The 72,089-nt window shown below is 32.6% G+C and overlaps 1 long non-coding RNA gene across 1 annotated transcript; it reads left to right on the top strand.

Moving 5' to 3' along the window:
* Positions 1–34,823: 34,823 nt before the first annotated feature.
* On the top strand, positions 34,824–66,131 carry LOC127709006 (uncharacterized). Its single transcript, XR_007985465.1, has 3 exons — positions 34,824–34,855; positions 64,758–64,939; positions 66,060–66,131. It is a non-coding gene; the product is annotated as an uncharacterized LOC127709006 (long non-coding RNA).
* Positions 66,132–72,089: the final 5,958 nt, after the last annotated feature.

Genomic DNA, 72,089 nt, shown 5'->3' with positions numbered 1-72,089 from the left:
AAAATTTGCTGTCAAAAAATTTTGGAAATTATTTAAAATTAAGGAATGTATCTCCCTCATGCAAAGCTCTGATTCCTTGCCCGGCTTTGGCTGTACTTTTTGGTCCTTTTTTGTTTATAGCTCTTCATATTTTTAATAAGCTTTGGATTTTCAAATATTTTGGCCTCGAGCATCACTGAAGAGACATTGATTGTCGAAATGCGCATCTGGTGCAGAAAAATTGGTACCGTTTATGTTATTACCTGTATTTTTTGGCAACCTTTCTCAATTTTGGGTCCTCAGTGCTTTTTAACTTCGTACTTTATTTGGCCTTTTTAACTTTTTTGATTCGAGTGTCACTAATGAGTCTTTTGTATATAGACAAATCACGCGTCTGATGTACACAATTTTGTTCCTAGTATCATGGTGAGTTTATTAATATGTACTTTTAGCAGAAGTGATAACAAAAGTAATTCAAAAATGGGAGATGGCACAAACCCATTTATTCCTGTAAATTTCCAACCGCCCTGAACTGTACTTTTAGTCTTAGATGCATGCTTTTTTTTATTAGTTGTTATTGGCTTTGAATAAGCTGTCAGTAACTGCGAGTACGCTCAGATCTGTATATATAGTCTTTTTGTTGTGGGGATGTATAAGTACCCTGCCACGTCCACTCTGTGTTTGTTTTTGTTAGATGTAGTTCTGCTTTGTATCTGACGAGTTAATCCTTTTTCAACTGGTTTTTAATAGTTTGTTCTTATGTTGTAATGTTACACCATTGTCCCAGGTTAGGTGAGGGTTGGCGCGCCTTCTAACTAGTTTAACCCCGCCTTACTCTATATGTGCCTGTCCCAATTCAAGAGCCTGTACTTCAGTGGTTGCCGTTTGTTGCTGTATAACATATTTGTTTTTTTGTTCATTATTTTGTACATAAATCAGACCGTTAATTTTCTCGTTTGATTTTTTTTTATATTTGTCATTTCGGGATCTTTATAGCTGACTGTGCGGTATGGGTTTTGCTCATTGTTGAAGACCGACCGGTAACCTATAGTTGTTGATTTCTGTGTCATGTTGTCTCTTGTGGAAAGTTGTCTCATTGGCAATCATACCACATCTTCTTATTTTTATATTTACATATAGGTAGCATGACCGAAGTTCGAAAAGAAAGTCAGTTTTAAATATCTAAATGTAATTGGTTTCTACCTATTCTGATGTAACATATTAAAATAACGCATACTAACTTACACATTAGTATTACCAATGCTAAACATTGTATTCCTTTATCATTACAGCATCGGTTGATCCTGAATGTGTCGCTAAAGCGAAAAATGGCGATTGATAATTTTACAGATGTTTTGAACAACAACGACAATGCGGTTCCTCTGAGTATCTTATTGCATATGGCTACAAGTACTGTAACAGATTAAAAAGTTTCTCCTCTAGTTTTACAACAGCTGGAAAAAGATCTATTGACTGTGTGAGGATTTGTTTAACAAACGCTCTGATAGGAAAATATGAAGAATCTTCGGGGCCAGGACAGAAATGTAATGAGTTGAAGACGTATGTGTTTGACACACATGTTAAATGCTACATTGATTGTGTATCCTGTGATGTCTATTTATTCAAGATGTTGGTTTTGCGTAAAGTTTACAGTTTCTTAGATCCTCTTACATTAGAAGCTCGGAAACAAATCTTAACGATAGGAAAACAGTGCAATCTTGGTTAAACAGAAACTAATTATGTATCTAATAAAAATATACAAACTGCATTTCTTGTTGTAGTTGAGAGAGAACCAATAACTTCTTACAGCAAAAGAAAATACTATCACAAACAACGACAAGACAAACAAGCAACTGGATTTAAGATTTAAACCAAAAAGAAACCCTTCAAATTTAAGACTTAAAATCAGTCATTTAAAGTGGAAACAATTAAATCGTGAACATGATAAAGATCTCCTCTACTTTCTTTGAAAATCTGTAAGGTTTGGAAAATAGGTTTCTGTATTTATAGTTTTTGTACCTATAATCCTATTATCTGACATGGACATATTCTTAATTAAGGCTGTTTCCTTTATATTTACGAAGAACGGCGTAATCAAAGTTTTATATGTGTTATATAAAAATTTAGTTTTTTGGCAATTCCTAAAATTATTTAAAAAAAGTAGAATTATGAATTGCCAAAGTTTAATATAACATATGTATCTACTTCAGACAACAGTGACAACGAAATAAGGAGTTAGGCTTAGGTACACTAATTTCCTCCAATTTCATTTTTCAAAAATTTACACCATGGAATGGGAATGCGTCCATGCATGATTTTCAAGTCTTGTTGATATTCATCGTGGCATTTTATGTTAAAAGAACACTGAATATGACCAGTTTTGTAAGTACCCTTAAATAAAGGCAACAGTAGTATACCGCTGTTCAATAGTCATAATTCCGCAAAAACAAATCCGGGAATCAAACTAAAACCGATGGAAACACATCAAATATAAAAGGAATACAACGGAAAACAACGGAACAACAGAAACACTGAACTACAGCAAAACAAACGCCAACATACATAGAACCAGATTGTCTGATGACAACTGCCATATTCCTGACTTGGTACAGAAAAAAAGGTGGGTTAAACCTGGTTTTATGGCTAGCCAAACCTCCCGCTTATATGGCATAGTTGAAAATATTGCTAAAACGGCAACACTACATGACAGGAACACAGTACAAACAAACGCAAGAACACTCATCACAGAGAAATACACAAATATATTAGTACATTACAAGTGTGGACACAGATCAGTGTGGATAGTGTGTTTGGATGCTTGACAGTGTTTTCTGACACAAGGAGTTCTCTGTTTTTTCCCATAGGGTTCTATATTAAACTGTGTTGCACAATGACAGCCAACCTGAACCAAACACTAATCATTAACAATGTTGTTTATTTAATATTTAGTTTTAATGTTCACGACTTTCATAGAGGAGACACTAATTGCATTGATTACCAAATGATTATGATAAAAGATGTTCCACATCTTTGATTTTGGATAGCTAGGAGAGGAACACATTAGGTTCATTTCTGCATGATGTGATTTTAATATGGGAGATGGTATCTGAGAACATGCATGCATGCACTATTTGTATGGTTCTATTTGTGTTCCTTTGTGGTGGTCACTTCTTACTTGGGTTTGTCCACATAAACTGTAAATTAGTTAAGGATTTCCCAGTATCATTAGTAAAAGATTTTGTTTAAATGTCGAAATTGTTTCTCAGAAGATATTTAATGGTTTTAAGTAATTGCAATGCCTGACATGATGCTTGGGCCTATATGAGATAGGCAGTAAACTTCTGTGTTATTGCTTATTAGTTCTTCCTTCGAGAATGTCTTCTCCAAAGCCTGGTCAAAGTAAAAAAACAATTTTTACCAGTATGAAAATGATATCAATAAAAGAACTTTTGTGAGCATGCTTCAAAGACCCATAACTGCTACAAAACTCAACTGATAAAATTTCTAGTGGGTATGAACATCTACTTAATATGTTCTATTTATCTAAAAAGTTATAGTATTCAAAATAAAAAAGGTATTTCAAAAATATTCTTGTTTCAAGATTTTTTTGTTATATGGATACAACTATAAGTGATACCAGTACAGTAAGCTAGTTTTGTTGTGGTATGCAAGTGCTGTAAATAACATTAATTTTTACTCTAAATTCACACAAGTTAAGAAATTAACGAATGAATGATAAATATTGAACAATGAAAAATAATTTTATAAAATCAATTAGGTCAGATAGGCCTTATGAATTTTGTCCACTTCTTTTACATACTGAATGACCATTTACACTTAGAACTGAGTCGTCAGTAGGCAGTACAGATGTTTAACAAAACGTGTAACAAAACCACCTAGCATCATATTGCTAGTAGCACGAGTAGCATTGTTTGGTAAAATTGTGCTTTTTTAATTTGGCTTCTGGACAAAAAATGTTTGGTTCAAATGTAAATATATTGCTTTTATCTCCCCATTTCTACTTACATAGAATGGATACTACTTCAACAATTCCTAATGCAGATGAGAGTTGTCTGTCAAATCTTTATTTCACAAAGAATGAATTACATAACAATGAACTGAGCTCAAAGCAAAGCACTTTAATAATACTCTAAGACAAAGAGCTCAATCCTTTGATATACTTTGTACTACAGGTCCTTCGTGAACATCCATCCTCTATAACCGCATCTCACATACATACCATACTACATGGATCAGTAGTCCTGAAAAAGACTTGCATTTTTATTCATATTTTCAGTATATACACCGATTAAAACTTCTACAAAGTTGTGGTAAAATCATTCGGTACCTAGCAAGTAACAATCGCTCCTTGCACAAATTGATATGGGCTGATTGCCCCTCTGTTTTTGAAATAAGAACATACTTTCACCTAAACACAGTAAACTGATGAACAAACATTCAAAACTATAAAACGTTATCAGACTTATCAGTGTCTATTTACCATCAAATTTGAATCAATAATATAGGTATACATATATAAGACTCAGATTGACGTCCGGTCTCTAATCAACCTCCATTCCTCAAGTCGATGTCCAAATCTGACTTCATAATAAAATAAGATTCCAAATCTACGACCAATTAAATACCCCTCTAATAGACGTCTTTTTGTTGTTTTCAAATCAATGTCCCAAAAGTATTGGCTTCTCTAATTGACATCCTTTTTACAGACTAGCCGCAATGAAATCACAGTTTTATAAAATGGTAGGTGGAACCTAAAAGTTTTTACTCAAAAAATTGTGAAAGATATAATATTTTTAATCTTGCAAATACATGTAATAATAATTCTTTTCAATAATTCGCTGTATTTCTTTTAATTTTGTCTATTGTTCTAGACTGTATATTGACCTCTAGATGTCTTTCAATGACATTCAGTTTGGCGTTGGGTTGATATCTGATTGTTGTAATATCGACGTGGAATCGTTTTATATAAATAACAACTATTAACCAAAGAAGATGTGGTATGAGTGCCAATGAGACAACTCTCCATCCAAGTCACAATTTATAAAAGTAAACCATTATAGGTCAAAGTACGGTCTTCAACACCGAGCCTTGGCTCACACCGCACAATAAGCTATAAAGGGCCCCAAAAATTACTAGTGTAAAACAATTCAAACGGGAAAACCAACGGTCTAATTTATATAAAAAACGAGAAACGAGAAACACTTATGAACCACATCCACAAACGACAACTACTGAACGTCAGATTCCTGACTTAAAGGACTGGAATGAGATCAAATATGTATAGCTCTGTTCAACAGTTTTATGGTAAATCAGTTGTAGAAGGTTGTTTGAAGTTTGCAGAATATTTAACTTTGTACATCTTTTTCAGGTCTGCAATATGATATGATTGCCAATGAGACAGCTATCCACAGAAGTTCAAATGACAAAGCAATTTATATAGGCAACTGTACAGCCTTCAAAATGAGGAAAACCCTTGTTGGCTGTAAAAAAAAGCAATGGCCTGATTTACAACTAAACAACAGAATGGGAACAAGTCCCTCAGACAAGGGGTTATTTTGCTGTTGTAGAAACGGAAAAAAGAAAATGTAGCTTTTTTACCTTAAAAACTTTTCTAAAGGATTGATCCACTTATTTTCAATAAATAATAAGGATTACCGATTTTAAGATTGGTAGTTCTCCTGACATAGGAGGGAGTTGCAGTACAGGTAAACAGGTACAGGTAAACAGGATTGAAGTTTATGTATATTCCAAAATTGTGTACAAACCCAATTTCAAATGTTGATACTGTTCTACTTGAATGAATGTAGTGGTAGGAGATCAAATTAGAAGACAGTCAGTAAATTACAATGCATAAACAAATTAATAGTCGCAATGGTGATGATAAGATAAGATGAATTTTATGATACGTTCCCATGTTAGTCTTTCCCTCGTAAATGTCATGTGTAAAACGGGATATACCATTTTCAGGGCTATACTGTCCTTCATATTTATGTCATTTTGACACAGTAAAATATAATGAAAATGTCAACTATATGTAATGTTTCTGTATTAAGGAAGTTTATCAGGAAATTGAATTGTTTTCGCAAAAAAACACTAAGCAACATACATTACCTGTTACCTGTTACCTGTCTGGTAGGTTCGCCCTTTCTAAGGGTCACTCCCAATATGATTTATTAAGGTCAATAATATGTACATAGTATACAGTTGAACTTTTTTTAAATATCAATACCTGTACAGTAACACCATAAACCAAGAAACTCCTACTTTCACTTGATAGACTGATATAGCTCATAAAGATAAGTTTAACTCTTATTCATCAGGGTTGTCCGTTTTATATGTAGACCATAGCATAAAGTTCGTGTGATATTCTCAATGTCTGTGATATTTTGATGTTTGATATTAACAATTGGCTTGATCTTTTCAGATGATGAGTCCATAATAAACTGCACCATAAGTCCTTCATTCATAATTTTGTCAAATGTCTCATTGCCTATGTTGTTGAAGACATATGATTTGCATTAACTCGATTCTGAATATAAAAAAACCCTTAAATATAATGGTATATGGAATCGTCCATAACGATTTATATAAAGGTGAAAGACGTAGAATTCGCAAAATTTACACTGATTCTGTTGAATTTGCCAGTTTAATGGACTGGAATGAGATTAAATATATATAAATAAAGGTCTATTCAACAGTTGTAGCTTTAATCAGTTGTAGTTGTTGGTTGCACTATGATGGGATATGCTGTACATCTACTTCAGTTCTGACTAGACTATAAACTTAATGTGTACAAACCTGACGTCAAATTATGTACTCTAGAAGAAGAAACAAATAATATCACATTAAATCCAAAAACAATTTATATCACATTAAAATAATCCAAAATCAAATATTAACGTCCATTAAATTACGATGTCAATGGTCAATGGAAGAAGTTCCCGCGCAAATGTCATTTGTTAAACGGGATAGAAGAATTTTAGGTCTATGTTGTCGTTCACATTCCGATCAATTTACACAGTTAAAAATATATATGTTAACTATATTTATATTGGTTTTGAATTAAGTTACGTTATCAGAAAATGATTTATAATTTCTCGCAGACAACGCTAAATAATATACATTATCTCGATACTGAATTTAAAAAACCCTGAAACATAATGATATATGGAATCGTCCGAAACAGATTTTCCTATTATTGATAAAGGTGAAATACGAAGAATCAGAATTGTGCACAAAGAAATAAGATCAGAGATAGAGCCCTGTGTCAAGTAAAAAACGGTATACTACTGTTGCCTTTATTTCAAGTAAATCTGAAAAGTCACATTAATACTTTTAGTCTGAATGTATATCAATGGTTGAAAATCGATTTTCATACGATATTCTGGTGGATAGAATTTTTAATAGTATCCACTTCAGACCACAATGACAACGAAATAAGGATTTAGGCTTAGGTACACTAATTTCATCCAATTTCATTTTTCCTAAATTTACACCATGGAATGGGAATGCGTCCATACTTGATTTTCAAAGTCTTGTTGATATTCATCATGGTTGTTTTGTAAATACCCTTAAAACCAGTCGATCATACTTGCAAGCGTACCTTGTTGTGTTTTTTTTAAACACGTTTCTCAATAATAATAGCAATGACTGTTAACATGCGTTGTCGAAACAAATCTTAAAGTAAATCTGAATATGTTTAGTCTAAATGTATATCAATGTATATCAATGGTTGAAAATTAATTCTCATACGATATTCTGGTAGATATAACTTTTAATCGTGTGGATAGAACTTTTAATAGTGTGAAAAAAACATTTATATGATTTGTATTCGCGTGAAGTGGTGGATATCACACTCCAGATTATGGAGGTGTGCATTGACTGGCAGTACTGGTTATACAGATTAATCTTCCGGAGCGACTTATGAGTTTGAATGTCCATTTGGTATCTTTTGACTCTATTTTACAGATTACAGATCATGTCGGAAGTTTGGGCTATTAAAAACAATATCTAATTTTGCAAACACTGCCAGATTTTGTTTTATTTAATTCCTGGAAAAAAAATACTGAAAAAATTATTGTTTATATACCTTAAAAATCACAAACTTTAATGGAATTGGACAGTTTGAACATTGCAGTAATTGTTTGTGAGAAATAAAAATGACCCATCATTTGCCAAGGGAAACCCCCTAGTAAGTAATTTGGAGTATAGTAGGTGCACAGTGGCATTATATGCTGAAGGTTCAAGAAAAATTTAGAGTAAATTCAGAAAAACCAATGGCATAATTAATGTTATCGAAAGGGAAACCCCACACCAAAGTTGGATAACAAAACAAAATAAGTAAACAATGGCACTTTACTGTTGAAACTCTGAGAAGGTTTCAGTCAATCCTAATAAGGGGGTTAGAAGGGGTTGCGGAATTAAAATGGTTACATTCAGAAAAAGGCAAAATATATGTGCTAAGGGAATCCAATCCCCCCCCAATCCCCCATCCCTTATTGGGTTCTTTTGTTTTAGGGTTGTCAAATCAGTATTGGACGAACGATCAGCATGTACACAAACAAATTTTGCTCACTTGAATTTCACCTGAATGTCACGTTGAAAATTTCATGTGAAATTACCTCAAACAAAAGTCAGGAATCTGATGATCAGTAGTTGTCGTTTGTTGATGTGGTTCATAAGTGTTTTTCGTTTCTCGTTTTTTATATAGATTAGACCGTTGGTTTTCCCGTTTGAATGGTTTTACACTAGTAATTTTTGGGGCCCTTTATAGCTTGCTGTTTGGTGTGAGCCAAGGATCCGTGTTGAAGACCGTACTTTGACCTATAATGGTTTACTTTTATAAATTTTGACTTGGATGGAGAGTTGTCTCATTGGCACTCATATCACATCTTCTTACATCTAATTATACGTTAAACTCATGTGAAATTTTTTACGTTGAATTCACGCGAACCTAAACCCCCCGCCCCAGAAGTGTCTTTTGATATTTTTCATGACTTTAATAAAAATTTCGAATTTATATGTTATTTGAATAACTTCATTTTGAAAATTCATGTGAAACTCACGTGAAAAAATCATGTGATTTCACACACATTTTTACGTGAGTTTCACGTAATAGCTCGTTTTATTTGAGGTGAAATTTATTTATGCGAATTCAACGTGAGATTCACATGAATGAACTTTTCCTTTGTATGTGTATCAGATATCAATCGTAGCTTAACATAGGGTTCGTGTTGCTAAGTTTTTAGTTTTCTATGTTGTATTTTATTTACTGTTGTTTGTATATTGGTAGTTTTTATTTTTTAGCCATGACTTTGTCAGTTTAGTTTCGACTCATGAGTTTGAATGTCCGTTTGGTATCTTTCGCCTCTCTTTTAAACAGATGATTTTTCATCCGTTTCACAACAATAACAAAAATATCTTAACCATCACGAATTCATACGATGTGCCTGCGTCTTAACTCAAAAACGACATGTTCTTTAAATACCAGCATAGACATCAGATCTGTAAATTTACTGATTGTATCCTATTCTCTATGGTGACATTTTGCAAAATACCAGCGAAAATGTAAACGACATATTCTTTGTAATAACCCAAATTTGTCAAATTATAGAAATAAGATATAAATGAATGTTAACCCCCTGATTTCATTCTAGCTAAATCAAACATTAATAGTGATGACTTTCCCTTTTTACCTTAATATAACATTTTCTCTTGGTAATTAATCTGCAGACAAATTTATTGACAATGGAACGACTTTTCCTATTTTTATTTTCCTATTTTTAAATTTTCATGATGTTGATGTCAATGTTCCGTTGGCTATAAAGTTTTTCTTTGGTTTGAAGTGGATGTGTTTGCAGTTACGTCTTGTATTTTAATGGGGATACACATATTAAAAATCGGTCAAAACATTTTTCTAAATTTATCACAAAAATAGAAATTTATCATGGAAATGATTAAAAGTAACGGCAGTAATGGCGGAAAAGTCCTCAACAAATTTTTAACTGCAAACCTAAAAACGTCATAAAGAGTCAGAGAAAAACACGACCTTGTGCAATGGCAAATATAGATATCGACAGATAGTAGGACCGTGAATGTACAGATGTGCATAGCAATGATATTTAGTTGGGTTTTAATTTATTGTTAACAAAAACAATATTTATACCGATAAAAACAATATTCAAAGATCTGATTAAAGCGTTGAATTTATAAAAAGTCCCGGATCGTATCTTAGTTTACGGGCTTGGTAAACAACATCACCGTAACATTATGATGTACAATCTCGTTTGTAATAAGTTTATTACAGGTACATCCAAACCTACTTCTGCGTTATTCTTTGAATCTATGAAATACTCCACTGGAATCAATGGTAGATATTTACGCATACAAAGTATATAATTTCATTTATTATTTAATATGTACACATTTCGCGCAAAAATCTTTGGAGGTTATCTTTAACTTTCAAACTCTGTCGAATATACAAAACACATCTATAATAATATGAGTGTTTAAGAGATTTTAAGTATATACCGAGGTAATAGTATTTTTTTTTTTGGTAGAAAACATAAAGAAAAGGAAAATTACAAATTATTTTTATAAATTAGATTGAGCATCATTTAAAAAGTTATCACTAATAAGTATTGCTAGGCACTGCCAATATCGGTTTTTGTTTAGTTGCTACAATATTGCTGATTTGTTTTTATCCATTTTCGTCTACTTTTACTTTGCTTCCAACCTTTAGAAAGGTTCGTATCTAAGCGTATCTGGTAGTGCCTAGTTCAGAAAAAAACCTACTGAGTCTTTAAAATTTAATAAGAATAAAGGATGTCTGAAGATCCAAAAATCACAATCGCCACTTAATATATAATCTCACAAATAATAATATAATCCCACTAAGTGAATGCTGAACTTTACCTCACTTGTACTTTCTAAACGTGATCAATATATTTCGATTAAACCAATTATGAAAACAATCTTCCCATAAACACCGTTGTTTTGTTGAAAAGTGTCCCAAACGTTTTCGTTTTCATCAGTATACACCTTTTAAGAGCTTTGGGCTAAGTTGATCACATCAGAAACTGAATTTCTTTTGAGGCATTTACATCGAAGATGATCACGGTACTTCTTGATCCGCAATACATAGATTACCGGATCTAGTAGAGGATTTAACAATGCAAACACATTGTTGAAAATTATAAATAGTGTATCAATTATTTCAGATCCATTTCCCTTGTATAGAAGGACTACAGCAATACCTCGTAGTATAACTACTACTAAAAGAAGTGTTATTATCAGACCAAGCGTTACTAAGTTTTTACGCATCCTTACTTTATCTTCCTTTGTCGATTTGTTGACCGTAAATACTCTAATTCGATAATTTTTATGTGAATTAGTTATCCGATATACCACAACTCCGTAACAAGAGGTAATTAAAACAAAAACACCGAGACAAGGAATGTCGTGTAAAAAAAGAATCAATGGAACAGCGGTGTGTTTAGGTTCACAGGCAATAGGTCCACCAATTGTTTCTATTCCAAATCTCATCAAAGCAATGATGTGACAAAGTATACAACAAAGTACAATAGATTTGTTACTGGTTAAATGCGCCAATATTCTTTTCTTTGTTGTAAATGTTGCATTAAGTCGTTCGAGGCATATCAATAAAGTCTGTATAAAAGCAACCATGAAGCAACAGTAGTAAAGTAACAATTCCAAAATTACCTATCTTTATAACTTGCCACATTTTTTAGTCAATATAATGGCATGAAATTTAATCCATACAAGGGCATGAAATTTAGTCCATACAATGGCATGAAATTTAGTCCAAACAATGGCATGAAATTTAGTCCATACAATGGCATGACATTTTTTCCATACAATGGCATGACATTTAGTCCATACAATGGCATGAAATTTAGTCCAAACAGTGGCATGGAATTTAGTCCATACAATGGCATGAAATTTTGTCCATACAATGGCATGAAATTTTGTCCATATAATGACATGGAATATATCCTATACAATAGCATGAAATGTAAGGCAATATCAGCATCTGATTCATAATGAAATTCGCAAATCGCCATAAATGATTATCATATTATCAATTAACTTTTAACACCTGAGTAAGATCTTGTTATAGAAATCCTATTGCTTATTTGGCAGTTGGTTGAGAGAAAAAAATATTGTCATGACAATCGCATTATCTCCCTAACTTAAAATCACTAATAAGACATTAAGGAATACCACCAATTGAGAAGATAATGGAATAACTGTCATACGGACTTGGTCATGATGCTTTGATTATATTTTATGTTAACTTTGCATCGGATCTGAAAAAACAAAGAAAGCAAAAAATACAATATGTGTATCTTATGTCTGCTTAATGATCTCCAGTATTCAAATAAAATGAATAAACTATAGTCGTCTGTCATGAAGTTATATACTAATAATGATATAAAAGTTTGCAGTCATGTACACGAGGTGCCTGTTTTGTTTTGTTTTTTTGTTGTTTTTTTTTCGTTTTTTTGTGTTTTTAATATGTTTCCCAAACACGTTGCATACTTGTTGTCATTATAATAAAATATTTATTTTTAGGACTTGAAATCCTGTTATTATTGTACCATGTATACTATAGCACACCGGAAATTGTTTATGTATTTATCATACGCGATATTTTGTTTGGCTAATGCGAGGGAGATATTCTACTCTTATCCATGGCTTATATTGTATTACCCTTCTCGGAGATGTTTTATCGATTGCGCGCTTTACTTAATACAGATGGTTCTTATGTTCATATGACGTCATAGTTATAGTCTATAATAACAGAACATTCAGTTTAATAAATTAAATAAAGCTGGAGGTTGATAGAGAAGATTGTTAATCCTCGAAAAGAAATCATTGTGAATCTTTTGTATGCTACCAGGACAGCGCAGAGGATTCTGTCACAACAGTAAGTGAACTGTAGAAGCGAGAACACTTACTTATAGGTTGTACCTCCTCTTGTGATCAATGACTTAGAAGTTTGGTTTTATTGGTAACCATTATGTTTGAAAGTTAGTTAATTATTTTCATTATAGATCAAGAGAATTGTGTAAGAAAGCTGGTAACGCTGATATTTTAACAAATTAAAAATAAAGGGATTATGTTCAGTGAACCGGAAGGGAAAAGGGGGAAAGGGGGGAGTAAAGCATAAAACCAAATCTTTCCCTTCACAGTCTCGGTATTTTTGACTAGGGAGTATCAAAAATTCTGTCGGGTATTTTATTTTTGATTTAATGCACCGAACTTTTTAAACATTTCTCAACTCAAAAAAAACAGTGAAAGAGAGGCGAAAAATACCAAAGGGATATCAAAACTCTTAAGTCGATAACAAACTGACAATGACATGGCATAGAAAATAAAAAACGACCAAAAAACAAACAACAGTCTAAAACACACAACATAGAAAACTAAAGGCTGAGCAACACGAACCCAAACAAAAAACCTACTCCACATGTGTCACCGTCGTGAAGCTCATGTTAGTTCAAATAACACGCTGATAAATGAAGTAAAGAATCATTTAATAAGGGAAAGATTATATTAGATGATACATTTAATTGGTATATACGTTTGTTAAAGTTTATTTGTTTTATAATTTATTTATCAAATTATAAATTGTCAATTGATACAACATTTTATTGTTATAACGGCGATCTTTTTTCTATCCAATTGCGTTAATCTAAGTTTGCGGAAGACGATTGGTAATCAAAGTGCCGGGCGTCATTCGAAATGATTAGTATATTAAAGATTTGCCAAATAATCCTCCAAAAATGACGTTATATTGGGTGTTTTCAGATCATATTCGAGCGACAAACAAATCTGAAGGATCAAAGTGCAACAACTTATTCTGCCAATCTGCCTAAGAATCAGGAAGTGGTGGTACAAACAAAAACTCCACTCAAGTTTACATTAATTTCTGTTCAAAATATATAATAGTTCACTCATTTAAAATTCGTTTCCTTTTCCTGTTCTGGTATTTCAAGATATAATTTAAGTTGAAATACACCAGAATTTATCAATTAAGGGGAGGTAATTCCGTAATTTGCTATCATCCTAACCAAAAGTTATCTAGATATTTCTCGAATTACCAGACACGCAGAAACGAAAGACTCGCCATTTCTTACTCAGTTTGAGGGTAACTTCAAAATAATGGCTTGGTGGTAGGGTTTTTTCGGCCTTGTTTTGAAATCTTCTAAATTGCTTGATTTTTACAAAGACTGACACTTACTTTATTAGATCTACATTTAGTAAAATTAATGTACGTATGTTAAAGAAGTGCGCATATAAGTCTAATAGGTATCACCCAACATTGACTACGCACGTTAAGGTTCTGTTTTTTTAAGAGTACTCCCCATTTACTTTAAATTTTTAAATGACGTCGTTTGGTATATATGTTGGTTATCGGATGAACTTGAAAAAAGGTGTCCTGACCTTAATATAAAATTTACAGTTTTGTTGTTTGGTCATTCCACAGAAACTGAATAGGAAGACAATAATATTATGTTTTTAATGGCTTTGTAGACAATTATTACGATTACGATGAGAAACTCACATGCAAGAAAAAAAAAACAATTAAAGTAAAGAAATTGTACCCGCTATATATATTTGATTGATTGTTGGTGTTAAACGCCACTTTTAGCACTCTTGGCCATTTCGTTGATGCAAGTTTTCATTGGTGGAGGAGGCCAGAGTGCCTGGACGGAACCACACGCATTTGGAAAGCATATGGCATCATATTGCAGTTAGCAGATGTTTGCTCTTTCTCCTAAATAACACTTGCTTGGCGAAGAAACAGTTAATACCAATAATCAAGTCTTTGGGTTTTCAAAGACTGTTGATTGAACAATCAACCACTTGTACTCGGTATGGAATTTTACGATTTGATGTTTTTTTTATAAAACATAACATTCCAGATTAGTATAAACATTCGGAAGCCAAAAAAGAAATTTTTCACGTGACAGTTTGGTAAATACATTAAATCACACACATATTGTTGTATAAAGCGTCTTCTAGGGACATATTTATCACTTACAGCTTCCTTATATCTAATAAACAGACTTATCATCGCCGCATACTGTCACTTATGTCAGTACACGAAATTCATTATATCCGTAAGATTGGCAATTACCTATTGTAGACTCTCGTAAAGAAATAGTTTGGACATCATAAGATAATTAATAAAAAAAAAAAATGAAAATGTCATTCTTCAAGAGAGTTTCAAATGCAAATATGGAAATATATACCTGTATATTTTTTATTTTACTTTTATTCGTTTTATCTTTTTATCTTTGTTTGATACTCTATCTTTCAAACTTTATTGATGTTTAAAAAAAAAAAAAAAAAAAAAAAAAAAACTCTTAATATTTTTTTAAACTTCGGGCAAAAATAGACGATTTTCTCAACTAAAGTGATTTTAAAACTTGTGGCGTTAGTATTACAATGTAAGTGTAATATATATTTTTATTATGAGTTTGTGGATTCCGCCAGATCTTTTCGAGTAATAAACTTAATGTTATTTTTGGAAGAAAATGGATGTTGAGTATAAGTTATTGAGACAGCAACCCGACGACACGAAATAACCAGATGAAATGTATGAATATATATTTTGGATATGGACTTTTATATACTTATATAACGTAAGGAGATGTTGAATGATTCAATTGAGACAACGATGAAACAAAGTTGATAGTATAACTACTTATATTAAATCAAATGATGACAGTCAAAATTTACTACTCCACTTTAGATAATCCCCACTAATGTGTGTCTTCCCTTGCAAAGTGCCAATATGACGTATATGCAAACCGAAATTGGTGCTATCAGATAATTTAATTGATCTTGTATTATCTTAGTGTGACAAAATATTTGATATATTTTTCTGATAAACTAGAACACACCCGTGACATCGCGGGTCCGTGGATGAATTAAAGTACATGTACCTATGCTTTAATTTCAGCCTGTTTTTTTAGTACTCGTATTTTCATCTGATAAAGTCATGCTGATTATTGTAAGATGCACAGTTTTCTCTGCTTTCAAAATCTTTGTTTGAACCCGTCCTGGTTTTCTAACTACAATGAACTTACTATAAACTACATGTAAATATATTTTTGATTTAATTAACCTAAATTGACAGTGGCGGATCCAGAAATTTTCATAAAAAAGGACCAACTGACTGTCATAAGAGGGGGCCCGCTTAGACATGCTTCAGTGATTCCCTATATAATCAACCAAATTTTTCCCACAAAAGGTGGGGGCTGGCAGATAGAGGACGATTACAGAACTTGTAACTACAATCGGAAACTACATGTGACATATGTATACTATTGGTATCGGTATCGTATTCGACCCGGAACTTGTTAATTATTGGTAATGTTAATTATTTGGAAAACAAAAGGGCCTGGAATGGTATAATTTTTAAACAACACCATTGTCCAATATTAGTTATATATAAAGTTGACTTCTTTGATTAGTCGTTTTTAGGTCATGTCGGCTAACAAATTGGACCTCGTTATTTTAGTAGTATAGATAGGTTGAAAACTATTTTTTAATTCTTTCATGATAAACTAAGGTATGACTGATATCAATATACCGTTATTAACTGGTAGAAATTAAATAAACTATTCCCAAGAAAATATTGATTTATCGGATTTGACAATATCTTCGTCAGTACAAAATGAGCTGTTTTCTTAATTCACCATTTTCTACATAAGGAGATGCCTGTACCAAGTGTTAGAATATGACAGTTGTTTTCCGTTCGTTTCATGTGTTTGAGCTTTTGATTTTGCCATTTGTTAACGGACTCCGTTTTGAATTTTCCTTGGAGTTTGGTATCTTTTTATTTTGCTTTTTGTATCATACATCTCGAATGTGTTTTTGGTAAAGTGCATCAAAACATGGTCAAAATTACTTATGTTTAACAATACTTATTATAAAACGAACACATTTGGGGTTGATGATAATTAAACCTGTATCTTATAGAAATTATTATTTTGTCTGTACTTCTTTATCTTATCATATTTGGTTATGACGTTCAAGACAAACAGATTATCATTATTTCAGGCAAGAACTTAAAAAGTTTACGTTTATGAGTTGTTGTCAATTTGAACACTTCTCGTATGCTAGGTATCAGTCGATCTCGTCCTGTCTCTACTCCGACCGAAGCAATTGCGCAACATCGGTAGAATGTCGCAATACATCGGAGGCAATGCCGCAATACATCAGCGCGGCATTATAACCAGCTTATCTTCCAACAACATGACTATTCAGTTCCTGGCTCTTACTTTCACAGAAGTCGTCGATATTAAGGAGGGATAACTGCAATGTAGACCATGTTACACTGTATCAACAACTTTATTTCTTTAAAACAAAACGCTTGTTAAAACAGAGTTATCTATCTTATACTATTTGATGTCATGAACAAAATTCGTGAAATTATTCGAAGAATGTTAATTGCGTAATTAATGTGAACCTGAATATAAATTTTTAAACATTAATTATGATTTAAGACAATTTATTTGACAATGTTTCTAAAAAATAATTTACTCATGAAAACGAACAAATGAACACTATTTTACTATTACTGCTTGGAGAGTTGTGTGGCTTTGGGGACAAAATACTAGATCAATAATTCAAAGTAGACATAAAGGAGGCGCTCCGCTAAAAAGTAGTAGTTTAGAATATTGGTATTGTCAATGGGCAATTACTATCGATTCATTAACGAAAAATGAAAGATAATACATTTTAAAATGTTGCCGCCAAAACTTGATCATTATAAAACCAGCGTAACTGTAAGCATTTGATGAGTCACATGTTGAAACACACGATTTCTATGTGCTGCAAGCGGAATTGTGAGACGTACGTATGGAAAATAAGATGGTTGATAAATTGGTCTCATATAAATAACTAGCTTTTAATTGTTTAAGCACTTTTTTCGACATCTGTCAAAATCAATCGAGCTAAAAGGTAGACATCTAGTTAAATTATATATATCATTTACAACATCATGTTTTTAATATTCACTAAAATTTGCAAGATATCTCCTTCTGAGTACGTTTTAAGCTTAATTATCAGCAAACTATTCATTTAAATCGTTCTCTTGTAATCATTGATACTAATCTCATTTGCTTTAAAGTGTATAATAATGATTTCGTACAAAGGATAATACACTTTGGCATAATGCTGAGTCAACAGTCTTGCCTCCCGTGCTTTTTATAATCAAACATGCATTTAACCGGAAAGTATAAAAACGTCTACTTAGGGAAGAACTAGCCGCTTAAATTCCATTCGTGCATTTGTGGGGCCGGAGTTGGATATCATCAAGATGCCCTCCACTTTCTGGCAATCCGCTTAGTTGAACAATATAGTACGAGCAACGAACAGAACTAAAATCAAGCTTAAAAAGACGACATTCTGGCCATTGACATTGAAAAACTCCAAGACAAACTGGGTTGAAGCAGTAATTGGTGACCTATAACATCCAAGAACTCTGGTGTTAGATAGCCTGAGTCGTATTTGGGACATTTTTTTTGGAATTTGTGGTTTTCAATGCTCTTCAACCTCATATTTTATTTTGCCTTCTACTTTGTGAGCGACAGTGATGAATCTTATGTAGACGAAACGCGCGTCTGGCTTATCAAATTATAAGCCTGGGGCATGTTTATCGAAGTGGTCTTAGGATGACATGTCTTGTGACTCCTAAGACCATCTTGGGACATATTCTTTTCCTAATTAGATTTATTAAACATTTCGTAACTTAGGAAATTTAAAAGAAAATGTCCTAAGCTTAGAACACCAATTTAGATGTCTTTAGATGATCTTAGGATGGTCCTAACGTTAGGATCTATTTGTGATGATGAAATTGTAAACCAAGCAACCACCGTCTATATACGTTTATTTAAGGAGAAGGGCAAATAATTTTGGTAGAATTATACTGCTTATTGAATATAATAATTAACTGAGCTATTTAGATGACATTGATATTATACTTAATAGATATAGGAAGATGTGGTATGAGTGCCAATGAGCCAACTCTCCATCCAAGTTATAATTTATAAGTAAACCATTATAGGTCAAGGTACGGCCTTCAACACGGAGCATTGGCTCACACCGAACAGCAAGCTATAAAGGGCCCCAAAAAATTACTAGTGTAAAACCATTCAAACGGAAAAACCAACGGTCTAATCTATATAAAAACGAGAAACGAGAAACACGTATGAACTACATAAACAGACGACAACTACTGTAATCAGATTCCTGACTTAGGACAGGTGCAAACATTTGCAGCGGGATTAAACGTTTTAATGGTACCAAACCTTCTCCCTTTTCTGAAACAATAGTATAACATCACAACATAGAAAAACACACTATAAGATAACAATTGGAAGGCTTAACTCAATCAAAAAACGTAAATTAACACACAATGAACGAATTAATTTGACCTGTGACACCTGAATGCAAATACACAGTTAATAAAAAATTACAAGGGATAAATAATTAAAGTCAAAAGTAAATAAACAGGTTTATACAAAGTTAGAGTATGTTATCACTGTGAAATTTCAAACAATTTATAGAAAATCATCACTTTTGAAGAAACCTGCGTCATATTATACACAGGTAAATGAAAATAATTTTGTTGTTATGTATACTTCTTCTTCTGTGTGTATAACATCTTCCGTTTAGGAATACCAAGAAATTTCTTTAATATCAATAAAACTAATCTAACACTTGGTACATATGGATTGAATATCAACAATAAAAATATACTAATTAGTGCTAGAAAAAACTTCCTGTACATGTCCAAGAATAGCCTCTAAGGAAAAATGAAATAATTTTGATGTTCATAGTAGGAAGAAGTGAAAATTTGTAGTAATTAAATACCAAATAATCAAAGCTGGTATATAGACAAGATCCATGTTAACATTTAATAACAAAAAAGCATTACAAATAGTATCAACAGGTAAAATTAAAAAGAAAGTACGATTTGAGAGTACTCGCAGTTACTGACAGCTAGTTCAAAGCCAAAACAATTAATAATAAAAAATCATGCATCAGAGACTAAAATCAACTAAAATACATCCCAGGGATTTAGTATTTTAACGTCATGAACAGTCAAAGAAGACATGACTTGTGCAATGCCAAAAATAAATGTATCGACAGGTAGTAGGATAGTTAGGAGTGACTTCTTTATAGATAAAAATGAACGTGTGTGTGTCTCTATACATCCCGTTTGAAAAGAAAATACAAATTTAGTTCTGTTTTAATTTGCTAATGACAAAATCGATATTAGTGCCAATGTAAACTATATTCAGAGATCTAATTATAACATTGGTACGATAACCCTTACTAATAAGTTTGTTTAAAGGTTCGATGAGTTTACATGGATCACATAATGATTTCCGCGCTTTAAGTACAATATTACCATAAAATTTAGGATGTGAAATACCATTTTTAATAATTTTTCTACAGGTACAGCCACATTTACTAATCAAATCTTTGTATCTATGAAAGAATTTAGTAAAAGTTTTAAGTAATTTATGGTAACGAAATCCCTGACTTAATAATTTACCAGTGATGCATTGATTACGTTCGTTAAAATCTATGACATCACTACACACACGGGCATACCGAACGAGTTGGGATATATAAACACCGTATGATGGAGCCAAAGGCATATCGCCGTCTAAAAAAGGAAAATTAACAACAGGGAATGAAAAATCGTCTCTTTTGTCGTAAATTTTAGTATGGAGTTTCCTTTTAGAAATTGAAATGTCTAAATCTAGAAAAGGACAACTGCTGCTGTTTATGTTAGATTAAGTTAAAGTAAGTTCTTTTAGGTAAATTTCGGTAGTATATTTAGAGAACACTGGATTATTTAACGAAAAAATATCATCCAGATAACGGTAGGTATTGTTTAATGTATCAACCAAATGTAACAATGATGTGTCTCTACTGAGTTTGGTCATAAACTGAGATTCATAGCAATACAGGAATAAATCTGCTATTAAAGGGGCACAGTTAGTGCCCATAGGAATACCTACTACCTGACGATACACTTTATCGCCGAAACGTACATATATGTTATCTAGGAGAAAATTTAAAGCTTCAATCATATCTTCACATTTCCAGTAAGTGTATCTAGCATACTTTCCTTTTAAAAAGGCTTTAAACGAGTTACAGCAAATAAATTTACAATGAGATTTTCGAAAGACCATTTTATTAAATATGAAATTTTTTTTCTTTATTAGATTGTGTGGAAGTGTAGTGTAGAGAGTAGAAAAATCATAACTGTCAACAGAACCAAAAGGACCATCAAAAGCATGTATTTTATCTAAAACCTCTAAAGAATTTTTAACACCCCAAAAATAATTAATACCATTATTTTCATAAGCTTTATTACAAAAGTTAATAATCAGTTCTTTGATAGTAGTAAGGGAGGTAGTAAGAAGCACTGATATATTAGTAGTAGAACACTTACTAGATGCGGAGATGAAACGGAATTTAAATGTTTTTTGTGTAATTTCGGTAACCAGTACATGGTAGGGACGTTCAAATGTTCGGAAGAGGCTTTAAGCTGGGTAGTGGCAGTGATATGCTTGTTAACGATTTGACTCTCATTGGTGCGTACGGACCTGAATGTAGAGGAATTGATAATTTCGTTTTGAAGAACTTCCGTGTAGTATATGCGTCATACTACCACTACATTATTGGCTGCCTTGTCTGCCGGTACGATCACAAACCGCTCTGCGAGTACTTCGAGTTTATTTTTTATTCTAGAAATGGGAATATCATGGACCCTATTAATAATTTCAGAATTGTTTTCAAAATGAGATATTCGAATATTAACAGTATTCATAATTTTATTCAAATAACTGTCTAGAGATTTTTTATCAGATTTTTCACGTTTGCACCAATTTTTACAGTAGGCAGACAGAGCGTCTTTAATGACCTGACGACACTGTTTCCAATCTATTATAGATGGAGGACGGTATTTCGGTCCTTTCTTTAGAAAAGTGTTGACCTCACGGTCTTCGACGATGTTGAGGTCTCCTGTAATAACATGACCATAGGGAACATATCTAAAACTAGATGTTTCACAGTCTCAAGTGGAAGGAACATATTTTCTATATTGACGTCTGATGTAACTGACGTATAATTAAAAATCAAACTTCTGCTCGGCTTTTTATAAGAATACGAAATAATAAATATTATCAAAATATGGAGGTATTTAGCTATAGACGGAAGAGTCATTGAATATGTTAGATAAGTTAATAAAATCTATACCTCTATTTATATATTTTAATTTAAGAAAATGTCGTTTATGATTTTCAGATTTATCGATACTTGGAAACAGCCTGTGATGACAAAAGGCTGTAATAATACGGGTGTATTCATAAAACGGGCTAACAAAAGAAATTTTATCACACTCCAGAAAAATAGCATATAATTTAATTATTGGTATCTGACCCAGTTTGCATAATACTTGATGTCTGCCATTATTTTTTATTATAGATAACAGATTAGCAAGTGTATAATTTATACGATTTTAATACGTTGATTACAGTTTTGCGTTTACCATGAGACCTATTATTTCTAAGTCGTTTATCAACAATATTAATGACATCGATAGAAGTTTTAGATATGTTCCCCTGTCCTAATATTTTGTCATTGAGACCGAGAGAATAAGCTGTTTGAAGTCTTTTTATCCAAAATAATTCGCGAACTTCACGTGATTTTTCAAATTGCTTGTGTGATTCTCCTGGTTGTTTCTGAACGGTTTCGAAGGGTTGGAATTTTATAAATTTAAGATTGTGATTATGCTTATCTAAATGTTGATATACCAAACTTTTGAATTTTTTGGGTCTACGAAAGCGGTAATGGTGTTCTTGATTTCTTTTGTAATACTGTCGTCCCGTCTGTCCCACATATTGAATACCACACTTAGGTTGGGTTCAAGTTACCACATATATCTGGTTTTGCGTTTTTCAGGTAATATCACAGGAAAAGGAGAGCGAAAAAGTTCTCCCGTTCACTGTTGACCTTACAGTATTTTGAGAAGTTAATCTAAAACATGTTAGTCATTTTTTGGCATTGCACGGGATAAGTATAGATTATAATAAATGGTTTCCGTTCTTGCTTGAAAAATGAGTGGAATTTGCCTTTGACATTGTAAAGCATGAACACGTAACACTTTGAATTCAGTCACTGAAACATGTGTTATGATTTATAGCGACTGTATTTGATTGTCACTACTTACAAATAATTGGTTGAATTTTTATATAAAACGTAGTTACTGTTTTGTTTTGTTTTTAGTTTCATCAAATTTAAATTTACAGTCATTTGATAAATATTTTTGAATATTTTGATAATAATACTAATATTAATTCTTTTTATTAAACTAATGATCGATTAGTATTATTTATGTTTGATATCTGCATCTCCCTTGAGATAAAATGGGTTGATACATCAGTGGTTTAGGTTTGCCTCTTGCTGGACGACATAATAACCTGTTTTTCGTTGAGAAAACATGGGCTGATACATCATTGGTTTAGGTTTGCCTCTTGCTGCACGACATAATAACCTGTTCTCTATTGAGAAAACATGGGCTGATACATCAGTAGTTTAGGTTTGCCTCTTGCTGCACGACATAATAACCTGTTCTCTGTTGAGAAAACATGGACTGATACATCAGTTGATTATGTTTGCCTCTTGCTGGACGACATAATAACCTGTTCTTTGTTGAGAAAACATGGGCTGATACATCAATGGTTTAGGTTTGCCTCTTGCAGGACGACATAATAACCTGTTCTCTGTTGAGAAAACATGGGCTGATACATCAGTTGATTATGTTTGCCTCTTGCTGCACGACATAATAACCTGTTCTTTGTTGAGAAAACATGGGCTGATACATCAATGGTTTAGGTTTGCCTCTAGCAGGACGACATAATAACCAGTTCTCTGTTGAGAAAACATGGGCTGAAACATCAGTTGATTATGTTTGCCTCTTGCTGCACGACATAATAACCTGTTTTTCGTTGCGAAAACGTGGGCTGATACATCAATGGTTTAAGTTTGCTTCTTGCTGCACGACATAATAACCTGTTTTTCGTTGAGAAAACGTGGGCTGATACATCAATGGTTTAGGTTTGCCTCTTGCTGCACGACATAATAACCTGTTTTTCGTTGAGAAAACGTGGGCTGATACATCAATGGTTTAGGTTTGCCTCTTGCTGCACGACATAATAACCTGTTCTTCGTTGAGAAAACATGGGCTGATACATCAGTGGTTTAGGTTAGCCTCTTGCTAGACGACATAATAACCTGTTCTTTTTTCAGAAAACATGGACTGTTGCATCAATGGTTTAGGTTTGCCTCTTGCTGGACGACATTATAACCTGTTCTTCGTTGAGAAAACATAGGTTGATAATCAGTGGCTAAAGTCTGCCTCTTGGTAGACGACAGATTAACCTGTTTTTGGTTGAGAAAAAAAATGGGTTGATACATCATCGGTTTAGGTTTGCCTCTTAGTTGACGACAAAATAACCTGTTCATCGTTGAGAAAAGATGGGTTTATAGATTAGTGGTTTAGGTTTTCATCTTAGTAGAAGACAGAATAACCTGTTCTCCGTTGAGAAAACATAGGTTGATAATCAATAGTTAAAGTTTGCCTCTTGTTAGACGACAGATTAACCTGTTCTTCGTTGAGAAAACGTGGGTTTAGGTATGCCTCTTTGTAGACGACAGAATAACTTGTTCTTCATTGAGAACGGATGAATTGATACATCAGTGGTTTAAATCTGCCTCTTAGTAGACGACAGAATATCCTGCTCGTTAAGAAAAAATGGGTTGATTCATCAATCAGTGGTTTCAGTCTGCCTCTTGGTAGACGATAGAATGACCTGTTCTTCGTTAAGAAAACGTGGGCTTATACATCAGTGGTTAAGGTATGCCTCTTTGTAGACGACAAAATAACTTATTCTTCATTGAGAAAGCATGAGTTGATGCAGCAGTGGTTTAAGACTGCCTCTTGGTAGACGACAGAACAACCTGGTCTTCATTGGGAAAGCATGGGTTGTGCTAAGTTATTGTCTGTTTAATTCGTTTGTAGTTTGAATTCTGTATTATTTGTCAGTATAGTCGAGTAACTCGTGGTTCGTCTACAGGGTTTTTGTTTTATGCTGTTTGTTTTCATGTGTGGTTACTGTTTGGTCTTATATGATCTTGCCTTATATTACAATTATTTTATTTTTATTTTCTATATGTATGTAAAAGTTTAGATAAAAAATCAGCTACTTCACTCATATGGTTTTAAGTTTAAAGCATCTATAAGTACAGGATTTGTTTTGTTTATACACAGTTTTCCTTTAGAAGAAAAACCAATATAGTTAGAAAATACAAATGATAACACAATTACAAACACAATTCCATTTTAATATTCTTGTCATGGTTAGAAAATAATAAAATAACACCATTACAAACTCAATCCCAATTTAATATTCTTGTTCGTGTCTATAGATAAAACAAATCTATTTTATTTTTAGAAATTTACATGTGATAATATAAACGTCACATAAAACATGTAAAATACGTCACTTTTTGTGACGTTGATCCATTCATGTGACCCGCAGTTTATATTTCGTTTGTGGTGTCCTGGTGTGCTGTCGTAAATTCATGGGATGTGTCCGTTGTTATTCTGCGGTTTACATGTTGTAAGGCACTATTATATTATCTATTTATGTATTTCTCTGTGCTGAGTGTTCTTGCGTTTGTTTGTACTGTATTCCTGTCACGTAGTGTTGTCAATTTTGCGGTATTTTTAACATTGCCATATTAGCGGGAGGTAATTTGGCTAGCCATAAAACCAGGTTCAACCCACCATTTGTTCTTAAAATGTCCTGTACCAAGTCAGGAATATGGCAGTTGTTATCAGACAGATCGTTTCTATGTATGTTGGCGTTTGTTTTTGTTGTAGTTCAGTGTTTCTGTTGTTCCGTTGTTTTCCTCTTATAGTTGATGTGTTTCCCTCGGTTTTAGTTTGTTACCAGGATTTGTTTTTGCTTAATCGAATGATGACTATTGAACAGTGGTATACTACTCTATCATCGGTATAAGGACATCATTCGTAAATATAGCTCAACATGCAGACTTCTTATACGTTCAGGTATTTCACATCCAATTTTTTATGGAAATATTCTTTATAAAGCACAAAAATGTCAGTATTCACCTCTGAAACTAACAAAACCTTTAAATAGACTTATTAAGAAGGGATATAGTTACGATACTGTTGTCAGGTCATTAAAGATTGCATATTTTGGCGTTAATATTGATTCACTTATAGGGTCTTTGCATCGGAACTAAACACATTTATTTAAAAACCAGTTGTTGGCATGACACGGGTTATGTTCTTCTCATATATGTTATGATGACATGATACTAAACCCCTAACGGGAAGGATTGTGCCTGATATTCATATGATGAAGACATAATCTTTCAATCAGTTTAATTGAAGTCTGGAGCTGGCATGTCAGTTAACTGCTAGTAGTCTGTTGTTATTTATGTATTATTGTCATTTTGTTTATTTTCTTTGGTTACATCTTCTGACATCAGACTCGGACTTCTCTTGAACTGATTTTTAATGTGCGTATTGTTATGCGTTTACTTTTCTACATTGGATAGAGGTATAGGGGGAGGGTTGAGATCTCATAAACATGTTTAACCCCGCCGCATTTTTGCGCCTGTCCCAAGTCAGGAGCCTCTAGCCTTTGTTAGTCTTGTATTATTTTTGATTTTAGTTTCTTGTGTACAATTTGGAGTTTAGTATGGCGTTCATTATCACTGAACTAGTATATATATTTGTTTAGGGGCCAGCTGAAGGACGCCTCCGGGTGCGGGAATTTCTCGCTGCATTGAAGACCTGTTGGTGACCTTCTGCTGTTGTCTATTCTATGGTCGGGTTGTTGTTTCTTTGACACATTCCCCATTTCCATTCTCAATGTTACTATTGCCTTTATTGGTAGACGACAGAATGACCTGCTTTTCTTTGAGCGTTTCCACTGTAGTCTTTTATTTTTCTCCAAACGTATTCGTCTTTTAACAGACAAAAGACAACAGCATGACAAACTAGGAGTATTTTAATTTAATTAAATAACAACGTCAATAGCTGTCTTTTTATCTTAAATTGCAGCAAGATAAAATCATGTAGGAATAATTCCAAAGTCAACAAAATACTGGCTTTCTTTGATTGAAAGGTCTGCTGATTAGTTGAGGTGCAAACACCGTTTCATATTTCTAATTCATTTAGAGATGCAAAGATTTTCTTTTTTTTTTTTTTTTTTGGCAGGATGGTAGTAGGTAATATTTTCCAATATTACATTTGCTGTCTATATCCGATTTTAAAGTTTAGGCTACATTGACAGCTGTAGCAAGACAAGCATTAATCTTATGATCTATTAAACCTTAGTGATCAATGACGGTGGAAAGTAGGTAACATTGTATGTTCGTGGATTTTTATATTTCGTGGATTTACAAAAGCCTGTTCACAAGCCTATAGAAAATGTGTGATGGGTCTTCGTATATTTTAAACAAACCATCCTTTTCTCTTTTTTCGAAAGATCAACATTTGTTTTCATTTTGTACTGAGTATAATCTGACATACACCATTGGTGTTTCTCAATTCTTAATTCTTGAGCAACTTTTGAATATAAGCAGATTCACTGGGGTGTAAGAGTGTGAGACTATGTTTTTGTTATCTTAACTGTTCCAACAATGAGGAAAGAGTCAATGATTCAAATGTACTTTTTTGTGGCATGAATACCCAAGCAGATGAACATCCTAGTCCTGTATGAACACTTTTTGTTATCCCTTTCTGTATAGTCCTTATAGCAAATATCAAAATTTGCAGTTTAAAGACGACCCTTATTTAAATGTATAAGATCTAATACAGGGTCAAAATAGATTGTATCTAGCATGACAATGAAAACAACTTTTCAAGATTATAACACCTTCTAAAGATAATGAAACTGATTTCAATGTTGGTTCCATTTCCATCGAAAAACCAGTATTACCTGTTAACGAAGCCGTGTGAGCATTGACTAAACATCCCGCGAAACTTAAAATGGTATCTAGATGATTCGTTCCAACTCCGATTCGTACAAACTAATTCGTCCCAAGATACTTAATCAATGCATTCCAACTTAAATTCTTTTAGGAAAGTTCAACTATACACACTTTAAAAATAAGCTTATTACATTTTCTTTGTATGCTGCAAGCAAATACATGACAACCCGGACCAATTTAAAAACAAATCGGACCATTTATAAAGACAACTAGGACTAACTTAGAGATATAACTCGGACCAGTTTGAAAGACAATTTGAACTACTTATTACAACTGTTTTATATTTGTTTCTTTATTCTTTATTTTTTATAGCATTTCCCCGTCTATTCTCTATCTATTTTCCCCTTTATTATCCAATCCTTATATCTTAATTAAGGATGTACACCTCTGAGGAGCCAAAAATTTCTAGAATTAAACTTTTTTTCTTAACCTGATTTTTGGGTTTATATGACTGTAAAAAAATAATTGGTGAAGAAAAAATCATATGGTGGTGCACGTCTTTTTTTGCTACGGCCCTTTGAAAGTACCCAATTTTGATGATTTTCCCATTTTTCATCAACTTTTACCTATTTTTGGGCTATCATCGTGAAAAAAATCACTTTTCCACAATCAAACTTTTTTTCATACTTTCAATAAAGATGAAGTGGACCAATCTGAATAAGTTTAACTTAAAAAAAACTATAGGTAGGTGTTTATATAAGAAAGTTTTATTATATTTTGATGCTTTTTTGTGTCAAATTAACCATGCTGTCAATTTTGTAAATTTGTGATTTTTCTCTGTTTTAAGAACAAAATGCATATTATTTCAGATTCTTTGTTATAAATGATTGAAAAAATACATATCTAAGAAATTTGAAAAGAAAAAAGTGATATGGGATGTACATGTTTCTGGTAAAATCATTTCTTGTACCCCTCACCCATTTTCTCAAAATTTCGGCTAAAAAAACTGACTTGATTGGTAATAAAATTTGAAAAATTGATTACTCAAAAACTACTCATTGTAAATACACAATTTTTTCACAGAGTTGAGTTTGATTATAAGATTTTTAAAAGTCATTGATGTTTTCCACTTGTATCACATGTTTTGGAAATAATTCCAGAACGAGATTTCAACGAGACTGTAACGTCAGAAGAATACATCCTTAACGCCCATATTCTGTCTATTCTTTATTTTTTGGCATATTTTTCTCTGTTCTTTATTTTTTTCCTTTATTCTGCACTTTTTGTCCGAGTTGTCATTCAAATTGGTTTAAGTCGTCTTTTCAAACTGCTCCGAGTTGTCATTAATAGACCACCCTGAAGTACGTCCATTATTCATTTTTCATTATTCAAAATTCAATAATGAATAATGAAATAGTTCACTATTCACTATTCAATGTTAAGTGATGAATATTGAATAATGAAATAGTTTATGTTTCATTATATATATTCAAGTTGAAGCGATGAATAGTGAAATAAAAATAAAAAAATTGAGTGTGACACTATAGCTATATCCCGTATTTCTAAATTAGTCTTTTTGATGTTATCTAACAAATATTCAAATTGATATCAGAAAAAATAAATAAAAACACTCTTTAAATTTTAATTTGATTTATTTATCTGGTTCCTAGTTTCGGAAGATAAACTAGTGGGTTTTCCTAACTCCGAGTTGTCCAAGTGTGTAAAATAATTATTCTCTTTAAAATCGTTTTTAAAGTTTTTTTTTTATTATTTATTCAATGACAATTTGTTGCACCTGGGACAAAAATGACTAATATAATTTATCTTTATGTTCCAGATTGCCTACTCCTTCAGTGTTTTTTTTGGGTGGGGATAGCAAAGACTATTTTAGTCTACCTGCTAATTTATTTTTAGAGACATTATATTCTATTATAATCGCTTATTGTATTTCAATACTAGGCGAATAAAAGGCTTTAATGTGTTCATCAAAAGAAAATATTTTTTTTATGGTGTATATCAGGAGTGATGTATACACATCATATATCGGATCGTACATTGTGCAATCGATTGCTTGTAAACTGAAGATGTTTAAAAATTCTGATTAGAGATTCGTTATAATACATGTAATACCAATTGCATCATGTAAAAGAAAACAAACAAATATTCATGAATTATGAAATGTAAAATTTGTTCGACAATCTTTTATAGAAAAACGTTTTCATTTTAAATCGGATAATAGTTTTACTGTTTTAAGACTGTGTTATTTTATCAAAAATGTCACGCTGATCTGCTTACTTTCCACAGGAGTACGCTCTTTGTTTAGGTCTAAAAAGAGATAAATTTGTATCTAGATATGTTAGTTCAGCATTACAGGTCATAAATAGTTTATCTGCTACCTTTATCAGTCAGCTATTTAGATAATTAGTTATCAGGGGCGGATAAAGGTTTGTACAGGGCTACCTTTATGGAGCTATAGTTGTGGTTAATGCATAGACATTTTACAAGTCCTACTACTAATGTTGGATTGGTGGGCCCCTTTTTTAAAAGCATGGATCCGCGTTTATGATTTTATGGCCAGGTTTATTTCCTTATACATCTTTTAATAATAATTATATCAATATTAGTTATCATGTCAGTTTCATAAATTCAAGGATTATAGCTATAAAACAACATAAAATACGATTCATGATTTCCCATGTACATAAATTCATACAGATTTATCAATTTTATCTATAAATTACATTCCGAAATACACAGGCTTGGCTCTGATCGTTGGCCGTTCAGCGAATAATATTACATGAAATGCATGATGATACCAATCGTAACCAAAAGAGAAAAATACAATATGTAAAATTAGGCTATTCCTTGAATTCAACATTCTAATATTTTTTTGGAAAACAGCAGCATACATGTTTTGATTTATGAAATAACACAATATTCCTAACAATTAGCAATGGTAGTATCGGCAGCTTGCTCTCCCCGAGTTCGGGAGGTTTTTTGTTCAAAAACCAAACACGCTCAATCGAGATTGGTATTTTCTTCTTTTCCACAAGCACGCAGTATTAATGAGTTAAGTTGGAACATAGGTTAATTTGGCTTGAATTCACAATAATGTCTTCTGGAAGACATAACCCATTATTATACTTCATGTCAAAATGCTAGATTTTGATTGGTTAATACGAGGGAGATAATTTACTCTATCCTATGGTAATACTCTATTACCCTTCACGGAGACGCTTGATCAAGTGTGCGTTTTATTAAATACGGATGGTTGTTATGTACAAGACGTCATAGTTTATTACTTTGAATTTGAAATTTAATAGACAGTAATAACAGAACATTCAGTATAATAAATTAAAAAAACACATAGCTGAGAGGGTGATAGAGCAGATTGTTACCCTTCGAAAAGACATTGTCAACCTTGGCTTCGCCTCAGTTGACAATGTTTTTTCTCGGGGTAACAATCTGCTCAATCACCCTCTCAGCTATGTGTTATTTATATATTGCCAACATACGCTCACGTTTTTAGTCTAGAACATAGCAATGCAAATATTCATGTCACTTGTATATGTTCCTCGACACAAATGTTAAAATATTTGAATTAAAGGTTACAATTGTAGCATAACGAACTGCAAATTCTTAAATTTCCCATGGGAAATGTACTTAGTTGTACATGTTGGGACATATGGGAAAATTCATTTCTCTTAATTATCTATCGCTTGGCCAAAAAAATATTTTTGTTATCTTGTAAAACAACAAAGTCAGATTTGCCAATTTTGAAATGGCGAATTTGTCCCGCACCGTGTTTATATTTACTTTTTAATATACGCACGTACACAAAGGTCATAAAATCCCCCCTCCCCCCAAAAAAAAAGAAAAAAATCTTTCGAAAATACATATAAAAAACTATCAATAACTTTACAACTGATACACGTACAGTAAGCCTATCTTCCTTCAAAAATAAATCCCGCATACACATTTCATTATAAATATGATGATTTCCTCTACAAAATAGTCTGTATCGTACGTCAAATAGTTTTGTTCGTTCGAATGACACTGTACCGTTCGTTAGTAAAACATCAATAATAAGAACCTATGCTGTTTGTATTGGATTATTGATAGATAAGTCGAAAAATCTACCATATGTTTGTTGAGGAATCGAAATGAATAGTATTAAATATATCTTTTGCAATTGATGGAATGCTAGATGACTGTTTGAATGGTAGTGCTCGAAAAGAATATTTTTACGTTTGAGATGATCTTGTTTACACTGATTTATGTATATCCTAAGTCTGAAATACATTCAAATTTTCAAACCAGTTTGAAATCTTTTATAAAAAAGATTTAAAGAATAACAAATCATAAAAAAATGCAATTACAAATTATAAATAAATATGTATATAAAACTAAACACATCTATTTCAAAAGTACTTTGCCAGCAGACTTATATGGTATTGTAGGGTTGATCTAAAAGCAAATGCTTTTCCACAAGGCCAACTAAAAACCCTCTTTGCATGAATGTCTCTAATGTGTTGCATCAATGTTTATATATAGACGCAAAAACATGACCATAAACAATGCAAGAGAAGATTGCTGGTACTTCCTTTTAATGTCTTTTTATGTTTTGCGAGACTCTTTTTGTAATTGACATCGACAAGCCATATGGAAACCTTTTAAATGAAGTTATTTTAATTGGACAAAAATAAACAAAGAGCTTGCGTCATAAGAAAAGTGTGACGACAGAAATAACTGGGATGAACTGTTTTGAAGTGGACTGAAACTAATATCTCATTAAGCATGTTAAGGCGAATATGAAAATATTATTCCGGACACAAAAAATGCCCAAAAAATCAACAATGTTTTTCATGCACAACGACCAGTACAAGAGTTTGCAACATAGGTTGATAAACAGACAACAAACCGTACAGCGACAAAAGTCGGAGGTCGATCTTTTAACATGTGTAACTATGATATGTGACTATTACAGTAAAAATAGACAGGTGTATTAATTACTTGTAAACATTGTGAAATACAAACGTGATTTAAACTTTTACATAATGCATGGTATGTGTACTCAACAGCAAAATGTGTCCATGCGTTTCGTAATTTTTGTTGTTGAAAAAACATAATGAATGTCCGTGTAATTTAAATAATATGCAATGCTTTTCAAGACGAAGAATATTTTTTTTCTTTAAGGATAAGAATAAGAAAATGTAGTATGATTGCCAATGAGACAACTCTCCACCAGACCCCAAATGACATAGAAGTTAACAACTATATGTTACCGTACGGCCTTCAACAATGAGCGAAACTCATACCGCATGGTCAGCTATAAAAAAACCCAAAATAATTAATGTAAAACAATTCAAACGAGAAAACGAACATCTTGAACATTGAAAACTTGTACGGCAATTGGTATTCGAAGTGAAATATTTGGATGTTCTATCTACTTACCTTATTTATACAACATATACAGTTAATTCTGCCTCATATGTTGACTTACATCTAGATATTGACAATGAGGGTTGGTTGAAAATAAAACTTTACGACAAAAGAGATGATTTCAGCTTTCCTATTGTGACTTTTCCATTTTTATGTAGCAACATTCCAGCAGCGCCTTCATACAGAGTATATACCTCCCAGTTGATACGCTATTCAAGAGCTTGTATTTCCTATCATGCTTTCCTTGATAGAGGGTTGCTGCTCACAAGGAAGCTATTAAATCAAGAGTTCCAAGTGAAGTCGAAATCAACCCTTCGTCAATATTACGGACGCCATCACGAGTTGGTTGACCGTTATGGAATATATCTTTCACAGATGACGATGGATATGTTCTAATTGTCGTAACTATAATCCCGTTCCCCTCCCCCCCCCCCCCCCACACACACACACTTGGCTCTTTTCACAAACTGTGACAAAACCGAATTTTAACTACCCATAAAATGCAACGGGTGGCGCAAGTACTTCTTACCCTTCCGGAAGACTTCAGTTCCCCCTTGTTCTATGTGAACGCTGCGATCGTGTTGTTCAATATTTTGATTCTTATGTGTTTTTTATTGACTAGTTTATCTTTTCCGCATTTTTATTCAAACATGCTGTTTGTCTTCGATATATGGTTTGTAATTGACCCCTTAATGTCTAATCCCTCTTCGCCCACTGTTGCTTTAAGAAATGGGGTCAAACTTTGGTCGTATAAATGCACCAAACATCATTATCCCCGTTCATCATCATTTCACACAACATGTATGATAAACCCCTTAGTTGTAGTTCCAAATATTTAATTAATATCGCACAAAGTAAACAGTGTTGATTGTTTACACTCTACACCCATACGAGACATCGTGTTGACGTGCATATGGCAAGGTCATTTATATTTTACTGATTAATGATTTAAATTGCGAAAAGCAAACCCTATATGAATCCTATTTTACGGCTTATAATTCTTATAATTTTCTTTAAACAAGAGAATTAAGAACAACAAAGATTTTTTTACATTACAAAAAAAAATCTTGTTCACCTCTAATGATGCAATAGGGAAAACAAAATATGCATATCTCCTTATCAAATAGAATGCATTTGAAATATTAATTTAAAATCTTTATCTTTTATATCTGTTAAGATAAAATATTGTAAGGAAGAAAATTGATGTCGATCTTAAAGCTGTCGATTTTTTTTTTCTTTTCACAGTCTGTTGCTTAAGCTTGCAACGAAAAGGGATCGTTACTTCTAGTTAATGCATTGTCGCTATATCTGCTAGATTGTGAAGGTAGGGCAATACTACAATTATTCAATTATTTCATGTTTGAGGGTTGTGATTTTCATGAAGATTATCAAATGAAAAGAATTTGATGATTGTTTTAAATTTTAGAATTTAAAATCTTGGCTAAAGATTAAGAATTTGAAACCTGAAAACGGATTTGAGTTTAAAATTTTTGATATTATTTTGTTAAAAAGTACAAATGTTAAACATGAAAACTTGCATGCGTTCACTCAACATTGTAAAACTAAAAAATGTAGTTAAAAAAACTATCTATAGATCAAATTAGGACTCGTGCTAGAAAAAGAGTTCGAGGTACAAAAGTAGCAGTTTGGAGCCATCTTTATGCTTCAAGAGTTGGTGTTTCTGTCTTAATTACAAACTGATATTGTAAGAAACTTTAAGAACTCACGCGACCTTGTCATGGCGTGGGTTTTAGTAAAGAATAGGATAGCTTTGTTTTAAAATATATCGAGGGAAATTAATCCTTCCTCTTTTCTGTTAAATACCGTGATCTGTTTGAGGGTACCAAGGTGGAGGGTTGCGATAAAACATGTAGTTTAATCCCGCCACATTTTTGTCTGCTTGTTCTATGTCAGGAACCTATAAAGTAGTTTTCGTTTCCGCTTCTGGATTTCTTTATTATTTTGAGTACTGGAAGTGGATTGCAGATGTTTGATTATATCTGTTAAATTTACTTATTGTATATAGACAGCTGTTAATATCTAAAGAATGCATTTTGCCCTGTGGATGATTTTGCTATTTCTTGTCATTGGGTTCCTATCTCACTTGCGTTTTCCCACATCTCATTTAACACATATTTCAAAAAGTCTGTGTGTAATCTATATTACTAAATGAATAGAGTTGAAATTGGGTGTCGCGTTTTCTTCTTTCACATAAAATCCACGAATATTGTTTTATACCACAAAGGGGTAATGTCCAGCGTAGTTAATCATGTGTTCATTTCAAGATCTTTTGGGGGGTATTTGGGGGTTAAAATCGGAAAAAAAGCCAGTTCGGATCGACCGTCCTTCACGACGTTCGGCTCTGAAATTTACGTGCTGTCATCATTTCCGTCATTGCACGTCTGCCCGGCAAAATTAAATTTTATTTCGTAGCAGTTACGGTAAATATTGACCTTACACTGAAACACCATGTGATACACATTCCCTTGACGCTCTAAGCAATTTAACAACAGATTTTTACACGTCAAGAGCTTTTCCTTCCGGGGAACCGCATCAATTCAACATGAAAATGTTGGGTGGATTACTTCAGTGTTCGGTTATAAACGGGTACCGAAGAGTGGCTGGAATGTGAACCACCCCCATTCATATATTAATGCATAACATTTTTAGCTATGATTAGATCACAAACGCCAATAGTTTCTGTCGGGAAGACTTTTCTTTTGAGTGTCATATTGAGTGGTGGTATTTCGTCTGTGACACGCTTCAAAAAGATTTAAGATTTTAATATCGCCTTATACCAAAACTATATATCTTCAAATTATGAACCAACGTATATTTCGCGGGTATTTTCTAGTTATATCTATTGCAGTAGCTATAATCACCTTTTCAGTAATAACACTAGCAAAACAAAAACAACTAGATTTGTAATTGCTAGCAATAACGAATGGCACCCTCGTACCCCCATTCCCAGGGTAACGGCAGCCATTTTTAAAAATTCCAAAGTCAAACAGCGTATCTACACATGCCAATTAACATTGTAGTAAAGATTCATTAAGTTTGGAGCATTTTGAAATTTTTGACATTTTTGTTGTTTCCATGATAACGGTTGCCATCTTGGAAATGCCATACCCCGATTGCAAATCTGCACATGCTGGTTAACATTATGGTATAGTTCCATTAACATTAGTTTGTACAATTCCGAGATATAAGCTGGACAAAAAAAGTGGAAGAAAAATAATAAGAAGACGAAAAAGAAACGTAGAATAACAATATGTCACCCAAGTCCGTTGAGGGTGCCATAATGACATTACACAGAAATAGTTAAAACCATTCGTATTTTATTTTGGTCTGATAATAAATCTTTACTGGTAAGTGATTGGTGTACTGATTGACATTTCCTATTATGCCCCTTTGTTGTAGATTATGCATATAGACCACGTTTTTTCATGTGCCTTTCAAAATCAGGTATATCGTCTTTAATTGCCTTGTTGTATTCATCCAGTCAAAAAGTATACCAAAAAAGCAGTACATAGAAATAAGAAGATGTGGTATGAGTGCCAATGACAACTCTCCATACAAGTAATAGGCAAAGCAGTAAAAGAACTCTTACAAAAACTGTTATAAAATGCCCGATGCAAAGACTTAAGTATTACACAACAGACATATATTAACAAACACTGGGCAAAAACAGAGATTATAATAAATCTAAGGAAAACCATAGCAGGGGGCAATAATAAAAACAGCAAGCGTGGATGAGTATTTATACATCCAAACACCATAATATTAATATTGAATAAACAATTAAGAACAAAGATATAATAAACATGTGAAAGCTCTCTCACAGGCAAACAACCTATAATTGCAAAATAAAAGGGCATACACCACAAGCACGGGGACACATTCTACTGCATCCACACAGAACTTTAAACATAATAGTTCTTATTATAGTAGTAACATATTTGAATTTAATTTAGTATCAAATGAAAGCCTTAAGACTTGGTATCACTGTAGAACAATTATTTGAAATTGAAAAAGGAGGGTATATTTTGCTTGTTTCTCAGATCGGAAGTATCTGCTTTTTGTACAACTAAACTTTTTGGGTACCGGTGTGTTCTTTTATGCACATAAAAGTATGACGCCATGAATAAGTGATTTTATTCCTACAGGTACCGGTATTACTGAAAAACTTGAAATTCTTATTTTATAAATCATTCCCGTTAATTTCCAACTTGGACATATTTGTTGTTAGTAATCAAATTAAATCAACTTTATGTTAAAACTAAATAACATTTACTCTACCAATTTTTCAGTAGTAACCTGAAGTTTCAATTTTTGCATTATTTTAGATTGGAATCAATTGAACATGTTTATTATGACTGGTTTATGGTAAACACATAGCTTTTTGGTCAATTTATCTCGTGATTTTTCATGTTTTAAGGGGTTTCGTACTGTATAATTTGATAACTCCGGCAATTGGTATATACTAAGATAAAAATTCCAAAATATCATCTGAAATGCAGTTGCCAAACAGTTAAGCAAGTTTCCCAGCTGCAAGATAGATAATTAAACACGTCTTGTTTATTCATGTTTTACCACATAAGTATGGTTTTACTAATAACATCCCTTTTTCAATTTTACAGACAAAAAGAGGGACAAAGTCCTACTTATGTATGTTATGTTTCGAACACTTCATTTTTACTTAATGAACAAAATCTGGTAAAGTTCTTTTTTCATTGGTTTTCACGATCACGTGATTCAGAGGGTTTTAAGTCTATGGACGCTATGTTTATATAATTATATAGACTTGCTCGGGAAAGTTAAGGACAGTTTCCCCAGAGGGCATTAATAAAAAAACATAATATGAGTCCCTACCATCACTAGTTTCCAGTAACTCAGGCTTCAGTACAGGACTCTTACATTTTTAAGGAATTTATTCCTCCTCCTAAACATCAATATTGAAAAAATTTACCAGCGTATTGAATCGTGATAATTTGTATAACGATCAAGATTACTATTACAGTGTGACTACCACATGTCAAGATAAGAACCATTTGACATCTTACTGATGAGGGATATTAGTTATCCGAAATATTTAACATTTGTTCATGATAATTATATGATTCATCGCCCCGTAAGATTTATCGTTGGCTATTATTCAGGCATTTTATATATATATTATATTGTGCTGTATTTAGACCCCTCTACCAAGAAATTTGTTTTACATGCACACGTATAAAAATTGCGGTTTTTATCCAACGCATTCATAGGTTTGAACGTTGTTTTCAATTTAGACTTGTTGTTATTATAAATATAATATATACACGTCTAAACATGTGACAACTTTATGACAGATAATCTCCATCGGATAACACGTGGTTATACAGGGCTAACACCATATACTTATATAATTCGTCTCAAATTTAACCGAACAATGTTAGATCTTCAAATTTGCGTTAGCAAATTTTTTATCTTCCCTCAGCGGGATTCGAACCCTTGCGTCTGTGACATCGTGGCAACACCGCCTGCACCGTGTCCAGCGCCCTAGACCACTCGACCACCTAGGCTACATAAAAATATAGCTTTCGGTGGTCGATGTTATGCCTTTCCTCGTCGGCTTTATCTTGGGTTGTATCACAGTACATGATGTATAGTGGCAAGTAGATGGTGTACCTTTCAGATCAGCTATTTTGTCTGTCGTAAAGGATGATAATGTTAATTACCATGCCGCCACATCAAATTTTTAATTTTATCATACACGTCTAAACATGTGACAACTTTATGACAGACAATCTCCATCGGATAACACGTGGTTATACAGGGCTAACACCATATATATATAATTCGTCTCAAATTTAGTCCAACAATGTTAGATCTTGGTTCTTCCCTAAGCGGGATTCGAACCCTTGCGTCTGTTACATCGTGGCAACACCGCCTGCTCTGTGTCCAGCGCCATAGACCACTCCACCACCTAGGTTACATAAAATGTAGCTTTCGGTGGTCGATGTAATGCCTTTTCAGCTTTATCTAGGGTTGTAATACAGTACCTGATCTATAGTGGCAAGTGGATGATCTAACATTGTTGAGCCAAATTTGAGACGAATTATAATATATATATGTGGTCAGCCCTGTATCACCACGTGTTATTCGATGAAGATTGTCTGTCATAAAGTTGTCACAAGTTTAGACGTTGCCATGATGTCACAGATACAAGGGTTCGACTCTCGCTGAGGGAAGAACATTGTTGGGCTAAATTTGAGACGAATTATATATATATATATATATAAATAAATGACTAAGAATGTATTTTAGACACGTTAATGAGTGTTATAAAAACAGTTGTTATATTTTATATATTCACGCAATATTTCGCTAAACAAATTAGCTTCATCAGGCGCGTGCAGCAATCCAGGTCAAATCGGATGCTGTTAAGAAATTTTTGTAGCTTATCGTACATATCCTTTAGATATATTTTTGCAGCTTATTGTACATTGCGATTAACAGATTCAAAACAAATAATTATGTTAGTTAAATACTATGAAGTTCAAGATTTATTCCTTTGATTTTTTTATAAAACTGTTTTTCACCCCTCTCATTCAGTTCATCAGGTTCAAGAGTACGTAGCTGGTGCATCCAAAACCTATCTCTCTCTGTTTTCTACTTTGAGTGTCCAAATTATGGTTTACCTCTATTATTTGAAAGGTGATATTTTCAAAAGTCCTGTTCTTACGAGGTTCTCGTGATTGGGCAGTTTCTTCCTTTGGTATAAAATGACCGGTGATTATTAAGTCTGATGATGAATTTAGTTTCTGTTTCGCCAACATATTGCATCTTGCAAGTTCCACAAGTAAGAATATAAATACTATTTTCCGCTTTACAATTAGATGTTACATATATGTTATATCGCTGCTTTGTTACTGTGCTGGTGAAATGGTTTTCAGTCTTGGCGACTTTACAGCATTTACAATGGCTTTTTCCGCATTGTTTGAAACGGAAGCGTTGCGTAAATACGGCAAACTGCAATTATCTTGATAAAAATACTCTTTTTATTTTTTTAAAAACTTGATTTTGTTTGATCCAATCAAAACTCGGAAACCTTGATTTTTTGGATCTTTTACCACGTCGTGGAAAGATACGCATAAGGGGACATGACGTCATCACTTTATGACGCCCTCAATTTTAGAAAACTGACAGTTTTCAGATAAAGTAATAGCAAAGCTTACTTTGGACTTAAATTTTCCTTTAAAGGAGGGACCGCGGTGGACGAGTGGTCTAAATAGTTCAACTACTGTAATCACTTGTCAGTCAACACTGAGGTTGTGAGTTCGAACCCCGCTCGTGCGGGTGCACTCGATTCTAATCTTAATTGACTAGGATTTTCAGTTTTCCTACCGAAGGTCGGTGGTTTTCTCCGGGGACTCCGGCTTTCTCCACCAATAAAAACTGACCGCCATGAAATAGCACAATAGTGTTGAAAGTGGAGTTAAACACCAATCAATCAATCAATCAATCCTTTAAAGGAGGAAAGAAAGGTTTATTAATTTTAGAATCAATTTCTATGATCCCCTTCAATACAGTTTAACGTTTTGATTTCAGTTGACATAAATTCAATTCGGTACAGATTAAAGCTTTTAATTAAAATGGGATTATTTTTAACTTCGATATATTATATCTTGCCTAAAGATTAGTAAAATTGAATTTCGCGTTTGAGAAATAATTTAAATTAAAGGTTGTTTTTAAAGCTATGAGAATTGCAGTTTTGAGATATTTTTAAGCAGGATAATTTAGTTGCATATGCATGACACCATTATATTGTAAGAAAATTAAAGAACTCACAGGAATATGTCATGAATAGGATTTTACTAAAGAATATGATTGCTTAGGGTGAAATTATTTCAAGGAAAATTGGACCAAGATCTTTCCCTGTTTGATGAAACGATTTTTTTGAGATAAAACAAAGGGGCGGAGGGATGAGGTATAGAAATACTACACGCAGTTTAACCCTGCTACATGTTTGTATCACTTTTCCATTGCATGAACATAATAAATAGCTGTTGAATTCAATCTCTGCATATCTTGTTTGTTTTGATTCGGGAAGATTTAGAGTTTAAGATATTGTATATGGCCTTCGTTATTCTGTGCTTTACATGTTGTAATGTAATATTATATTATTTATTTATGTATTTCTCTGTGCTGATTGTTCTTGCGTTTGTTTGTACTGTAACTGAAACGTAGTGTTGTCTTTTCAGCGGTATTTTTAACATTGCCATATTAGCGGGAGGTTTGGCTAGCCATAAAACTAGGTTCAACCCACCATTTGTTCTTAAAATGTCCTGTACCAAGTCAGGAATATGGCAGTTGTTATCTGACAGTCCTTTTCTATATATGTTGGCGTTTGAATTTGTTGTAGTTCAGTGTTTCTGTTGTTCCGTTGTTTTTCTCTTATACTTAGTAGTTAATGTGTTTCCCTCGGTTTTAGTTTTAGTTTGTTACCCGGATTTGTTTTTGCTAAATCGAGTTATGACCATTGAACAGCGGTATACTACTGTTGCCTTTATAGACAGTTGTCTGTTGAAAAAATATTTTTGTCGTTTTGTTACTGTCTCATTTCTGTTTACACCAAATCTTCTTTAATAAACTGATATTTCGATATGTCTGGAAGAAACTTTATCTATTGTTATCGCTACGATTTACTTTTCAGATATAACACTAGCAAAACAACATGACCAACAAAATCACTAAAATTATACAGAAATAATTAAAGCATTTGTGTTTTTAAGCTAAAGTCCTTTTGGAATAAATATATACTGCCATGTGATTGGTATATTGATGAACGCTTCCTATTATGTCATTTTTATTGTGGATTATGCCTGTACTGTTATGAATCACTGCCGCGTTTAATGTGGCTGTCTAAATAAGAATTTTCGTCTGTGATTTTCTTATAGTACAGAACTATTTATTCAGGGCCTGGTCAAGAATACTCAAGAAAGTAGTTCATACATTAAACATAATATTCCGTATGCATAGCTGTTACTTTGTAATTACGTAAAATATTGGAGTAATTTTGGTATCAAATGAAAGCTTGAATTATTTAAAATTAATACATCGTAGCTATGAATGCTTGATATTGCAGAATTTAACATGGCAAACAATTGGGCTATGAATTAGTGGTTTTATTCCCTATGTTATATCTTTGTGTTTATTTTTCATTATCATTTTGACATTTGGTATTAATAATTTTTGAAAATATTTTTGTTCTATCTAGCAGTACTTATTGTCAAATTTTAAGGATTCTATTTGATTTTCATTGTGCAAATCATATTGAAGATTTTTTTCAATACTGTTATAATTTTTCCTTTATGGAAAAAAATCTAAAAAGTAAATCTTGAAAAAAAAAATACAACAATTATTATAGTAAAGATTTACATACTGTGGATACTCCCAATTTTATATGAAAAAAGTAAAATCACAAAAATACCGAACTCCGAGGAAAATTCAAAAAGGTAAGTCCCTAATCAAATGGCAAAATCAAAAGCTCAAACACATCAAACGAATGGATAACAACTGTCATATTCCTGACTTGGTACAGGCATTTTCTTGATTGATTGATTGATTGTTGATTTTTAACGCCATTTTGAGCATTCTTGACTTCTATATCATAGCTGACATGTTTAAGAAGTGAATAAAGCTGCTGTGCCCGGGGAGAGCCATCGGCCATCTCTAAGAAAAGTGGTAATCCATTTTTAACAAAATGTGCTTCGGTCAACACCTTAACATGTCAAGAAAATTTAAAAAATAAGAATTTATTTCTTAAATACATGGCAATACAATAGATGTCCTCTGCGAGGTTCGTGTCTTTTTTTCAAAACTGAAAATGAGAGTAAATAAGAAATGCATCCTTCATTAAACTGTAAATTATCATAAAGCTTTAAATGTATGAAGAAATTTATCGGTCAATAAATTCAGAAATACATTTTGAAAAATAAATACCATACCAAAAAAAAAAATCCAACCACAAAATAACTCTTTTCAAAAACTCACATACAAACAAGTTTGGTACGAAATTGACACATGAGTATTTGCGTATAAATGAAGTAAGAACTAGCTCATTAGCAGAAGACATTCACTCGTGCTCGAAACGTTAAAAAATCACCTAGAAATATTGAAAAAAATCTCGAAATGATACATCACTCAAACACTCCAGGGAGATTTGTTCATCATTAGAATCCCCCCCAAATCCGAACCACCCATACGTTTTGATTTTGTCAGGAAAAAGAAACTTTTGTAAAGATGACGCGCTGTCAAACTGGTAATTTTATTCACCTGATATCATAACAAATCCTTATATTATGAAAAGAATCATTACTTAAGAACGAGAAGCACTTGCTTACTCTATTACGCTGTTTTCGTTGCTTGCAAATAGTTTTACCCCTTCTAAATACTACCGAGTTAAAATCTTTTGATAATTATCATCAACATTCTCATTTAACCTCAATTCTATTCAAATTATATAGGAACGTTTTGTTCATGCAAGCTCGTGGTATAATGCGTAAAACCATCATATTCAGTGCACTTTTGGTGCTATTTCGGAAAAAAATATATATCTTGCCACTTAAAACGCTTTTATGGAAACTTTCACAAAATCTTAAATAAAGGCAACAGTAGTATACCGGTGTTCAAAAGTCATAAATCGATTGAGGGAAAACAAATCCGGGTTACAAACTAAAATCGAGGGAAATACATCAACTATAAGAGGAAAACAAAGAACAACAGGAACATTGAAGTGCAACAAAAACAAACGCCAGCATACATAGAAACGAACTACTGCCATATTCTTGACTTGGTACAGGACATTTTAAGAAAAAATGGTGGGTTGAACCTGGTTTAATGGCTAGCCAAACCTCCCGCTGTTAAACGAAACTTCGTCAGGTCCGAGTACAAGACAACTTGGGCCGTCTGTGGAGACAAGTTGGACAGTCTATATATATAGACATGCCAGAATGCCTATCTGAGAGACACTGCATACCGTTCTTCAGACAATGACATGTCGATATGGATATATATATATATATATTTAATATGGAGATATATATATATTAAAGACAACTTGAACCATTCTAGTCATGATAAAATGTGAACAATTCATACAATTAAACCAGATAACGGAAGTATGCTTAAATAAAAAATAAGTCTTATAGTACATGCAGAAACCACTAATTTACAGATTTCGCATACATGAAACCTTTCACTTGACCAGGGTAGCAGTGTAACATCTATCATGTCTATACAAATTATAAAAGTCAGTTGGAAAGGGCTTGACTGATCTGGATAATGCGAAACACTAGAGCAACTAACAAAACGACAGCGATTAGCAGTTACTGAACACAATAGTGAAAACTCACAACGACACTAACAAATAAATCAGATGTAAAGATCAATCAGTATACATTCGATCGAATTTATTTTAGTATGAAGACGTCATTAACCGCTCGAGAAAAGCATGACCTAGTGCAATTTTGATATATAAGTATCGATATGATATAGACCAATAAGTAATCATACCAGGAAAGTAATACATATTAAATTGTGTTTTAATTCATTTTAGCAAAATCAACTTTAGTAGTTTTAACCCATGCTTCCTACATAACATAGAAACGGACAATTTTTTTTACCTGAAACTAATAGATATTTCTAATCATTCCATTACACCATAATGCAACAAAAATTAATCTTTCTCAGAACTTTTGATTCACTTTGAGTGTCCTGAAATTTTGTAAGCATAACTTGTTTTTTAAAACTAATAAGTATAATTTGATATATTTTAGGGCTTTAATCCTACATGAAATTATTGTCTGATTGGTTGTCATGACAACATTTTGAATCTGTAATGAAACACTGACAAAATCTTTCGTGGAAGGGAATGCTTCAAAACATTATGAGTACAAGCCACATATAACATACAATTTTTTCAATTTTGTTATTTCCAAGATCCAAAAGTGATGTTGTAATATTTCGTTAAAGTTTTTGTCAGACATTGAAGTAGGTGTCAGTGAACGGTTTGCCGAATTTTCTTTCTATATTACATGCTCATGCATTACATCCTAAAAGTACCTATTTTTAACTTGACAATATATATATCAAAGAAAATTAAATAAATTTACGAGTAGAAAATGCATTAAAATATAAAACAAAAGAGTAGGACACTGATATTTTGTTAGGCAAACGAATCAAATATGTCAAAACGGATTTTGCTGACCACCGATGTAGAGTTAAAGTTTATATTCGAGTTCCAGTTGAAGTTGGAGTTCGAGTCATGCATTAGATTCGAATTAGAACCAAGGTTCGAGTTGTTTTTCAATTTACATTTGACCTAAACTTCAAGCTCGAGTCAAATTTAAAGTAAGAGTTCGAGTTGAATTTCAAGTTTGAAATAAGAGACTCGAATGTTATTTTATTTAATCAGTACTAAATGTTATTGTTTGAGCGTTCCTCGAAAAGAGAAATCTAGAAAGGCGCATGAAACTTATAAAGTGAAAATTGCGTTTCCTAGCCCTAGGTCTGCTGGCGAGCTGTTAGTCCCCAAGGTATCATTAGCTCAGATGTTGCACTAAAATGATCTGTTACAACTAGGAATAATTTAGAAACCGACGTAATCAAACACACCGGCTTTCAAATGTTTACTTGAAGGTGTTTATGATGAAGTTGAATGCAGAAAAGGGCTACGGACGCACGAAATGTATAAAGTGTTATTCTCATTTAATACTCAAAATTAAAAAGAATTCCAAACAAAACGAAATTAAAGAAAAAGTATGATCCACATTTAAAACTTTCACGGAATCTTTTATACATGTATAACTGTACTAAACAAAACCTAGACTAGAAATATCAGTTCAAGGGTAGAATTGTCAGATCAGTTCATGGATAGAAGTGTTAGCATCAGTTCTATAGTATAATTGTTTCAAACTAGTTCTTTTCTAAAGTGAAACTGTCAGGAGCAGTTCTATGATAGAACTGTCCAAATTTGATGAAGTGTATTAAGAAAGGATATATATATATACCTTTAATATGGAGATATATATATATTAAAGACAACTTGAACCATTCTAGTCATGATAAAATGTGAACAATTCATACAATTAAACCAGATAACGGAAGTATGCTTAAATAAAAAAATAGGTCTTATAGTACATGCAGAAACCACTAATTTACAGATTTCGCATACATGAAACCTTTCACTTGACCAGGGTAACAGTGTAACATCTATCATGTCTATACAAATTATAAAAGTCAGTTGGAAAGGGCTTGACTGATCTGGATAATGCGAAACACTAGAGCAACTAACAAAACGACAGCGATTAGCAGTTACTGAACACAATAGTGAAAACTCACAACGACACTAACAAATAAATCAGATGTAAAGATCAATCAGTATACATTCGATCGAATTTATTTTAGTATAAAGACGTCATTAACCGCTCGGGAAAAGCATGACCTAGTGCAATTTTGATATATAAGTATCGATATGATATAGACCAATAAGTAATCATACCAGGAAAGTAACACATATTAAATTGTGTTTTAATTCAATTTAGCAAAATCAACTTTAGTAGTTTTAACCCATGCTTCCTACATAACATAGAAACGGACAATTTTTTTACCTGAAACTAATAGATATTTCTAATCATTCCATTACACAATAATGCAACAAAAATTAATCTTTCTCAGAACTTTTGATTCACTTTGAGTGTCCTGAAATTTTGTAAGCATAACTTGTTTTTTATAACTAATAAGTACAATTTGATATATTTTAGGGCTTTAATCCTGCATTAAATTATTGTCTGATTGGTTGTCATGACAACATTTTGAATCTGTAATGAAACACTGACAAAATCTTTCGTGGAAGGGAATGCTACAAAACATTATGAGTACAAGCCACATATAACATACAATTTTTTCAATTTTGTTATTTCCAAGATCCAAAAGTGATGTTGTAATATTTCGTTAAAGTTTTTGTCAGACATTGAAGTAGGTGTCAGTGAACGGTTTGCCGAATTTTCTTTCTATATCACATGCTCATGCATTACATCCTAAAAGTACCTATTTTTAACTTGACAATATATCAAAGAAAAATAAATAAGTTTACGAGTAGAAAATGCATTAAAATATAAAAAAAAAGAGTAGGACACTGATATTTTGTTATGCAAACGAATCAAATATGTCAAAACGGATTTTGCTGACCACCGATGTAGAGTTAAAGTTTATATTCGAGTTCCAGTTGAAGTTGGAGTTCGAGTCATGCATTAGATTCGAATTAGAACCAAGGTTCGAGTTGTTTTTCAATTTACATTTGACCTAAACTTCAAGCTCGAGTCAAATTTAAAGTAAGAGTTCGAGTTGAATTTCAAGTTTGAAATAAGAGACTCGAATGTTATTTTATTTAATCAGTACTAAATGTTATTGTTTGAGCGTTCCTCGAAAAGAGAAATCTAGAAAGGCGCATGAAACTTATAAAGTGAAAATTGCGTTTCCTAGCCCTAGGTCTGCTGGCGAGCTGTTAGTCCCCAAGGTATCATTAGCTCAGATGTTGCACTAAAATGATCTGTTACAACTAGGAATAATTTAGAAACCGACGTAATCAAACACACCGGCTTTCAAATGTTGACTTGAAGGTGTTTATGATGAAGTTGAATGCAGAAAAGGGCTACGGACGCACGAAATGTATAAAGTGTAATTCTCATTTAATACTCAAAATTAAAAAGAATTCCAAACAAAACGAAATTAAAGAAAAAGTATGATCCACATTTAAAACTTTCACGGAATCTTTTATACATGTATAACTGTACTAAACAAAACCTAGACTAGAAATATCAGTTCAAGGGTAGAATTGTCAGATCAGTTCATGGATAGAAGTGTTAGCATCAGTTCTATAGTATAATTGTTTCAAACTAGTTCTTTTCTAAAGTGAAACTGTCAGGAGCAGTTCTATGATAGAACTGTCCAAATTTGATGAAGTGTATTAAGAAAGGATATATATATATATACCTTTAATATGGAGATATATATATATTAAAGACAACTTGAACCATTCTAGTCATGATAAAATGTGAACAATTCATACAATTAAACCAGATAACGGAAGTATGCTTAAATAAAAAAATAGGTCTTATAGTACATGCAGAAACCACTAATTTACAGATTTCGCATACATGAAACCTTTCACTTGACCAGGGTAACAGTGTAACATCTATCATGTCTATACAAATTATAAAAGTCAGTTGGAAAGGGCTTGACTGATCTGGATAATGCGAAACACTAGAGCAACTAACAAAACGACAGCGATTAGCAGTTACTGAACACAATAGTGAAAACTCACAACGACACTAACAAATAAATCAGATGTAAAGATCAATCAGTATACATTCGATCGAATTTATTTTAGTATAAAGACGTCATTAACCGCTCGGGAAAAGCATGACCTAGTGCAATTTTGATATATAAGTATCGATATGATATAGACCAATAAGTAATCATACCAGGAAAGTAACACATATTAAATTGTGTTTTAATTCAATTTAGCAAAATCAACTTTAGTAGTTTTAACCCATGCTTCCTACATAACATAGAAACGGACAATTTTTTTACCTGAAACTAATAGATATTTCTAATCATTCCATTACACAATAATGCAACAAAAATTAATCTTTCTCAGAACTTTTGATTCACTTTGAGTGTCCTGAAATTTTGTAAGCATAACTTGTTTTTTATAACTAATAAGTACAATTTGATATATTTTAGGGCTTTAATCCTACATTAAATTATTGTCTGATTGGTTGTCATGACAACATTTTGAATCTGTAATGAAACACTGACAAAATCTTTCGTGGAAGGGAATGCTACAAAACATTATGAGTACAAGCCACATATAACATACAATTTTTTCAATTTTGTTATTTCCAAGATCCAAAAGTGATGTTGTAATATTTCGTTAAAGTTTTTGTCAGACATTGAAGTAGGTGTCAGTGAACGGTTTGCCGAATTTTCTTTCTATATTACATGCTCATGCATTACATCCTAAAAGTACCTATTTTTAACTTGACAATATATCAAAGAAAAATAAATAAGTTTACGAGTAGAAAATGCATTAAAATATAAAACAAAAGAGTAGGACACTGATATTTTGTTATGCAAACGAATCAAATATGTCAAAACGGATTTTGCTGACCACCGATGTAGAGTTAAAGTTTATATTCGAGTTCCAGTTGAAGTTGGAGTTCGAGTCATGCATTAGATTCGAATTAGAACCAAGGTTCGAGTTGTTTTTCAATTTACATTTGACCTAAACTTCAAGCTCGAGTCAAATTTAAAGTAAGAGTTCGAGTTGAATTTCAAGTTTGAAATAAGAGACTCGAATGTTATTTTATTTAATCAGTACTAAATGTTATTGTTTGAGCGTTCCTCGAAAAGAGAAATCTAGAAAGGCGCATGAAACTTATAAAGTGAAAATTGCGTTTCCTAGCCCTAGGTCTGCTGGCGAGCTGTTAGTCCCCAAGGTATCATTAGCTCAGATGTTGCACTAAAATGATCTGTTACAACTAGGAATAATTTAGAAACCGACGTAATCAAACACACCGGCTTTCAAATGTTTACTTGAAGGTGTTTATGATGAAGTTGAATGCAGAAAAGGGCTACGGACGCACGAAATGTATAAAGTGTTATTCTCATTTAATACTCAAAATTAAAAAGAATTCCAAACAAAACGAAATTAAAGAAAAAGTATGATCCACATTTAAAACTTTCACGGAATCTTTTATACATGTATAACTGTACTAAACAAAACCTAGACTAGAAATATCAGTTCAAGGGTAGAATTGTCAGATCAGTTCATGGATAGAAGTGTTAGCATCAGTTCTATAGTATAATTGTTTCAAACTAGTTCTTTTCTAAAGTGAAACTGTCAGGAGCAGTTCTATGATAGAACTGTCCAAATTTGATGAAGTGTATTAAGAAAGGATATATATATATACCTTTAATATGGAGATATATATATATTAAAGACAACTTGAACCATTCTAGTCATGATAAAATGTGAACAATTCATACAATTAAACCAGATAACGGAAGTATGCTTAAATAAAAAAATAGGTCTTATAGTACATGCAGAAACCACTAATTTACAGATTTCGCATACATGAAACCTTTCACTTGACCAGGGTAACAGTGTAACATCTATCATGTCTATACAAATTATAAAAGTCAGTTGGAAAGGGCTTGACTGATCTGGATAATGCGAAACACTAGAGCAACTAACAAAACGACAGCGATTAGCAGTTACTGAACACAATAGTGAAAACTCACAACGACACTAACAAATAAATCAGATGTAAAGATCAATCAGTATACATTCGATCGAATTTATTTTAGTATAAAGACGTCATTAACCGCTCGGGAAAAGCATGACCTAGTGCAATTTTGATATATAAGTATCGATATGATATAGACCAATAAGTAATCATACCAGGAAAGTAACACATATTAAATTGTGTTTTAATTCAATTTAGCAAAATCAACTTTAGTAGTTTTAACCCATGCTTCCTACATAACATAGAAACGGACAATTTTTTTACCTGAAACTAATAGATATTTCTAATCATTCCATTACACAATAATGCAACAAAAATTAATCTTTCTCAGAACTTTTGATTCACTTTGAGTGTCCTGAAATTTTGTAAGCATAACTTGTTTTTTATAACTAATAAGTACAATTTGATATATTTTAGGGCTTTAATCCTACATTAAATTATTGTCTGATTGGTTGTCATGACAACATTTTGAATCTGTAATGAAACACTGACAAAATCTTTCGTGGAAGGGAATGCTACAAAACATTATGAGTACAAGCCACATATAACATACAATTTTTTCAATTTTGTTATTTCCAAGATCCAAAAGTGATGTTGTAATATTTCGTTAAAGTTTTTGTCAGACATTGAAGTAGGTGTCAGTGAACGGTTTGCCGAATTTTCTTTCTATATTACATGCTCATGCATTACATCCTAAAAGTACCTATTTTTAACTTGACAATATATCAAAGAAAATTAAATAAGTTTACGAGTAGAAAATGAATTAAAATATAAAACAAAAGAGTAGGACACTGATATTTTGTTATGCGAACGAATCAAATATGTCAAAACGGATTTTGCTGACCACCGATGTAGAGTTAAAGTTTATATTCGAGTTCCAGTTGAAGTTGGAGTTCGAGTCATGCATTAGATTCGAATTAGAACTAAGGTTCGAGTTGTTTTTCAATTTACATTTGACCTAAACTTCAAGCTCGAGTCAAATTTAAAGTAAGAGTTCGAGTTGAATTTCAAGTTTGAAATAAGAGACTCGAATGTTATTTTATTTAATCAGTACTAAATGTTATTGTTTGAGCGTTCCTCGAAAAGAGAAATCTAGAAAGGCGCATGAAACTTATAAAGTGAAAATTGCGTTTCCTAGCCCTAGGTCTGCTGGCGAGCTGTTAGTCCCCAAGGTATCATTAGCTCAGATGTTGCACTAAAATGATCTGTTACAACTAGGAATAATTTAGAAACCGACGTATTCAAACACACCGGCTTTCAAATGTTTACTTGAAGGTGTTTATGATGAAGTTGAATGCAGAAAAGGGCTACGGACGCACGAAATGTATAAAGTGTAATTCTCATTTAATACTCAAAATTAAAAAGAATTCCAAACAAAACGAAATTAAAGAAAAAGTATGATCCACATTTAAAACTTTCACGGAATCTTTTATACATGTATAACTGTACTAAACAAAACCTAGACTAGAAATATCAGTTCAAGGGTAGAATTGTCAGATCAGTTCATGGATAGAAGTGTTAGCATCAGTTCTATAGTATAATTGTTTCAAACAAGTTCTTTTCTAAAGTGAAACTGTCAGGAGCAGTTCTATGATAGAACTGTCCAAATTTGATGAAGTGTATTAAGAAAGGATATATATATATACCTTTAATATGGAGATATATATATATATTAAAGACAACTTGAACCATTCTAGTCATGATAAAATGTGAACAATTCATACAATTAAACCAGATAACGGAAGTATGCTTAAATAAAAAAATAGGTCTTATAGTACATGCAGAAACCACTAATTTACAGATTTCGCATACATGAAACCTTTCACTTGACCAGGGTAACAGTGTAACATCTATCATGTCTATACAAATTATAAAAGTCAGTTGGAAAGGGCTTGACTGATCTGGATAATGCGAAACACTAGAGCAACTAACAAAACGACAGCGATTAGCAGTTACTGAACACAATAGTGAAAACTCACAACGACACTAACAAATAAATCAGATGTAAAGATCAATCAGTATACATTCGATCGAATTTATTTTAGTATAAAGACGTCATTAACCGCTCGGGAAAAGCATGACCTAGTGCAATTTTGATATATAAGTATCGATATGATATAGACCAATAAGTAATCATACCAGGAAAGTAACACATATTAAATTGTGTTTTAATTCAATTTAGCAAAATCAACTTTAGTAGTTTTAACCCATGCTTCCTACATAACATAGAAACGGACAATTTTTTTACCTGAAACTAATAGATATTTCTAATCATTCCATTACACAATAATGCAACAAAAATTAATCTTTCTCAGAACTTTTGATTCACTTTGAGTGTCCTGAAATTTTGTAAGCATAACTTGTTTTTTATAACTAATAAGTACAATTTGATATATTTTAGGGCTTTAATCCTACATTAAATTATTGTCTGATTGGTTGTCATGACAACATTTTGAATCTGTAATGAAACACTGACAAAATCTTTCGTGGAAGGGAATGCTACAAAACATTATGAGTACAAGCCACATATAACATACAATTTTTTCAATTTTGTTATTTCCAAGATCCAAAAGTGATGTTGTAATATTTCGTTAAAGTTTTTGTCAGACATTGAAGTAGGTGTCAGTGAACGGTTTGCCGAATTTTCTTTCTATATTACATGCTCATGCATTACATCCTAAAAGTACCTATTTTTAACTTGACAATATATCAAAGAAAATTAAATAAGTTTACGAGTAGAAAATGAATTAAAATATAAAACAAAAGAGTAGGACACTGATATTTTGTTATGCGAACGAATCAAATATGTCAAAACGGATTTTGCTGACCACCGATGTAGAGTTAAAGTTTATATTCGAGTTCCAGTTGAAGTTGGAGTTCGAGTCATGCATTAGATTCGAATTAGAACTAAGGTTCGAGTTGTTTTTCAATTTACATTTGACCTAAACTTCAAGCTCGAGTCAAATTTAAAGTAAGAGTTCGAGTTGAATTTCAAGTTTGAAATAAGAGACTCGAATGTTATTTTATTTAATCAGTACTAAATGTTATTGTTTGAGCGTTCCTCGAAAAGAGAAATCTAGAAAGGCGCATGAAACTTATAAAGTGAAAATTGCGTTTCCTAGCCCTAGGTCTGCTGGCGAGCTGTTAGTCCCCAAGGTATCATTAGCTCAGATGTTGCACTAAAATGATCTGTTACAACTAGGAATAATTTAGAAACCGACGTATTCAAACACACCGGCTTTCAAATGTTTACTTGAAGGTGTTTATGATGAAGTTGAATGCAGAAAAGGGCTACGGACGCACGAAATGTATAAAGTGTAATTCTCATTTAATACTCAAAATTAAAAAGAATTCCAAACAAAACGAAATTAAAGAAAAAGTATGATCCACATTTAAAACTTTCACGGAATCTTTTATACATGTATAACTGTACTAAACAAAACCTAGACTAGAAATATCAGTTCAAGGGTAGAATTGTCAGATCAGTTCATGGATAGAAGTGTTAGCATCAGTTCTATAGTATAATTGTTTCAAACAAGTTCTTTTCTAAAGTGAAACTGTCAGGAGCAGTTCTATGATAGAACTGTCCAAATTTGATGAAGTGTATTAAGAAAGGATATATATATATACCTTTAATATGGAGATATATATATATATTAAAGACAACTTGAACCATTCTAGTCATGATAAAATGTGAACAATTCATACAATTAAACCAGATAACGGAAGTATGCTTAAATAAAAAAAATAGGTCTTATAGTACATGCAGAAACCACTAATTTACAGATTTCGCATACATGAAACCTTTCACTTGACCAGGGTAACAGTGTAACATCTATCATGTCTATACAAATTATAAAAGTCAGTTGGAAAGGGCTTACTGATCTGGATAATGCGAAACACTAGAGCAACAACAAAACGACAGCGATTAGCAGTTACTGAACACAATAGTGAAAACTCACAACGACACTAACAAATAAATCAGATGTAAAGATCAATCAGTATACATTCGATCGAATTTATTTTAGTATAAAGACGTCATTAACCGCTCGGGAAAAGCATGACCTAGTGCAATTTTGATATATAAGTATCGATATGATATAGACCAATAAGTAATCATACCAGGAAAGTAATACATATTAAATTGTGTTTTAATTCAATTTAGCAAAATCAACTTTAGTAGTTTTAACCCATGCTTCCTACATAACATAGAAACGGACAATTTTTTTACCTGAAACTAATAGATATTTCTAATCATTCCATTACACAATAATGCAACAAAAATTAATCTTTCTCAGAACTTTTGATTCACTTTGAGTGTCCTGAAATTTTGTAAGCATAACTTGTTTTTTATAACTAATAAGTACAATTTGATATATTTTAGGGCTTTAATCCTACATTAAATTATTGTCTGATTGGTTGTCATGACAACATTTTGAATCTGTAATGAAACACTGACAAAATCTTTCGTGGAAGGGAATGCTACAAAACATTATGAGTACAAGCCACATATAACATACAATTTTTTCAATTTTGTTATTTCCAAGATCCAAAAGTGATGTTGTAATATTTCGTTAAAGTTTTTGTCAGACATTGAAGTAGGTGTCAGTGAACGGTTTGCCGAATTTTCTTTCTATATTACATGCTCATGCATTACATCCTAAAAGTACCTATTTTTAACTTGACAATATATCAAAGAAAAATAAATAAGTTTACGAGTAGAAAATGCATTAAAATATAAAACAAAAGAGTAGGACACTGATATTTTGTTATGCAAACGAATCAAATATGTCAAAACGGATTTTGCTGACCACCGATGTAGAGTTAAAGTTTATATTCGAGTTCCAGTTGAAGTTGGAGTTCGAGTCATGCATTAGATTCGAATTAGAACCAAGGTTCGAGTTGTTTTTCAATTTACATTTGACCTAAACTTCAAGCTCGAGTCAAATTTAAAGTAAGAGTTCGAGTTGAATTTCAAGTTTGAAATAAGAGACTCGAATGTTATTTTATTTAATCAGTACTAAATGTTATTGTTTGAGCGTTCCTCGAAAAGAGAAATCTAGAAAGGCGCATGAAACTTATAAAGTGAAAATTGCGTTTCCTAGCCCTAGGTCTGCTGGCGAGCTGTTAGTCCCCAAGGTATCATTAGCTCAGATGTTGCACTAAAATGATCTGTTACAACTAGGAATAATTTAGAAACCGACGTAATCAAACACACCGGCTTTCAAATGTTTACTTGAAGGTGTTTATGATGAAGTTGAATGCAGAAAAGGGCTACGGACGCACGAAATGTATAAAGTGTTATTCTCATTTAATACTCAAAATTAAAAAGAATTCCAAACAAAACGAAATTAAAGAAAAAGTATGATCCACATTTAAAACTTTCACGGAATCTTTTATACATGTATAACTGTACTAAACAAAACCTAGACTAGAAATATCAGTTCAAGGGTAGAATTGTCAGATCAGTTCATGGATAGAAGTGTTAGCATCAGTTCTATAGTATAATTGTTTCAAACTAGTTCTTTTCTAAAGTGAAACTGTCAGGAGCAGTTCTATGATAGAACTGTCCAAATTTGATGAAGTGTATTCAGAAAGGCGCCTCGGACGTACGAAATTTATAAACTGATATCTTAATTCAAGAAAAGCGCTTCGGACGCATGAAATTATTAAACGTGTTGTTTTCATTTTTTTTACATCACTGGGTCGATACCTCTGCTGGTGGACTATCAGTCCCCGAGGGTATCATCAGCTCAGTAGTCAGTACTTCGGTACTGACATGATTTATAACAAACTTTTCTAAAATTACTCGTTTATAAATTTTGAAATTATAAAGAAACTAAGGTTTCAACTCCCTCAGACAAATTTGACCTTAGATGGATTTGGCTATTTGTTTGAGGTATTTTTGTCATATAGCTCTTCAACTGTTTCGGTACTTATACATCCCTCGGATTTCAATTGTTTGGCTTTGAGCGTTCCTGGTGAAGGTAAATCCAGAAAAGCGCATCGGACGCATGAAATTATTAAACGTGTTGTTTTCAATTTTTTATTGGCATGGGTCCAAATCTGTTCTAGTATAAAACATTCCATAATGAAGATAACCAAAGTAGCTCTCTGGTCTTGATTTCGAACAGGGGGCTTAGGATACAAAGGATTAAATAGTTAAAATGATTACAATCTCAGATGTGTGTTAGTTCAGCTATCTATTCATGTTTATAATTAACATTTCAACAAGATTTGAATACAACTTTACAAGTTCCAAGTGGCAAAGTTGAAATCATCTCTACGAAATTTTTACGGACGCCATCAGGAGTTGGTAGATCGTTCTAGAATAATATGGACGGATATGTTCCAATTGTTGTAACCAAAATCCATGCTTGATTTCCTCTTATGTGACCTACCGAATTAAACTTACCACTGGGTTTGTATTTACATGAGTAGAACGACGAGTGTCACATGGGAAGCAGAATCTGATTATCCTTCTGAGGTAGGCGCCTGAGATCACCCCCGGTTTTTGGTGGGGTTCGTCTTGCTTGGTCTTGAATTTTCTATGCTGTGTTTTGTGTATTGTTTCTTTCCTTTTGGTCGTTTTTTTGTTTTTTGCCCTGACATTGTCAGTTTGTTTTTTGCCCTGACATTGTCAGTTTGTTTTCGACCTATGAGTTTAGATATCCCTTTGATACCTTTAGCCACCAAGGCAAACAACGAAACAAAGACAAACAACAGTACACAAAACACAACATAGAAAACTATAGACTGAGCAACACAAACGCCAACAATAGATTTAGATTTGATTTCAGCACACAACTTTATGGTAAACTACCTAAAACCAAATCTTTAATTGATACAGGATTGCCGACGATTGGACGAATGAACGGACAGATTGACGAATAAACGGATTGAAAACCTAATCGAACACCACAATACGTCCCTATTGTTGTATTTGGGTTAACAAAACAATAAAGAAATACACAAAAATGTATACAAATGATTTTTAGTTTACAAAGCGAATAATTTTGAATTTTATTTTTCTTATCATATAGATGATTACATAGTTAAACCTAAAACATTATGGACTTAATATAATTGATTTTTGGAAGAGAAAAAAATCATTTTTAAAGGAGTATTTGACTGTATGAAAACTTCAGGAAAAGTATAAACTGTTGTATCACGAATGTTATTTTAGTCAAACCACAATCAAGTTACTATCTGAGATAATTTGTTTTTGAGGAACTTGGAAGACTGCACAAAACAACGAGAATATAAACTCAGCATGCATGGTTGTTGGAAATATGATATTTTAACAAATTTCTTTTTCTGCCCTTTTATTCTGATAAATTGAAATTTCTGACACACATCGAGCTAAATTGAAATATCATCTATTTTTTATATATATCGTCTCGTATTGTGTTTTCGACCGTCTTACGTTTTCGACCTAATCCTACTTTCACTTCCCGTATGCTTCGCGTGCCCGCGTGACGTCATAATCGGCTGCCATACTTAGTAACAATAACAAATAATTCCACGTGTGGCGAAGATGTTCCAAGTAAAGTTATTACAAGTAAGTATTTGTTTTCCTATTTGATACCACATTTTTGTACCCTTTCACTAATACTTTTTCTACCCTCCAAAAGAATCTATTAAAAATAAATAAATATTCTATAAATATGCCTAAAGATTTTTTGCACAAGAAGTTTACATCCAGGTCATTAAGTCACGTGACTGTCATGTGGTTAGTCGTCAAACTTAAAAGTTATTTTCAATCCGGAAAATTGCATGCTCCTTTCAGTTTTTTACTGAAAAATAAAATATTAATTAATTTTGAATTACAGAAACAACAGTCTGTTAGGAAAGATTACAGACAATACTCCCCAACCTCACTTCACAATGCCTTGACTAAAGTCTTCAATAAAAACATGACTGTTTACAAGGCTTCCAAAGTATATGGAGTGCCAAAGTCAACCCTCCTTGATATAGTTTCTGGAAGGGTTGGTGTAGATGTAGTGAAGTCTGGCCCTGCCCCAACATTGGATATAGAGCAAGAAGCAAGACTGGTTGACCACATAAAAATGATGGCAAATTTTGGTTACGGGTTAGTTGAAATTTAAAAAGAGGGGAAATAAATGCAAATATATCAGGAGTTTCAATTTATTAATTCTTTTTTAAATGCTAACAGCTTCAATGTTTTTCATTGAAAAATATATTTTTGGATTCAATTAATTTTCATATTTATTTAGATAATTTGTGTCAGATGCATGTACATACTTTTTTCTTCCAAATATTATTATAATAATATTTATTACTGTAATAATATTTATTGCTATTACTATTACTATTATTATTATTATTATTATTATTATTATTATTATTATTATTATTATTATTATCATTATTATTATTATTATTATTATTATTATTGCAGATACACAAAATCTGAAGTTGTTGACTTGGCCACAGATTATGACGTGTACATGGAGCTGAGAGAGAAAACCAAACCATTTACCCTGAATTGGTTCTACTCATTCATGTCTAGATGGCCAGAGCTTAAAACCATCAATTCCAGGGGTTTAGCCATATCAAGGGCAAAATCTGCATCACAAGAAAATATTAATAGCTATTTTCAGGAACTAGAAACAATTCTTGTAAAATATAACCTTATTGATAAACCTCAATGCATATACAATATTGATGAAAAAGGAGTACATTTTCAGCATAAGCCACCAAATGTTGTTGGTGCAAAAGATTCTAACCCTCCTGGTATTACTTCAGAGAGATCCCCAACGGTTACGGTAATAGGGGCAGGAAATGCATTAGGCACCCAAATACCCCCATATCTTATATTTGCAGGTGCTAGAATGAATAATGGTCTTATTGAAGATTGTACAAATGGTACATCAGGTAGTGTTAGTGGATCAGGCTGGTCAAACACTGAAATTTTTTATAAATATCTTGGTGAACATTTTATAAAATATGCCCAAGGATTAACTGATGACCAGCCTGTTCTACTGATTTATGATGGCCACAAATCACATGTAGCTTTAAGTGTAATTGAATGGGCAAAGGCTCACAATTTTATAATTTTAGTTTTGCCAGCCCACTGCAGTCACATTCTACAACCATTAGATGTTGGCTGCTTTGGGCCCCTCAGCAGAATTTTAGATAATTCCTGTCATAAATATTTACGTGAACATAGAGAACAAATCAATAGGTACAATATTGGTTAACTTGCTACAGATGCATATGTGAAGGCTTTGTCGCCACATAACTTAAAAACTTCCTTTGAAAAAACAGGAATATATCTATTGGAAAAAACTGTGTGCCTGCCATCACATTGCTTCCGTCAACTTTATTTACGACAGACACAGTTGACCCTGACAACGCTGTACAAAACAAACAAACTAACCATGACAGTGAGAATTCTCCATCTGTTGACAGTGACGCTGGACATGTCTTACCTGACGCTGGACTTGACTTACCTGACACTAGACTTGACTTACCTGACACTAGACTTGACTTACCTGACACTGGACTTGACTTACCTGACACTGATATTGACTTACCTGTCACTGGAAACATCACATTGATTGATGAGGCAGATCCATTGCCTGACGAAGATGAGACAGACATCTCGACGAATAACGAAATACAGAAGAGTCCAGCTGTTTTTTTCAAACAGTGTGAGAAAAATGTTGGTATTGTAAAAAAACAAGCAAAAAAGAGGAAGTATTTGTCAAATATTACCTCTGGTAAAGCTATAACTGCGGATGATGTTATGGCTGATATTGTAGCACATTGTAAAAAGCCAAAGAGTACACAAGTTATTAACAAAAAGAAACCAAAGAGTGTAAATAATACAAGTAAATGTAAAAAAAATAAAGCATGTGTGGAAAACAATGTTAACATGGTTAAGGTTACTAAACCTAAGAAAGCAAAAGAAGTTAAAGTTGTTGCTAAAGCAAAAGAATATGTCACCAAAACCTGGTACTTCTGGTTTACAGAAACTGGTTATTTCAGATGATGACTCATTTGATGACACATGCAGTGTTGAAGATACTGATGAGTCACCATGTTGTGTATGTAAGAAACGTTTCCCAGAAGCATTGAGACAGTGTGTGTCTCTTGTTTTTGCTCAGTGGGGTAAATGTATGTATCCTCAATGTGACCACTGGACCCATCTGAGATTTTGTTGAAATGTGAATGTTCTTAGGCGTCATAGTATTTTTTATTGTCCATGCCATGGACTTCCATGTCTAAAGTATAAAAGAGTGATATGTGAAAAGTGTATAAATAGTCAAATAAAGATATCAAAATAATATTTCATATCTCATAGTTGTATATGTTACCATTTAATTCCTTAAGTCATAAGTTTGATCCCCTCTTGCACTTTAAATAATTTGATATATACATTGGCATCAAATTATAATCAATTCCGGATTTGTACGACATGTCATTTCCGACTTTGGACCCGTTTATTAGATAGGTCGAAAACACAAAGGTGACATCGATCTAATGAACTCAAATAAAAAAAAATATTTAAGATCGAAATATATTTCAGATACAATTATTTTATGCACAAGTATACTAGTGACTCCCAAAATATTAGGCATGTCTGGGTTCAATCAGATAAAAGGGGAATTCGGAGAAATATGTTAGTAGGTCGAAAATACAATACACGAGGATACTAATGAAGAATCAAGTGTTAACAATATGTTTACAAATAATAATATAAACGTGTCGCGCAGATTTGTATTTTTCGTACCAATTTTTTGTTATTTTGGCAGGTCCCTTCTCTTCCTTTTGTTTTTAAAATGACATAGATATGCGATTAAAACTTTATTATTTGTGATACTACTACCAATTGAGTAACTCGATTTATAACTCGAATTCTAACTCGAACTCACACTCGAATTGTGACTTGAAATCAAAGCTCATATCAAAATGTGATTGGAAGTGTAATAGAAAACAGCTCGAAGCATCAGTCGAACTTTAAATCGACCTTCAGCTCGAACTCAACTCAAACTCTATCTTGAACTTAAACTCGATGATAAGTCACTTGTTCTTCTAAAAATGTGGATTGTGAATGGTATTATTTCAACAATTTTTAATAGAAACATAATAAATAACGAAATTAGAAGCTGAGATGATGCACATCGTTTTATACTTTTTAGGCAGAATGCAGCAAACGAAAACACGGCTGAATATAAAAAGGTTAACACGACTTTCTCTTTCTGTAGGATTATTTCCCACTTTGTGGATTTTTTTCTTCAAAATTCTGTGGCCGGGTGAAGATATCAAATGTATCTTTCCGTGGATTTAAACAAATGAATTAAAAGCACTCTCTGTATTGGTGTTTCGGATTAAAAGTCCACATTATAACCGGATGTAACTTCATATTCATGCATTCTATACAGCCGAACTGTCTCGGAACTTAAGCAATAGCTTTATTGCCGGATTGCATAAGTCAAAGGCATGAGTATATTTATCACCTGAGACTGAAAATGCACAGATGGGAGTGATCATAACCTGTAAAACAAATTTAGCAGACATTTCGAATGCTATCTACGTAAACGGATTATTTTTCGAGTAGACAATCAAGCTGACTTTATCTGTGGCAGACCAGACTTATGTTTGTTTTTCTAGGACAGCTACAATCCTTTCGAGATACCTGCCCCTAGATCTGTTGACGGATCTGCCCTTTACCAGTTCTAACGACAGGTCTGCGTTTGATCGTTCATGAGGACAGATCTGCTTCTGACAGTAAGCTGGTTTGTCTTTTTAACAGTGCAACCAATACATGCAATATATTTTTCTATCTTTTTTTAAAGAACATCAGAATATTTTTTTAAATGTTTATATGGGAAAACAAGGACATTTTATAATATTTCACCAATCAATGCCAAATTCTCCTGATCTTAAGTTTTATAAATCTTGGTGCGGACCAGATTTAAAGTTTACTTTGAAGTAGAGTTGGTTCGATCAGCTGTATCAGGGTCGAAATTAAATTGTGTGCATCAATGGTTTCAAAGTTAACTTATCCCTGAGATAACTACAGTATCGACCCTGTTTAAAGTTCTCTTTTTCATTGTCATGAAAAAGAGTCCTAGGACAAGTCTGCTTTTTATGTTATCTTGACATAGGTCATAGGACCGCACATATATGTTGTGCTTTGACAAAAATTAAAGTGACAAATACTTCTAAATGCCCTTAAATTTCCACATAAAATAGCTTTTCTTTGAACACATGATAAATAGGATCGATCGAATGTATTTATTATTTTGTGATGATCATGCAAACCTTTTATTTGCATACTAAAATCTAAAACATTAATATTTGGTAGGGACAGTTTAGTTAATGATTTAACTCGAAACTATTGAAATAACATTTTACGATATCAAAGTTGATACTAATATTTCGACAAATAATGCCTGTTCAGTGATGCTTCAACACCGAAATATACATTTCCCTTCAATTAATCAAAGGACAAATAGCCCTAAGTTTAGTTATTGTACTTTTAACTGAATTCAATTAAGCTAGAAATGTTTTATTCAAATATATGGAAGAATACCGATTTTATCCTGATCACAAATCAATAGAACAGAGATATCACTTCTTACTGAAAAGAATTAAAATACGGACATGCGTTATGAACACGACGTTGACTGTAAAAATCTAAAAGAAATTAATTATTTTGCATTCATTTGAAAATAGATGAAATGATTTTATCAAATCTGTATTCAAATGACTAATGACGGATTAATTTTCAACAAATTATCAACCCTTTGTTTAAAACGAAACACAAATTCAAATAATTACAAGTCATTTGATCCTTCGAATTTAACAAAAAAAGATGAACATGTTTAATATACTTCAATAAAATTGCCAAGATTGCTGAAAGTGGCGTAAAACACCTACAATACACCAATCAATCAATCATGTTATTTCATCATTTTTCCATTAACTTTAGTAATAGCAATCATAACAGGTGGTACAGGCCAGTCTTAGTATTCTAGGAAATGTACAGCAGCAGTGTCAGTCAAGCATATAAAGGCAGTTTGCAGTGTTCTATACGATTTTTCTTCTTTAAAACCAAATTAAAGGTGATATCAAATTATTTTATGACATTGACATTGGCTGATTGTTTTTAGATGTCTCATTATGTCACATATATATTTATGCATTTTGTCGAAGAATTTATGATCAGATCGACGAAATTTTCAGAAGAAAAGTTTAATGTATTATCAAAAAAATAATAGACTTCAAACACAGACGTCAATCAAGCGAGCAAAACAAACTTATCCCGTCTAACATTATTTTCTGTTTTAAGAGAAGTGAAGTGCATTTGAAGTGCAAAATTCTGTATTTGTGAAGTAACGGAGGTTTTTCATTCAGAGGTGTTAAAATGTATTCTTCCTTCAACCCATCAACAAAAGTGAGTGAGGCGAAAGATACCAACAGGACACTCAAACTCATTAGTCGAAAATAAACTGACAACGCCATTGCAAAAAAAGAAATAAGACCAAAAGACATACAACAGCATATATATATACAAAACCCACCATTGAAAACTAAAGACTGAGCAAGACGAAGCCCACCAAAAACTGGTGGTGAATTCAGGAGCTATGGAAGGATAAGCAGATCATTCTCTACGTGTGGTGTGGCTTCAGTTAGTGATACTATAACTATTAATGATAGCTTTCACCTTAGTTTCAAAATAGTTTTTAAATATAAATAAATTTACACTACAGTGTTGGTAAATGTAATTGGATATCATGCATTTATCATATTTTATCCCAAATAAAGATCAACTTCGTCTTGCATACTATGTTATAAGCCTGGTATCCTTTATTATTATTTTTTTTATATTTGTAGTAATATCTAGACAAAATGAATAGCATCCTGTTCATCACAGCTGTTAGTCTTTCAATGTTTTCTCTACATGATGCTCAGGTTACAGTTTGTGATGTATGTTTTTGTTCGACGACTGAAATATCGTGTCGAAACAAAAGATTAGATGTGATACCTCAAGGAATTCCTATAGACACAATATCTTTGTAAGTTTTCAATTTTGCTTCTATCAATTAAATTTGGACAAAAAAAAAGCCGATGAATGGGTACTCGTCAATGAGACATTATTTATCAACAATCAGTCGACCGCCGTAGATTTTGCAATAGCATGGCGATGAATTACCATGCAATAAAGCGATTGCATGAAATTAGCAAAAAATAGATATCTTATCTAAATTATCGAGATATTTCATTCCTTGTTTTGTCTTTCGTCATTTAAAACACTGATTTTGTATATTTTAGCGAATTTTTATTAAAAGTAGTTTGAATTCGTAAAAAATTCAGCAATCCTATCTTTTTTTCATCTTTTCATGACATGCATATTTTTTAATTCTTCATTTACACAATATACTGTATCAAACATCACAGCAAAAGACATAAGATCAAAATTTGCTTCGCTAAAAAATCTTTTAAAATGTTTTCAATTTCCTGGTTGAGGGTACCGGATTGAGATAAGTTACTGTAAAAACAATTATACTGGATAATTGTGACAAACGTTTTATATCAATATAGGTCTAGAAATCCATTTTTATCTACATCCGCCAACCTCAATACATAAGTGTGGTTGAGTCGTCCTCTGCAGCTGCTATGAACATGGAGCGCAATCATTTTCATTGCATCAGATGACCACTTCGTCAACGAAAGTTTCTTCGTGGATACCTTATGCCAAATAGTTTGGAAACCCAAAACCTAAGAAAAAGTTTAACAAATGATGTAATCGACAACTTCCAAATACAGATAAAAAAATGTACAAGAATTCTTAGCTTTCCTTGAGGGAGATACATTCCAAATTTTTAAATTGTTTTCTACTGGAAAATCTTAAAATTATCTGTATTGTTCATGACAGCATGGAAGCAATGAACAGAACTCATCTCATGATACCCTCAGGGACTAACAGTCCACATTCAGATGTATCAATTGGTCAATGAACTAATCAGGCAATTCAAATGTTTAACTGTAGTTTAAGCATGAAAATAACGTAACTATTTCATTAAATCAAGATAACCATTAATAATTCTTCCGCTTTCCGCGTCTATTCTTATGAAGTTTTTATCAAATATGTGACAGTATAATAAGGGTATTTATAGTACCTTGTTTAATTTGTAGAGATCTCAGTCTTAACAAAATCTCCTCTCTAGAAAATGGTTCTCTGGATGGATTGTCATCCTTACAAACGTTGTAAGTACATGTTGTCTAGCTTTTTAAAGAAATAAGTTGGGGAATTGAAATTCCAAGTATATTCAAAATAGACGACGTATCACAGTTTTGATGGAGTTAAATACAATGTCCTATTTATATTTCATGTGTGAACGGAGACACTAAACTGTTTGGCTGTTGTTAATAGTATAACAGTAGAAGTATCGGACCTTTAGATGTTGTTAACAGTATAACAGTAGAAGTATCGGACCTTTAGATGTTGTTAACAGTATAACAGTAGAAGTATCGGACCTTTAGATGTTGTTAACAGTATAACAGTAGAAGTATCGGACCTTTAGAAACCACAAACAATAAAAGTAAACAAAATTCTGCATCAATGCATATATTGATAAATAATTTTCTCTTTGAATTTTGTGTAAAATCCCTGAACTCAAAATTGTAATGAATGGAGGAATGACCGATATAAAATGTCAAAAGAGGACAGAGCTAGTTCTTTCCGAAGGTATGCATAATTTTGGGTTAAAGTTAAATTTTTAGTTATTCTGGAAAATACATCTGGAAGTATTACATATCTAATTTGACTTGAGCTGACGTCTTGACTGCTATCGCATAATTTGATTTACTTCAGCTGTTTTCTTGACTGTTCAGATCAGCCCTTCAACTGGTTGAAATAATTTAAAAGCAGACGAATTCTGATGTCTGGTTTTCAAATGCAGACTTATCCTCAAATTAACTTTGTATAAAGTAAACTTATTTACACTTACGGCCATATATCTTGTCGATACTTATATTTTGGCGTCGCCTTATTTTTACAGTTTGTTCTTATTTTGCGCTGTTACACCATTGTCCCAGGTTAGGGGGAAAGATGAATGCAAACATGTTTCAACCCCGCTGCATTTCTGTAAGGGCCTGTCTGAAGTCAGGTAACATGTAAATTAGTGGTTTTGTTTGGTTGCTGTCGTCATATTTGTTTTTCGTTCATTGTGTTATTATTAATCAGGCCATTCGATTTCTCGTTTGAACGTTTTTACATTTTGTCACGTCGTGTGCTTATAAAGCTTACTGGACGATATGAGTGTTGTTCCTTGTTAAATGACGTACGGTTACCTATAGTTGCTAACATCCACGTCATTTTCTCTCCAATGGATAGTTGTCTCATCGGAATTCATAACCAATCTCCTTATATATTTTTATTATAACCCAGAACAACGGTCCTTAATTTATCTTTATAAACCTATACGTGCATAAGTTGTAAGTTTTAAAAATTCAATATCACATTACACATGACATAGTGAAAAACAGGAAAAGTAGAAGAAAGACAGAATACACCATTACCGAAGAAAATGGAGAACAAATAAACAAAAGAAAATAAGATGCATTCATTGTGTGTCTCATCTCAAATGCACTACAGTAGCAACACATAAGATGCATGCATTGTGTGTTTCATTTCAAATACACTACAGTACCAACACATACAAATAAAAAACCGGTGATTAGTCGCATTTGGTGACGTTATCAATGAGAAAAGGAGTATATGATTGTGGCTTCTACAAGTAAAACATAATATCTATGACATTATATATATTAATCAACAGTTAACCATATTATGAAAGCGTCCGTTTTACTTCTTTATGTTCTTTAACATTCTATTAAGTAGCATTGGTTAAGTTGTTTTCTCTCAATCAGCAATCCGCCATCGAGGAAAATCTGATACGCAAGCTCAGGGATATTACTTGGAACATATTCCATATGAAACACCTGCTTGAAAATTGCTGCACTGAATTTGAAAGTTAACAGGATCGCCATGGGAAAATCGAAATAATATAATATCATGTCTTGTTCACTACATAGGATCTGTATCGGATGATGATGATGACGAGGAGGAGGAGGACGACTGTTTAACGTGCAGTGGCAATTCAGGACGAGAACATGTTAATGTGATATGAGTATAAACCCTTCTTTATACTAGACTGACACACTTAGTGGGATATTTGACGTGTTAGTTAACAAGTTACCACTCCACAGGAAGCCATGTCCACCTACTCAGACACATTAAGTTGACTTCTGGTCCACCAGTCTTTACTCTTACTCCTAAGGATGTTTGCTAAGTGGAGAATACCAAGTACCAATTAGTTGGTTGATATGCTTTATTGTACCCTCCAGTGTTTTGACTTATTCCTGTTATCCTTTTTACGTGTTATGAATAATTCACATTAGGGATACATCAACATTTTTTTCCTTCGTTGTCAAATAAATAATGTACAAAGTAATTCTAATAATATGCAATACTTTTTAGAACCATTTGTAGACGAAATGAAAGCTTTCGAAACAGACTGTTTTCAATATAACATATATATATATATATATATATAAAATAAATATTTTACACTAAAATTAATGAACCAAAATATTTGGATAATACGCAATATTTTCAAGCACTTGGCAGAACCATCTGTAGACGAAATGTAAGCTAGCGAAACAGATTGATTTCAAACTTATATATATAACATGCCTGCAAAATGTATAACAACTTAAAGATATTATGCAATAGTAATGCAGAAGCTTCCAAAAATGGGAATTTCTTAATCGATTAAAGTGTACAGACCCATTTAGTTAATACGTAGCAGGGTTTTGCACATGAACATATATAAGTTAAAGACTGCACCTGAGATCACCCCTGGTTTTTGGCAGGGTTCGTGTTGCTCAGTCTTTGGTTTTTTATGCTGTGTTTTTTATACTGCTGTTTGTCTTCTGGTCAATTTGTTTTTTGCCATGACGTTGTCAATTTGTCTTCGATTTATGAATTAGGATATCCTTTCAGTATCTCCAGCCTCTCTTAAAAGGTATGTATACTTTACATGCTAAAGCTTTGTACCAATGTTAATGTGTTTCATTTTAATGATACTATTTTGCAGACGATTGGAAGCTAATAAGATAAGTTCTTTAGAGTATGGTGATCTTGATGGATTTGCATCCTTAAGGAATTTGTAAGTGTTTCAAATCCAATGTTATTTGTATTAAAAATTCTTATGTACTGTCTCGTTTTTATCGGTTTTCACTTTTAAAGAGAAAAGTGTCTTCGATAGATTAGTTTTTTTTTCTTTCAGGATAACAGTTTTATGTGCTTTTTTCTTAGCAAGTCCGGTATTTCATTTAAGTGCAAGAAAAAAAAGATATAGGTAAGAATGAAGTTTCCATTAGAAATGATACTGTTTAATAAGGTTATTTAAATTGTAGAGATCTAAGGTATATGTAAACCCATTGTATGTAATAATATAGATGCAAATAAATAAGAGGAAAACAACGGAACAGCAAAAACACTGAACTGCTACAAATACAAACACCCACATACATAGAAACGGACTATTTGATAACAACTGCCATATTCCTGACTTGGTACAGGACATTTTAAGAAAAAATGGTGGGTTGAACCTGGTTTTATGGCTAGCCAAACCTCCCGCTTATAAGGCAATGTTAAAAATACCGCTAAAATGACAACCTTACGTGACAGGAATACATTACAACTAAACGCAAGAACACTCAGGACAGAGACATGCATAAATAAATATATATATACATTACAACATGTAAACCACAGAATAAAAGAGATAGAATGAAATTAAACATCAAGAATAAATAAAGAAACAAGTTTGATCGAAAATCATCTGCATAAAGAAATTTCTCATCTCAATCTTCTTGTCGTGATCAAGCCATGATTTTAAGTCAAAATATCCAATATATAAAAGATACGAAACGATTCTATTTTACACGACATTAAATTTTACAGAGATATAAGTAGAAATGAAGTGAATTTCATAGAAGAAGGTGCCTTTTCAAAATTGATGTCTCTAGAGGAGCTGTAAGTACCTGAAATATCTAATACTTAATCAAAGTCATAGCAAAAGAAGAATTTGTTTTGTTTTTAATATTTACATTTCCTAATAAAGAGTACAGGGATACATATGAATTTCTGTGATAAGTTTATATCTTGAATAATTGTATGACAAAAGAGAAGCGAAATATACCAAAAGCACATTCAAACTCATTAGTCGAAAACAAACTGAATGGTTTTACACTAGCCATTTTTGGGGCCCTTTAGAGCTTGCTGTTCGGTGTGAGCCAAGGCTCCGTGTTGAAGGCCGTATTTTGACCTATAATGGTTTACTTTTACAAATTGTGACTAGGATGGAGAGTTGTCTCATTGGCACTCATACCACATCTTCTTATATCTATTGACAACGCCATGGCAAAATAGGAAAAAAAACAAAAAACAAACAACATTATGCAATACACAACATAGAAAGACTGAGCAATACGAACCCCACCAAAAAATCTGGTTGATCTCACGTGCTCCAGAAGGGTAAAGGGTACGCAGATGTTTTATATCAATCTAAGTAAAAAAATTCAAGTTTGTCTTTATCACCTCGCTATCTACATTTGCACCGTTGACTTATCCTCTACAGTTACTATGAGCATTTCCCGTCATCATATTTACTGCACTAGATGATCATAGGACAACACATGTTTCTACAGGGGCGAGAGGTCAAAATATCTGGAAAACCAAAATCTAAGACAAAGTTGCAAAAATGATAATTTTATACACAACTACAGAATATTAAGGCAAAATCGTACACGAAAGTACAGCTTAGCTTAAGTGAGATTCATTTCAATATTTCGGCTGATTTTTAACAGGAAATGTAATATAACATATCAGTATTTTCATGACAGTACAGAAACACTGAAACGGTGGTCTAATGATACCCTCAAGGACTAGCAGTCAAAAATTATAAGTATCAACTGGTTCTATGTTAATGTGCTAATTAGGTATGCCAAATTATTCATTGTAGTTTAAGGAGCAAAATAAAGTAATATTTTCATTTAATCAAGATAACCACTAATGATTCTTCCGCTTTCCGTTTCTATTCTTATGAAGTTTCCATTAGATATGAGACTGTTTAATAAGGTTATTTAATTTGTATAGATCTAAATGGTAACAATATCTCCTCTATAGAAAATAACGCACTGTATATTTATAACTGCACATGCTTATTTACCAAACATAACTTCAAGGGAACTATGAAACCGTTAAAATAACATCAGTAATCAGTATAACAATAATAATAGGGATAAATGGCCCCACGTATCCAAAGCCAAACAACTATGACATCTAAATTAAATAATTTTGTCAATATAACGGAACTATAAACAACTGTCATACACGTGGGAGGTTAAGCCCACTATTTTCTTCGGAAAACGTCTGTACCAGTTCAGGAATATGATAATTGTTTTTCATTTGTTCCGTTGATTGATAGCGTTTGATTTTGTCGGTTTTTATGGACTTCCCCTTTTTGAATTTCCCTTGGAGTTCGGTATTTTTGTTTTATAAATTGCAACTTAATCGGACAATACTTTCATTTTTTATGATTCACTAAGCTTTGTTATACTATACAGAGTTATCCTGACCAGTTTTATAACTATACTGAGTGCCTGTAGAAACGGAACACGTCATATCCCAAGCCCCTTTGACCCTTGTTTGAGTTCAAATCCTAATACTTTACTTCAATGCGTTCATCAAACATTTAACTACACGTTACTTAAACATTTTGGTCTCATATCGAATTCGTTTAGTTCATAAACCTGCGCTTAGTCCCATAGGTATCAAAATCAAAATTCACAAATGTTCATCTAAATGTGATAGCACTGGACCGTATGCAAAGGAAAACTGTTAATCTTCATTATATCGTTTTATAAGATTTGTTTTAAGGGGTCATCATGGTGGGAAATTACCTTCCAAAGTTTAGAGTTTTCATGTAAAGGATCCTGATGTTTACGATGTCTATTATAATGTTATTGTTTCTTATTCATATGTACATCATTAATAGACCATTGTTTCGATCTACAATACACTTTTGTATACCCTACCACCTTAATGACAGGTATTGTGACATCTATTAATTTGCTAATCAAATACTTCCATTT

This window comes from Mytilus californianus, unplaced genomic scaffold, assembly GCF_021869535.1.
Source record: "Mytilus californianus isolate M0D057914Y unplaced genomic scaffold, xbMytCali1.0.p SCAF_7, whole genome shotgun sequence".
Classification (NCBI taxonomy): Eukaryota; Metazoa; Mollusca; class Bivalvia; order Mytilida; family Mytilidae; genus Mytilus; species Mytilus californianus.
The sequence above is the reverse complement of the archived record's forward strand: the minus strand, read 5'-3'. Positions and strand labels throughout refer to the sequence as shown.